Source organism: Bombina bombina, chromosome 12, assembly GCF_027579735.1.
Source record: "Bombina bombina isolate aBomBom1 chromosome 12, aBomBom1.pri, whole genome shotgun sequence".
NCBI classification, from domain to species: domain Eukaryota; kingdom Metazoa; phylum Chordata; class Amphibia; order Anura; family Bombinatoridae; genus Bombina; species Bombina bombina.
The window spans coordinates 73665319-73737407 of NC_069510.1; the positions used below are offsets into that span (position 1 = coordinate 73665319).

The following is a 72089-nucleotide window of genomic DNA, read 5'->3' on the forward strand; positions in this document are numbered from 1 at the left end:
GTCAGAAAGTCAAAACTTCTAAACGCTTGTCAAGTTCTTCATTCTATTCCTCGTCCTTCCGTAGCTCAGTGCATGGAAGTAGTAGGATTGATGGTTGCAGCAATGGACATAGTTCCTTTTGCGCGAATTCATCTAAGACCATTACAACTGTGCATGCTGAAACAGTGGAATGGGGACTATACAGACTTGTCTCCAGTGATTCAAGTAGATCAGAAGACCAGAGACTCACTCCGTTGGTGGCTAACCCTGGACCACCTGTCCCAGGGAATGAGCTTCCGCAGACAAGAGTGGGTCATCGTCACGACCGACGCCAGTCTAGTGGGCTGGGGCGCGGTCTGGAAATCCCTGAAGGCTCAGGGACTATGGTCTCGGGAAGAGTCTCTTCTCCCGATAAACATTCTGGAACTGAGAGCGATTTTCAATGCTCTCAAGGCTTGGCCTCAACTAGCAAAGGCCAGATTCATAAGATTCCAATCAGACAACATGACGACTGTTGCTTATATCAATCATCAGGGGGGAACAAGGAGTTCCCTGGCGATGAAAGAAGTGACCAAAATAATAAAATGGGCAGAGGATCACTCCTGCCACCTATCTGCGATCCACATCCCAGGTGTGGAAAACTGGGAGGCGGATTATCTGAGTCGTCAGACATTCCATCCGGGGGAGTGGGAACTCCACCCGGAGATCTTTGCCCAGTTGACTCAATTATGGGGCATTCCAGATATGGATCTGATGGCGTCTCGTCAGAACTTCAAAGTTCCTTGCTACGGGTCCAGATCCAGGGATCCCAAGGCGACTCTAGTGGATGCACTAGTAGCGCCTTGGACCTTCAACCTAGCCTATGTGTTTCCACCGTTTCCTCTCATTCCCAGGCTGGTAGCCAGGATCAAGCAGGAGAGGGCCTCGGTGATCTTGATAGCTCCTGCGTGGCCACGCAGGACTTGGTATGCAGACCTGGTGAATATGTCATCGGCTCCACCATGGAAGCTACCTTTGAGACAGGATCTTCTAGTACAAGGTCCATTCGTACATCCAAATCTAGTTTCCCTCCAGCTGACGGCTTGGAAATTGAACGCTTGATTCTATCAAAGCGTGGGTTTTCAGATTCTGTGATAGATACTCTAGTTCAAGCCAGAAAACCGGTTACTAGAAAAATTTACCATAAAATATGGAAAAGATATATCTGCTGGTGTGAATCCAAGGGATTCTTATGGAATAAGATCAAAATCCCTAAGATCCTTTCCTTTCTACAAGAGGGTTTGGATAAAGGATTATCAGCGAGTTCTCTAAAGTGACAGATTTCTGCTTTATCTGTCTTATTACACAAACGACTGGCAGCTGTGCCAGATGTTCAAGCATTTGTTCAGGCTCTGGTTAGGATCAAGCCTGTTTACAGACCTTTGACTCCTCCCTGGAGTTTAAATCTAGTTCTTTCAGTTCTTCAAGGGGTTCAGTTTGAACCTCTACATTCCATAGATATTAAGTTGTTATCTTGGAAAGTTTTGTTTTTGGTTGCTATTTCTTCTGCTAGAAGAGTTTCTGAGTTATCTGCTCTGCAGTGTTCTCCACCCTATCTGGTGTTCCATGCAGATAAGGTTGTTTTGCGTACTAAGCCTGGTTTTCTTCCAAAGGTTGTTTCTAACAAAAATATTAACCAGGAGATAGTTGTTCCTTCTTTGTGTCCGAATCCAGTTTCAAAGAAGGAACGTTTGTTACACAATTTAGACGTAGTCAGTGCTCTAAAATTCTATTTAGAAGCTACAAAAGAGTTCAGACAAACTTCTTCTCTGTTTGTCGTCTATTCTGGTAAAAGGAGAGGTCAAAAAACGACTTCTACCTCTCTTTCTTTTTGGCTTAAAAGCATCATCCGATTGGCTTACGAGACTGCCGGACGGCAACCTCCAGAAAGAATCACAGCTCACTCCACTAGGGCTGTGGCTTCCACATGGGCCTTCAAGAACGAGGCTTCTGTTGATCAGATATGTAAGGCAGCGACTTGGTCTTCACTGCACACTTTTGCCAAATTTTACAAATTTGATACTTTTGCTTCTTCAGAGGCTATTTTTGGGAGAAAGGTTTTGCAAGCCGTGGTGCCTTCTGTTTAGGTAACCTGATTTGCTCCCTCCCTTCATCCGTGTCCTAAAGCTTTGGTATTGGTTCCCACAAGTAAGGATGACGCTGTGGACCGGACACACCAATGTTGGAGAAAACAGAATTTATGCTTACCTGATAAATTACTTTCTCCAACGGTGTGTCCGGTCCACGGCCCGCCCTGGTTTTTTAATCAGGTTTGATGAATTATTTTCTCTAACTACAGTCACCACGGCACCCTATAGTTTCTCCTGTTTTTTTCCTCCTGTCCGTCGGTCGAATGACTGGGGTGGGCCGAGCCTAGGAGGGACTATATGGACAGCTTTGCTGGGACTCTTTGCCATTTCCTGTTGGGGAAGAGATATTCCCACAAGTAAGGATGACGCCGTGGACCGGACACACCGTTGGAGAAAGTAATTTATCAGGTAAGCATAAATTCTGTTTTTGTTGCTGTTGAATAACATATCAGCCGAGTCTAAACATTTTGAAAACAAATTAACATCTTGCTTGCTGCAATTACTCCACTTACTACTTGCCTTATTTAGAGGAATGAATACAGTGAGTCTGCAGAATTTAAAGGGACACTGAACCCAATTTTTTTTTCTTTTGTGATTCAGATAGAGCATGTAATTTTAAGCAACTATCTCATTTACTCCTGTTATCAAATTTTCTTCTTTCTCTTGGTATCTTTATTTAAAAAGCAAGAATGTAAGTTTAGATGCCGGCCCATTTTTGGCGAACAACCTGGGTTGTTCTTGCTGATTGGTCGATAAATTCACCCAACAATAAACAAGTGCTGTCCAGGGTCTGAACCAAAAAATTAGCTTAGATGCCTTCTTTTTCAAATAAAGATAGCAAGAGAACGAAGAAAATTTGATAATAGAAGTAAATTAGAAAGTTGCTTAAAATTGCATGCTCTTTCTGAATCATGAAAGAAAAAAATTGGGTTCAGTGTCCCTTTAAGGTTATTCATGGTCATATTGTTAGTATAAAATGCATTGTTTTGCAGTGGTGATCTGCTAGAGCCAATCAGGGAGATATATCTAGTAGGGTGCATTGCAACTTCATTTTTTTAGAGCTAAATTACACAAAAAGTAGGCAAAATTTATAATGAAAGTACACTATAAAGTTGTTTAACTACACATAACTAAACAATTTATATTAAAATCTCAAGCTGTTTACTGGCCCTTTAAAATGTCATATTAAAGGGACATGAAACCCATTTTTTTTCTTTCATAATTCAGATAGATTATACATTTTTAAACCACTTTCCAATTTGCTTCTGTTCTCAATTTTGCTTCCTTCTCTTGATTATCTTTTATAGAAGAAGCAGCAATGCACTCCCGAGAGCTTGCTGAACACATTTGTAAGCCAATGAAAATGGGCATTCAGGTTCAGCCAACAATCAGCAGCTACAGTAGCTCCAATCTTCCGAACCTATCTAGATATGCTTTTCATCTAAGGATACCAAGAGCATAAAACAAATTAGAAAATAGAAAAAAATTGGAAACTTGTTTAAAATGGTATGCTCTATCAGAATCATGAAAGAAACATTTTGGGTTCCATGTCCTTTTAACACTAACCTTTCTTATTTGTCTTATTTAAAATTACAAATATTTAACATTTTATGTTGTTTTAAAGGGACAGTCTATTCAAACTTAAACTTTCAGTATTCAGATAGGACTTGTAATTTTAATCAACGTTCCAATTTACTTTTATCATCAAATTTGCTTTTTTCTCTTGGTATTCTTAGTTGAAACTAAACCTAGGTAGGCTAATATGCTAATGTATAAGCCCTTGAGGGCTGCCTCTAATCACATGCTTTTTAAATTGCTCTTCACAACAAAGGACTTGATAGTTCACGTGGGCCATATAGATAACACTATGTTCAGGTACAGAAAGCTATTTAAGATTTAGCACAACACAGTACTAAATGCAAGACAATAGATAATAAATAGTCACAGTCATGTGATCAGGGGGCTGTCTGAAGGTTCTTAGATACAAGGTCATCACAGAGGTAAAAAGTATATTAATATAACTATGTTGGTTATGCAAAACTGGGGAATGGGTAATTAGGGGATTATCTATCTTTTTAAACAATACAAATTATATAGTAGACTGTCCCTTTAAATAATTATAACTACCAAACAAGAACTGTTAATAACTTGAGTATCAAGAACCTATATTTGTGTATCAAATGCTTAACCATAAAAAAAAAAGAGTTAACACTTTCGCGACAGGGTTAAGGTGTCTACATCGGAACAACTATTCCGATGTAGACAAATTGAAACCACGCGATCACGAGATTTCAATTATTGGATCGCGTCTGGGGGGGCATCCCTACAACCCTAGGATCGCCCTCCAGACCGCGATCAAATCCTGGAAGCACAAAAGGCTTCAGGACAACCGTTGACTATGACGTTCTATTCCGTCATGACGGCTCTAAAGCCCAGTGTAATTATGACGGAATATAACACCATTAAAAGGTTAAAGGGACAGTCAAGTCCAAAATAAACTTTCATGTTTCAAATAGGGCATGTCATTTTAAACCACTTTCCAATTTACTTTTATCACCAATTTCTCCAACATAGGTGTGTCCGGTCCACGGCGTCATCCTTACTTGTGGGATATTCTCTTCCCCAACAGGAAATGGCAAAGAGCCCAGCAAAGCTGGTCACATGATCCCTCCTAGGCTCCGCCTACCCCAGTCATTCTCTTTGCCGTTGTACAGGCAACATCTCCACGGAGATGGCTTAGAGTTTTTTAGTGTTTAACTGTAGTTTTTCATTATTCAATCAAGAGTTTGTTATTTTCAAATAGTGCTGGTACGTACTATTTACTCAGAAACAGAAAAGAGATGAAGAATTCTGTTTGTATGAGGAAAATGATTTTAGCAACCGTAACTAAAATCCATGGCTGTTCCACACAGGACTGTTGAGAGCATTAACTTCAGTTGGGGGAACAGTTTGCAGTCCTTTGCTGCTTGAGGTATGACACATTCTAACAAGACGATGTAATGCTGGAAGCTGTCATTTTCCCTATGGGATCCGGTAAGCCATGTTTATTATGATTGTAAATAAGGGCTTCACAAGGGCTTATTTAGACTGTAGACATTTTTTGGGCTAAATCGATTGATATTAACACTTATTTAGCCTTGAGGAATCATTTATTCTGGGTATTTTGATATAATAATATCGGCAGGCACTGTTTTAGACACCTTATTCTTTAGGGGCTTTCCCAAAGCATAGGCAGAGTCTCATTTTCGCGCCGGTGTTGCGCACTTGTTTTTGAGAGGCATGGCATGCAGTCGCATGTGAGAGGAGCTCTGATACTTATAAAAGACTTCTGTAGGCATCATTTGGTATCGTATTCCCCTTGGGTTTGGTTGGGTCTCAGCAAAGCAGATACCAGGGACTGTAAAGGGGTTAAAGCTTAAAACGGCTCCGGTTCCGTTATTTTAAGGGTTAAAGCTTCCAAAATTGGTGTGCAATATTTTCAAGGCTTTAAGACACTGTGGTGAAAATTTGGTGAATTTTGAACAATTCCTTCATGTTTTTTCGCAATTGCAGTAATAAAGTGTGTTCAGTTTAAAATTTAAAGTGACAGTAACGGTTTTATTTCAAAACGTTTTTTGTACTTTATTATCAAGTTTATGCCTGTTTAACATGTCTGAACTACCAGATAGACTGTGTTCTGAATGTGGGGAAGCCAGAATTCCTATTCATTTAAATAAATGTGATTTATGTGATAATGACAATGATGCCCAAGATGATTCCTCAAGTGAGGGGAGTAAGCATGGTACTGCATCATTCCCTCCTTCGTCTACACGAGTTTTGCCCACTCAGGAGGCCCCTAGTACATCTAGCGCGCCAATACTCCTTACTATGCAACAATTAACGGCTGTAATGGAGTTAGCGGCTAAGAATTCTGGGTTTGCTATTGTGGCGCGCAGAGCGCTTTGGTTGAAATCTTGGTCGGCTGATGCGTCTTCCAAGAACAAGCTACTAAACATTCCTTTCAAGGGGAAAACGCTGTTTGGCCCTGACTTGAAAGAGATTATCTCTGATATCACTGGGGGTAAGGGCCATGCCCTTCCTCAGGATCGGCCTTTCAAGGCAAAAAATAGACCTAATTTTCGTCCCTTTCGTAAAAACGGACCAGCCCAAGGTGCTACGTCCTCTAAGCAAGAGGGTAATACTTCTCAGGCCAAGCCAGCTTGGAGACCAATGCAAGGCTGGAACAAGGGGGGACTTCCCCCAAGGGGAAGGTTCCACAGGTCTCAGTTGTCTTCAGACCACATAAAAAGACAGGCGTTCTTACATTGTGTAGAAGACCTGTTAAAAATGGGAGTGATTCATCCTGTTCCATTGAGAGAACAAGGGATGGGGTTCTACTCCAATCTGTTCATAGTTCCCAAAAAAGAGGGAACATTCAGACCAATCCTAGATCTCAAGATCTTAAACAAATTTCTCAAGGTCCCATCTTTCAAGATGGAAACCATTCGAACTATCCTTCCTTCCATCCAGGAAGGTCAATTCATGACCACGGTGGATTTAAAGGATGCGTATCTACATATTCCTATCCACAAGGAACATCATCGGTTCCTAAGGTTTGCATTCCTGGACAAACATTACCAGTTCGTGGCGCTTCCTTTCGGATTAGCCACTGCTCCAAGGATTTTCACAAAGGTACTAGGGTCCCTTCTAGCTGTGCTAAGACCAAGGGGCATTGCAGTAGTACCTTACCTGGACGACATTCTGATTCAAGCGTCGTCCCTCCCTCGAGCAAAGGCTCACACGGACATCGTCCTGGCCTTTCTCAGATCGCACGGCTGGAAAGTGAACGTGGAAAAGAGTTCTCTATCCCCGTCAACAAGGGTTCCCTTCTTGGGAACAATTATAGACTCCTCAGAAATGAGGATTTTTCTAACAGAGGCCAGAAAGACAAAGCTTCTGGACTCTTGTCGAATACTTCATTCCGTTCCTCTTCCTTCCGTAGCTCAGTGCATGGAAGTGATCGGGTTGATGGTAGCGGCAATGGACATAGTTCCTTTTGCGCGCATTCATCTAAGACCATTACAACTGTGCATGCTCAGTCAGTGGAATGGGGACTATACAGACTTGTCTCCAAAGATACAAGTAAATCAGAGGACCAGAGACTCACTCCGTTGGTGGCTGTCCCTGGACAACCTGTCACGAGGGATGACATTCCACAGACCAGAGTGGGTCATTGTCACGACCGACGCCAGTCTGATGGGCTGGGGCGCGGTCTGGGGATCCCTGAAAGCTCAGGGTCTTTGGTCTCGGGAAGAATCTCTTCTACCGATAAATATTCTGGAACTGAGAGCGATATTCAATGCTCTCAAGGCTTGGCCTCAGCTAGCGAGGACCAAGTTCATACGGTTTCAATCAGACAACATGACGACTGTTGCGTACATCAACCATCAGGGGGGAACAAGGAGTTCCCTAGCGATGGAAGAAGTGACCAAGATTATTCTATGGGCGGAGTCTCACTCCTGCCACCTGTCTGCTATCCACATCCCGGGAGTGGAAAATTGGGAAGCGGATTTTCTGAGTCGTCAGACATTGCATCCGGGGGAGTGGGAACTCCATCCGGAAATCTTTGCCCAAGTCACTCAACTTTGGGGCATTCCAGACATGGATCTGATGGCCTCTCGTCAGAACTTCAAAGTTCCTTGCTACGGGTCCAGATCCAGGGATCCCAAGGCGGCTCTAGTGGATGCACTAGTAGCACCTTGGACCTTCAAACTAGCTTATGTGTTCCCGCCGTTTCCTCTCATCCCCAGGCTGGTAGCCAGGATCAATCAGGAGAGGGCGTCGGTGATCTTGATAGCTCCTGCGTGGCCACGCAGGACTTGGTATGCAGATCTGGTGAATATGTCATCGGCTCCACCTTGGAAGCTACCTTTGAGACGAGACCTTCTTGTTCAGGGTCCGTTCGAACATCCGAATCTGGTTTCACTCCAGCTGACTGCTTGGAGATTGAACGCTTGATTTTATCGAAGCGAGGTTTCTCAGATTCTGTTATCTATACTCTTGTTCAGGCCAGAAAGCCTGTAACTAGAAAGATTTACCACAAAATTTGGAAAAAATATATCTGTTGGTGTGAATCTAAAGGATTCCCTTGGGACAAGGTTAAGATTCCTAGGATTCTATCCTTCCTTCAAGAAGGATTGGAAAAAGGATTATCGGCAAGTTCCCTGAAGGGACAGATTTCTGCCTTGTCGGTGTTACTTCACAAAAAACTGGCAGCTGTGCCAGATGTTCAAGCCTTTGTGCAGGCTCTGGTTAGAATCAAGCCTGTTTACAAACCTTTGACTCCTCCTTGGAGTCTCAATTTAGTTCTTTCAGTTCTTCAGGGGGTTCCGTTTGAACCCTTACATTCCGTTGATATTAAGTTATTATCTTGGAAAGTTTTGTTTTTAGTTGCAATTTCTTCTGCTAGAAGAGTTTCAGAATTATCTGCTCTGCAGTGTTCTCCTCCTTATCTGGTGTTCCATGCAGATAAGGTGGTTTTACGTACTAAACCTGGTTTTCTTCCAAAAGTTGTTTCTAACAAAAACATTAACCAGGAGATTATCGTACCTTCTCTGTGTCCGAAACCAGTTTCAAAGAAGGAACGCTTGTTGCACAATTTGGATGTTGTTCGCGCTCTAAAATTCTATTTAGATGCTACAAAGGATTTTAGACAAACATCTTCCCTGTTTGTTGTTTATTCAGGTAAAAGGAGAGGTCAAAAAGCAACTTCTACCTCTCTCTCTTTTTGGATTAAAAGCATCATCAGATTGGCTTACGAGACTGCCGGACGGCAGCCTCCCGAAAGAATCACGGCTCATTCCACTAGGGCTGTGGCTTCCACATGGGCCTTCAAGAACGAGGCTTCTGTTGATCAGATATGTAGGGCAGCGACTTGGTCTTCACTGCACACTTTTACCAAATTTTACAAGTTTGATACTTTTGCTTCTTCTGAGGCTATTTTTGGGAGAAAGGTTTTGCAAGCCGTGGTGCCTTCCATTTAGGTGACCTGATTTGCTCCCTCCCTTCATCCGTGTCCTAAAGCTTTGGTATTGGTTCCCACAAGTAAGGATGACGCCGTGGACCGGACACACCTATGTTGGAGAAAACAGAATTTATGTTTACCTGATAAATTTCTTTCTCCAACGGTGTGTCCGGTCCACGGCCCGCCCTGGTTTTTTAATCAGGTCTGATAATTTATTTTCTTTAACTACAGTCACCACGGTACCATATGGTTTCTCCTATGCTATTATTCCTCCTTAACGTCGGTCGAATGACTGGGGTAGGCGGAGCCTAGGAGGGATCATGTGACCAGCTTTGCTGGGCTCTTTGCCATTTCCTGTTGGGGAAGAGAATATCCCACAAGTAAGGATGACGCCGTGGACCGGACACACCGTTGGAGAAAGAAATTTATCAGGTAAACATAAATTCTGTTTTTGCTTTGCTTTCTTGGTATTCTTAGTTAAAAGATAAACCTAGGTAGGCTCATATACTAATTTCTAAGCTCTTGAGGGCCACCTCTAATTTGAATGCATTTGACATTTTTTTTTCATGGCTAGAGGGCATTAGTGCATGTATTTCATATACATAACATTATGCACGTGAAGTTATTTAAGAGTCACACTAATTGCCTGAAATGCAAGGCTGTCAAAAGATCTGAGATAAGGAGGCAGTCAGCAGAATCTTAGATACAAGGTAATTACAGAGGTAACAAGTATATTTCTATAACAGTGTTGGTTGTGCAAAACTGGGGGAATGGTAAATAAAGCGATTAGCTATCTTTATAAACATTAACATTTTTGGTTTTTACTATCCCTTTAATATAACTGTGTTGGTTGTGCAAAACTGGGGAATGGGTAATAAAGGAATTATCTATCTTTTTCAACAACAACAATTCTGGTGTTGACTGTCCCTTTAATTTAAGTAGTAAATAAATTATGTTTTATCAAGATGAAACATTAAGAAAAAATAAGACAAAGTCTGTATTGTAGCATTTTATGTAGTTGATGTTGATAATTTCAGTTGATTTAGAAGCATAGCTACAATAACAATCATCTCTCGTTTGCAAAAGCTATTAAATAGCACATTGTTCTTTATTTTAGAGATTAACACATACCCTTTTATAGAAACACCTTCCACTATGATTCTCCCATCAACAATTAACCCTTTTGCTGTTTGGAATGTCATCAACGTATCTCACTCCAAGACATTGCAATCTCCATTAACAGAGAAAGGATTAACTAATTTGATGCAAGAATAGCCTGCAAAGTGGGACACTCAGTGTATGGCGCTTCTTTAAAACATATAATTTAAAATAGATACAGTTAAAATTTCAGCCAGCTGCTGAAACAAAGCTTTGGCAAAACAATTTAGACAGAAGGTGTGAAATACCCCCCCTATATGTGCAAGAAGGGGGGGAAGCGCAGATATGCTGCTCCAGTGTCCAGCTGTGTTATCTCCAGTCTTTGCCCAGTACATCTCACCTCAGCTGCATGTTGTGTTGTGCTTGGCATTAGGAGAGTTGGCAAATCAACCTCAAAAGGGCACATGGTCAACTGATATAATAAAGACATTGTTTATACCCATTCATCCATGCTCCTATACATTTCCGCTTGTACAATTTAGGAAGAAAGAGATAAAAACTAAACAAACAAAAAAAAGTAGAAGGAATGAAATTTAGAGCATAGAGGTGAGTACTCGGGTGGACAAAGTACATAGATATGCAAGTTATCATCAAGACAAATGGGAAGAGTGTAAACAATGTTATTTTTTGATATCACTGTTGATCACAAAATCTATTTCACCGATATGAGATTAAGCTTGATAAAGAAACTGGATATATATGTCCAGCTTTCCTCGTTCTTACTTCATCCATCATATATTATAATACTGCACATACATATAAACTAATAGTCCTTGAGGTCACTCTGTATCTCCAGAGCTTGTCCTAGGCTACATGATGGAACAGGAAGACAGTGGGTTTCGAATCTGGCAGGTGCACGCAGCTCCACAGTACTGGCGAAAGGTCTGATAGCAGCTTCGGTCTGTGTCAGTGCTCCATTGGACTGGATTTGTGGATAGTGACTCAGTGGGGAGCCTGTTGAGAATGCTGGTATTTACAGCAAGAGCTGCCAGGCCATAGTCCGTAAAAAGTACAGTCTCCCTCTTACAGGTGGGACATGAGATGAATTTGTATTTTGGACATGATTCATAGAGAATCTGAAGACATTCTTCACATACAGAATGGAGACATGAGAGGATACGAGGCCTCTTGTTGGTAAAATTGTACATATGCCCACAGGTTGGACACTCTAATGGTTCACAAGGGGTGGATGGATGTAGAACATATTGATTCACAATAACTTCATCAGAGGGGGTTTTACGATGAAAACAAATCTCTGTACTAGCTTTTCGCTGGCCAGGGTAGATTTTTTCCCGTCTTGGAGGAGGAGGGGTCCTAGGAAGACCCAAAGTACTTGGGGTGTTTTCAAGTGTGGGCATATCTCCACAGGCCTGGTTGACGATTATCTCGGAGTCTGAGGGCCAGGCTCTTTTGGCAACCAATGGAGGTTCCCTCCGAGATTGAGGGACGTACCTTGGCTGAGTGTTCTGGCACTCAGAGAATTTTTCAGCCTGTATGATTTTCATGGCCTCCATTTTGATGATGACCTGCTGCCCTTTCAGACACGACATAAGAATTTTTTTTACATTACTGTCCGCAACTTTGTTTTCTCCTAAAGCCCCCTGCATGTGGCTGGAGAAGTAGGAAACCACTCACAATTAAAAATGTTGTTTTGGCAGTAATTTAACGCCAGACAATGTAGCCAAAGAAGAACGTTTGTTGCAGATGTCCATTGTATTTCATTTACCAACAACGTACTTATTCTTTAGAAATGTAGAAGGTGACAAGTTACTAACCTCATCAAGGTGTTGTAGTCCTCAAAATCTCATATTTGAGATGATTGAAGCTTGTAAAATAATTTCCGAGCCAGGTTGGGATTAATTTTTAAAAATAAATCTCAGGATCTTGCAGAATTGAAAAATAATGGACTTCCTTTATCTTCAGAGAAGGATGGAGGAAGCAGAAATGCCAACATTTTAACATTCCAGACTGACTGAGATTTTCAGGAACACCAGATCAAGGGCTCTGTGTACCTTCCAAACAGGTTTTTCTCCCCTGTGTGTGTGTTTTTTTGTTTTTTTTTTATTGCTGTTTGCGCACGAGGCTCTATCAAGTTTTTCAAATGCCAAATTAAATTCCTGGTTATTTAGTTCCCCACCTGGCAGATCAGTTAAAATTGAATAACTTGGAGATTCCCATATTGGACTGTGACACCTCCATAAACAAACATGCTGTATTAACATGGAGTTAATCCAAAATGAAAGGACCCTGAACAATAGTGAAATCCTTGGTTGGATGTGTGGAATCTTCCAGGAACTAAAACACTGTGTTTACGTTCATTAATCATTACCTCCTCCGCAGCCGTTCTAATATCCCCAGGGCTTAATCCCTTGTGTTAGTTACCTGTGTGTTAAAAAGACAAAAATAATAGTTTAGTTTTTTTTATGTTCACACTTTTCAATGCAAATTAAACTAGAAAACACTTACTGAAAAAAAAGGAAGACTTTAGCACCATATTTTTGCAAAATTATGTTAGCTCACCTGCCCATGTCAAGGCAGACCTCATACCTTATTGCTTGTCTATATCTAACCCTTGCAAAGGTCTGTTTATGAACACTGCTGCAGAGTCAATCAGAGGTGGCTTACGTGCATAGCGGCCATTCACTAGCTACAGTTATGGTAGTGTATTGCCAATCAGCAACTGACTTTAAAGGGATACTAACCCCAAATTTTTTTCTTTCGTGATTCAGATAGAGCATGCAATTTTAAGCAACTTTCTAATTTACTCCTATTATCAATTTTCTTTGTTCTCTTGCTATCTTTATTTGAAAAAGGCATATAAGCGAATTTTTTGGTTCAGACCCTGGACAGCACTTGTTTATTGGTGGGTGAATTTATCGACCAATCAGCAACAACCCAGGTTGTTCACCAAAAATGGGCCGGCATCTAAACTTACATTCTTGCTTTTTAAATAAAGATACCAAGAGAATGAAGAAAATTTGATAATAGGAGTAAATTAGAAAGTTGCTTAAAATGGCATGCTCTATCTGAATCACGAAAGAAAAAATTTGGGTTCAGTGTCCCTTTAAGGGGTAGATTTATTATATGCCGGGAGGACATGATTCGCTGTAGCGAATCATGTCTGCTCGACGTCGCTAAATGCCGACTAACATTGCACAAGCATTTCTTGTGAAATGTTTGTGCAATGCCGCCCCCTGCACATTTGCGGCCAATCGGCAGCTAGCAGGGGATGTCAATTATCCTGATCGTAAAAGGTGGCAGACAATTTTACGAGCAGCGGTCTTACAACCGCTGCTTTTTAACTTAAGATTTCGGCAAGCCGGAAACTTCGGGCGGACACAGCAGCATCCGCTGCTTGTTAAATATGGCCCTAATTATGTGTTTAAATGGACACACTGCCTGTCCTGTAAAAAATAAATAGACTGCATTACATTGCATTAATTTCAGGCAAGTGAAATACATTTTGTTAATGTCATTTTTAGTAAACTTAAACCTCCTTTTACCCTCACTTATCTTACGTTTAATCCTCCTAGCTCAGCATTTTATTTCCCCTGTTCAAGAAGCCAAGCATACAGCCAATCAGAAGCTGTAATACTCGCTTCCATTGACACTGACACAGTCTCTGCCAAACTGGAGGACTATTCGCAAGGTGCGTGAGGGTATATGAGCCGTTTATTTTAGTAAGAATTGTATTTACAACAAAACATATATTTCTCAAGCAGATAATTAAAGGCGTAGTATATTTAAAGGTACATAAAAGTCAAAATGAAACGTTCGTGATTCATATAGAGCATGGGATTTTAAACAACTTTCAAATTTACTTCTTTAATCAAATTTGTTTTGTTATCTTGGAATTCTTTATTAAAAAGCATACCTAGGTATGCTTAGGAGATGCAATGCACTGCCGGGGGCTAGCTGCTGATTGGCTGATTATATGCCTCTTACCATTGGTTCACCTGATGTTTTCAGCAACTTTTCAGTAGTGCATTGCTGCTCCTTCAACAGAAGATACCAAGAGAATGAAGCAAATTTGAAAAAATAAATTGGAAATTTGTTCCAAATTGTATGTTCTGAATGAATCATGAAAGAAATATTTTGCGTTTCATGTCCCCTTTAAACTACATCATGAGGGCAAAATACAAAAGGTATAGGTAAGCAATATTGCAATAAGAAAATTATCGAACAATTTACATCATTCTACTTCTGCAGCTTTATGCCCCTTTAATTGTGTGGGCTATAAATTTGGCCACCCCTGTTCTTATTAGACCTGGTGTGCACAAGCTATATACTTAAAGGGACACTGAACCAAATTTTTTTCTTTCGTGATTCAGATAGAGCATGCAATTTTAATCAACTTTCTAATTTACTCCTAATATCAATTTTTCTTCATTTTCTTGCTACCTTTATTTGAAAAAAGGCATCTAAGCTTTTTTTGGGGGTTCAGGACAGCACATTTTTATTGGTGGATTAATTTATCCACCAATCAGGAAGGACAACCCAGGTTGTTCACCAAAAATAGGCCGGCATCTAAACTTACATTCTTGCATTTCAAATAAAGATACCAAGAGAATAAAGAAAATTTTACAATAGGAGTAAATTAGAAAGTTGCTTAAAATGGCATGCTCTATCTGAATCAGGAAAGAAAAAAAAATATGGGTTCAGTGTCCCTTTAAAGGGACATGATACCCAGATGTTGAAGCACTTGAAAGTGATGCAGCATAGCTGTAAAAATCTGACTAGAAAATATCACCTGAACATCTCTATGTAAAAAAGGAAGATATTTTACCTCAAAATTTCCTAAGTATTCACACCCCACTGTAAAGAGACTTCAGTCCCAGAACTTCCAAGGCAGTCATGTTATTTTGCTATTCAGTTGAAGGAAGTTTACTGTGAAATCTATACTGTGAAATAAGATTTCACTTAAATCTCATGAGTTCACAGCAAACAATGCATGAGCCTAGCACTACTGATTCTGATTGGCTATTGTGTTTTTGTTTTTTTAACTTGCAGTTTTACAGCAACTCTAACTGTAAGCACAGCACTTACTCTGGTGAGCTGAAGAAATTTTGAGGTAAAATATCTTCCTTTTTTACATAGAGATGCTCAGGTGATCTTTTCATATTAGCTTTTTACAATTATGCTGCATCACTTTCAAGTGATTTAGCATATGAGTATTATGTCCCTTTAACCAAGCTATTGGGACAAAATTAAAAGGGATAGAAAGGTTAAAAATAAAAAATGTGCACAGGTAGATTTCAATTTGAAATATAAACATTTTTGCAATATACTTCCATTTGCAAAAATGCTTGTAATAAGGGATTACTAGTTTTGTACTGCGTACATGCATATCCTATGAGGGCCCATGCACCAGCAGTACCTGGTATGACACAAATTACACCTTCAGAAGCAAAACACACCGCAGCCACCTCTCTGAACAAGCAGCGTGTTTGAATGTTGGTGCACAGGCCCTCACAGGATATGTGCATATGCAGCTTAAAATCAGTATTAACTTTTATTAGAAGCATTTTTGCTAATTGAAGTATATTGCAAAAATGATTATATTTCAAATTGAAATTTACCCATGCACAGTTAAAGGGGCAGTAAAGTCAAAATTAAACTTTAGTGATTGAGATATAGAATACAGTTTTAAACAACTTTCCAATTTACGTCTAGCAGCAAATTTGTTTTGTTCTCTTGATATTCTTTGTTTAGAATAAACCTAAGTAGGCTGATAGGTGTGTGCACATATAGCAGCAGTGTTTGTAAAGACTGATGCCAGGTTGCTAAAGACACGTGCGCGCTCCTGGTCTTACCTAGGATTGCTCCTTAACAAAGATACCAAGAAAACTAAACAAAACTGATCACTGAAGTAAATTGGAAAGTTGTTTAAATGTGGGTGCTTTATCTAATCTATTTAAAGGGAAACTAAACCCAAATTTTTTCTTTCAGGATTCAGATAGAGAATACAATTTTTAAAGCACATTCCAATTACTTCAATTATCTAATTTGCTTCATTGTTTAGATATCCTTTATTGAAGAAATAGCAATGCACAAAGGTGAGCCAATCACGAGGCATCTATGTGCAGCCACCAATCAGCAGCTACTGAGCCTATCTAGATATGCTTTATAGCAAAGGATATCACGTGAATGAAGTAAATTAGTAAGTTGTTTAAAATTGGGTTTTATGTCCCTTTAAGTTTAATTTTGACTTTACTGTCCCTTTAAGGGTAGCATAAGTTAGAAAAAGAATCAAGTAAATAGTTTTATTTCTTTTGCTTTAAAATTGTAAGTCATGGACGAAAACGGGAAATCATAATACTATTAACGCCGTTCTATTCCGTCATAATCACACTGGGCTTTAAAGCCGTTATGACGGAATAGAACGTCATAACAAACGCCTGTCCTGAAGCCTTCTGTGCTTCTAGGACTTGATCGCGGCCTGAAGGTCGTTCCTAGTGTTGTAGGGACGCCCCCCAGATGCGATCCAATAATTGAAATCTCGCGATCGTGCATGCAGGTGTTCCGATGTAGGCACTTTCACCCTGTCACTAAAGGGTTAATAACGGAGCTATTGTAGAAAGTAAACATTGTGCTCATGTAAATTATACAACACCCAGACATTAGATTTTTCTTTTGAAATGCCAGTACTGATCATAACATCACAATCAAAATGTCAAGAGATTCAAAATGCCAGCACAGAAATTGCTCTGATTTAAAGGGACAGTCTAGTCAAAAATAAAGTGGCATGATTCAGACAGGGCATGTCATTTTAAACAACTTTCCAATTTACTTTTATCATCAAATGTGCTTTGTTCTCTTTGTATTCTTAGTTAAAAGCGAAACCTAGGTAGGCTCATATGCTAATTTTTTTAGCCCTTGAAGGCTGCCTCTTATCTGAATGAATTTTTTTAAAAAAAAATTCACAACTAGAGGACATTAGTTCATGCATGCCATATAGATAACATTGCGCTCACACCTGAGGAGTTACCTAGGAGTCAGCACTGATTGGCTAAAATGCAAGTCTGTCTAAAGAACTGAATAATGAGGCAGTCTGCAGAGGCTTAGATACAAAATATTCACAGAGGTAAAAAGTGTATTAATATAACCGTGTTGGTTATGCAAAACTGGGGAATGGTAAATAAAGGGATTATCTATCTTTTAAAACAATAACAATTCTGGTGCTGACTGTTCCTTTAAAGTAGAGAATTAGGTTTAACCCATTGGTTAAAATACACACCCTCAATAGCACACAACAGATTCTCATGCAAAAATAAAACACACATTAGAGCTGCCACTATTTCTAACTTTATACATTACCCCAGCAAAAAGTATTATTACTCAAGAGAAGCAACACAATAAAGTATTTAAGCAGAATACCACTTATAATTAGCAATCACCTGCTTATGATTTTACTAATTAGCTACCTGCCCATAATTAAAGAGTGAAGGGTGCAGAAGAACCCTTAGTAGGAAATGCATGTGGCAGTTAGATCTAATCATGGTTGTAAAAACATTTTAAACATCAGTAATGAGTATTATTTTCCTATTAATTGTTATTAAAGTTTAACCTTTCAAAAGCTTAACCATAGTCCAATTAAAATGCTAATTTGCCTTCCCTTAATATATTCCAAACTGTTTAAAGCTATATATATCCCAAACGTATTTTTCTTGATGTTTTTTTTTTAACTTGCTGCATTGGTTTGATGTTTAAACAAATTGAACTACATATTAACCCTTTCGTGCCGGGGGTTAACGTGTCTACATCGGAACAACTGTTCTGATGTAAACAAATTGAAATCTCGCGATTGTGCACGTGATCACGAGATTTCAATGATGGGATCGCGTCAGGGGGGTGTCCCTATAATGCTAGGCACGCCCTCCAGACCGCGATCCCATCAGGGAAGCGCCAGTGGCTTCAGGAAAGCCAAGCGGTTAGGACGTTGTATTCTGTCCATCGGCGCTAAAGCCCAGCAAAATGCGGACGGAATACAACATTCTAACGGCGTTAAAGGGACCATTTGAAAATTTGAAAACAGCAAATTCAACATATTCTGCTATTTTTACTGCAAATTAAAGGAAACTTGTGTTAAAGGGACATGAAACCCCAACATTTTCTTTCATGATTTGGATAGAACATACAATTTTAAACAACTCCTGAATTTACATCTATTTTCAAATATGCTTTATTCTTTTGTTCAAGGAGCAGCAATGCACTACTGAGAGCTAGCTGAACACATCTGGTGGACCAATGACAAGGCATATATGTGCAGCCACCAATCATCAGCTAACTCCCAGTAAAGCATGGCTGCTTCTGAGCCTACCTATCTATACTCTTTAACCAAGGATACCAAGAGAATGAAGGAAAATTGTTTAAAATTGCATGCTCTTTGTGAATCATGACAGGCAAACGTTTTGTTTTAATATCTCTCTATTCCTGTATAAGCTCCAAGTTGTCTGTAGATGAGATTGTAGACGGTTCAGAGCTGATACATTGTGCAATCTTGCTTTAGAGCAGGGCTGATCCACTTTGGCACTCTAGAGGTTTTGGAACTACATTTCCCATGATGCTCTGACACTTTCATTTGGCAATGTTCCAAAAGCTCAGGTGTGCCAAATTGGATCCCCCTTGCTTTAGAGGGTTATAGAACTTCATTGACTGATGAACTTGGTGTTTCAAAACATTTTTAGAAAGGTTAGTGAACCTTTTACCCATTTATATAAAAAAAACACAACCTACTTTTTAATAATGTTATAATGTTAAAGTGAAATAAAAGTGTGTAACAAATATGCTCTGTTTTAGAGCTCTGTATTATTGCGCTGTTGTACATATCTACGTGTTTGTGACAGAGCATAAGCAAAATAGCACTTAAAGGGACATAAAAACACGATTTATTTATTTCATGATTTAGACAGAGCATACAATTTTAAACAACTTTCCAATTTACTTATTTTATTTGCTTCTTTCTTTTGTTATCCTTTGCTGAAAGGTTTAGCTAAGTAAGCTCTGGAGCAGCAAAGAACCTAGGTTCTAGCTGCTGATTGGTGGCTGCATATATATATATATATACCGATTGTCATTGGCTCACCCATGTGTTGAGTTAGGAACCAGTAGTGCTTTTCTGCTCCGTTAACAAATGATACCAAGAGAATGAAACAAATTTGCTAATAGAAGTAAACTGTTTAAAATTGTTTGTTCTACCTAAATCATGAAACGGTGCAGAACAGCAATGCACTACTGGGAGCTAGCTGATCACTTCTAGTGAGCGAATTACAAGAGGAAAATGTGGGCAGCCACCAATCATCATCTAACTCCCAGTAGTGCATTGCTGCTCCTGAGCCGGTTTACAACAAAGTAGATATGTGCAGTTGGCAGTTTTGTTAGCTGTCGAAAGCTGAAGGGGGGTGGCGGGAGGGCGCGTGTACAGGGCGGGAGCGGGCGGGAACCGCTACACTACAGAATTTTTTTTTGATAAAAGTACAAAAAAAAGTATTTATATTAGTATTTAAATAACCATCTAAGGGATCTGGAAGGGGGGGGGGGGGAAGCTACACTACAGAAAACGGCAATTTTTTTAAAAAAAGCATACGTTTTTTTTACTAAACTGGATACTGGCAGACAGCTGCCAGTACCCAAGATGGCGCCCATTAAGGGGGAGGGCTAGAGAGCTGTTTGGTGGGGGATCAGTGAGGTTGGGGGCTAAGGGGGGATCCTACACAGCAGCATATGTAAATATGCTAAAAATAAAAAAAAAGGCCAAATATACCTTTTATTTTAGTACTGGCAGAGTTTCTGCCAGTACTTAAGATGGCGGGGACAATTGTGGGGTGGGGGAGGGAAGAGAGCTGTTTGGGAGGGATCAGGGGGTCTGATGTTTCAGGTGGGAGGCTGAGCTCTACACTAAAGCTAAAATTAACCCTGCAAGCTCCCTACAAGCTACATAATTAACCCCTTCACTGCTAGCCATAATACACGTGTGATGCGCAGCGGCATTTAGCGGCCTTCTAATTACCAAAAAACAACGCCAAAGCCATATATGTCTGCTATTTCTGAACAAAGGGGATCCCAGAGAAGCATTTACAACCATTTGTGCCATAATTGCACAAGCTGTTTGTAAATAATTTCAGTGAGAAACCTAAAGTTTGTGAAAAAGGGAACGTTTTTTTTTTTTATTTGATCGCATTTGGCGGTGAAATGGTGGCATGAAATATACCAAAATGGGCCCAGATCAATACTTTGGGTTGTCTACTACGCTACACTAAAGCTAAAATTAACCCTACAAGCTCCCTAATTAACCCCTGCACTGCTGGGCAAAATACACGTGTGATGCACAGCGGCATTTAGCGGCCTTCTAATTACCAAAAAGCAATGCCAAAGCCATATATGTCTGCTATTTCTAAACAAAGGGGACCCCAGAGAAGCATTTACAACCCCATTTGTGCCATAATTGCACAAGCAGTTTGTAAATGATTTCAGTGAGAAACCTAAAATTGTGAAAAATGTAACGTTTTTTTTAATTTGATCGCATTTGGCGGTGAAATGGTGGCATGAAATATACCAAAATTGGCCTAGATCAATACTACTACACTACACTAAAGCTAAAATTACCCCAAAAAGCTCCCTACATGTTCCCTAATTAACTCCTTCACTGCTGGGCATAATACACATGTGGTGCGCAGGGGCATTTAGCAGCCTTCTAATTACCAAAAAGCAACGCCAAAGCCATATAAGTCTGCTATTTCTGAACAAAGGGGATCCCAGAGAAGAATTTACAGCAATTTAAGCCATAATTGCACAAGCTGTTTGTAAATAATTTCAGTGAGAAACCAAAAGTTTGTGAAAAAGTGAACAATTTTTTGGTATTTAATCGCATTTGGCGGTGAAATGGTGGCATGAAATATACCAAAATGGGCCTAGGTCAATACTTTGGGATGTCTACTAAAAAAAAAATATATATATATATATATACATGTCAATGGATATTCAGAGATTCCTAAAAGATATTAGTGTTCTAATGTAACTAGCGCTAATTTTGAAACAAAGAAAAAATGGTTTGGAAATAGCAAAGTGCTACTTGTATTTATGGCCCTATAACTTACAAAAAAAGCAAAGAACATGTAATCATTGGGTATTTCTAAACTCAGGACAAAATTTGGAAACTATTTAGCATGGGTGTTTATTGGTGGTTGTAGATGTGTAACAGAATTTGGGGGTCAAATTTAGAAAAAGGTTTTTTTTTTTCATTTTTCCTCATATTTTAATTTTTTTTTATAGTAAATTATAAGATGTGATGAAAATAATGGTATCTTTAGAAAGTCCATTTAATGGCGAGAAAAACGGTATATAATATGTGTGGGTACAGTGAATGAGTAAGGGGAAAATTACAGCTAAATACAAACACCGCAAAAATGTAAAAATAGCCTTGGTCCCAAACGGACAGAAAATGGAAACGTGCTGTGGTCATTAAGGGGTTAAAGCTCACTAGTAAATTTGTGCCTAAAGGGACAGTCTAGTCAAAATTCAACTTTCATGATTCAGATAGGGCATGCAATTTTAAATAACTTTCCAATTCACGTTTATCATCAAATTTGCTTGGTATTCTTAGTTGAAAGCTACACCTATGTAGGTTCAGATGCTAATGTCTAAGCCCTTGAAGGTCGCCTCTTATTTCAATGCATTTGACAGTTTTTCACAGCTATACACTGCTAGTTCATGTGTGCCATATAGATAACCTTGTGCTCGCTCTTGTGGAGTCAGCACTGATTGGCTAAAATGCAAGTCTGTCAAAAGAACTGAAATAAGGGGGCAGTCTGCAGAGGCTTAGATACAAGGTAATCACAGAGGTAAAAAAAATAATTTATAAATAGATAGAACATTTTCTTCTATGTAAAATAATAATATTATTAATTCTTATCAGGTGTAGCTAACTTGGTTAAAAGTAGTCGGATTAGCGCGCAGGCGAGAAGTTCTTTTTTCTCATTTACATGCTCCATTAAAGTCTATGTGGAGAAGAAGTTAGCGGGGTCATGATATCCGAAGTAGAACAGTTACACATTTTACTTTCAACTTGTAATATGCGCGTTAACCCTGTGTACGTTAAAGGTTTACTTCTGGCAGTGTTTGCGAAAGCGCTAAATAGCATGCGCTAAGTGTTTATCCTGTTTTCAGGGGTTAAACACACATCTATCATTCATGCAATTATAACAGCTCCAACTCTGCAACAGTCTACAAAACGATTAAAGGGACAGTAAACACCTAATTGGCTTTATCTATACTATAATTGCGTTTGTAATGTCCGTCGGCAATTGTGCACGCATCCTCAATGGAATGTTGGCAGCGCGAGGACAAAAGAATTTGCCTGGATGCAGAGAAGGCAAACGGAGCATTACAAAAGCAACACCTAATCGTCCACATTAAAGTATTTAAAAAAAAAAAAAACTAACCGCCCGCATCAAGTATTAAAAAAAAAAAACACACTGCCCGACCGAAATATAACAAAAAAAAAAATCCTACACGAAGTATTAACTCCTAAACCGCAAAATCCCTACATCGCAATAAACTTATTTTCCCTATTAACCCCTAAACTGCAAAATCCCTACATCGTAATAAACCTATTTACCCCTAAACCGCAAAACCCCTACATCGCAAGTAACCTATTTACCCTATTAACCCCTAAACCGCAAAACCCTTACATCGCAATAAACCTATTTAACTTATTAACGTAAAGTACACTAACCTAACACCCCCTAACCTAACACCCCATTAAATAAACCCAAATTACCTAAACTAATACATTTGAAAGTTACAAAAAATAAAAAAAAAACTAAGTTTACAAAAATAAAAAAGGTAACATTACAGAAAATAAAAAATCATATTTCCAAATTTAACAAAATTAAACCTAATCCCTATTAAAATAAAAAGACCCCCCAAAATAAAACCACCCCCTACTCTAATAATAAACTACCAGTAGCCCTTAAAAGGGCTTTTTGCAGGGCATTGCCCCAAGATAATCAGCTCTTTTACAAAAATATACAAAGTCCCACCTAACATTAAACCCCCACCACCCCCCAAAATAAAAGAACCTAACACTAAAAAACCTAAACTACCCATTGCCCTGAAAAGGGCATTTGTTTGGGCATTTCCCATAATAGGTCATTTAGCTCTTTTTCTGCCCATCCCTAATCTAAATAAAACAAATCCCCCCCCCCCCCCCAAAAAAAAAACCTTTAAAAATCCTAAGTCTAACCCCCAGGTTGGTACTGACGGTTCCTGAAGTCCGGCGGAGAAGGTCCTGTTCCAGGCGGTGAAGTCTTTTTCCAAGCGCAACCTCTTCTTCTTCCAGCAACATCCTGCGCGGAGCAGAGCTGAAGACTGAAGAACGCGGTGCTGAAGAACGGCAACCCTGGAACTGAAGACCGGCGACTGCGGAGCCATGGAGCGCGGTGGATCCTCTTCGTACGATCTCTTCCGTACACTGAATAGTGAATTCAAGGTACGCGATTAAAGATGGCGTCCCTTGAATTCCTATTGGCTGATTTGATTCTTCCAATTCAAATCAGCCAATAGGATGAAAGCTACTCAAATCCTATGGGCTATTTAAATTAGCCAATAGCATGAGAGCAAGTGAAATTCTATTGGCTGATTTGAGTAGCCAATAAAATTTCACTTGCTCTCATCCTAACCGTGAGTACCAACCTGGGGGTTAGACTTAGGGTTTTTTAATTTTTTGGGGGGGGATTTGTTTTAGATTTGGGATGGGCAATGCCCAAACAAATGCCCTTTTCAGGGCAATGGGTAGTTTAGCTTTTCTAGTGTTAGGTTCTTTTATTTTGGGGGGTGGGGGGTTTAATGTTAGGTGGGACTTTGTATATTTTTTGTAAAAGAGCTGATTATCTTGGGGCAATGCCCTGCAAAAAGCCCTTTTAAGGGCAACTGGTAGTTTATTATTAGAGTAGGGGGTGTTTTTATTTTGGGGGGTCTTTTTTTATTTTCATAGGGATTAGGTTTACTTTTGTTAAATTTGGTAATTTGATTTTTTTATTTTCTGTAATGTTAGTTTTTTTTGTAACTTTAGAATGTATTAGTTTAGGTAATTTGGGTTTATTTAATGGGGTGTTAGGTTAGGTGGTGTTAGGTTGGGGAAAAAATACTTAAACTAATCCTAATTTAAAGAGAAGAACTTTTGTATTTATTTAGGACAGTAGTTTGTCTAATTAGAGTGTGGCTATATCTGTAGTTTATTATATAGAAAATATTTTTGATATATTTAAGATAGTAGTCGATTAAAATTATAGTATTGCTACACCTGTAGCTTAAATTTTATATAAAAGAAGAGTTACAAAATACGTTGTTTCTACATCTGTAGTTTAAAAAATAATTAGACTTCCCTCTGGGCAGGCTTATCGACTAGTTAGATAATAAGTACAAAGTAATGCTTTTTATACTAACTTTATGATAGTAGTTAGCCTTGTTGTCTGCAGATTAAAGCCCAGATTGGTTCCTAACAATAAGGCAAATGGGTGGACTTTAGCTATTTAAAACTAATAAAAAAGAATGTTAAAGGGATAGAAAGGTCAGAATTAAAATCTGCGTGGATGTATTTCAATTTGAAATCTAATCATTTTTGCAACATACTTCCATTAGCAAAAATGCTTCTAGTAAAAGCAATTACTGTTTTTCTGTGGCATATGTACATATGCTGTGAGGGCCTGTGCACCAGTATTCAGACACTATAACTTCTGGCAGTGGTGTTAAAGGGACATTATACACTCATTTTTTCTTTGCATAAATGTTTTGTAGACAATCTATTTATATAGCCCATAAAGTTTTTATTTTAAAAAATGTATAGTTTTGCTTATTTTTAAATAACATTGCTCTGATTTTCAGACTCCTAACCAAGCCCCAATGTTGTATGTGAATACCGTCAGCTACCTTGTCCAGCTTGCTCCTGTTTGTGTAAAGGGTTTTTTCATATGCAAAAGAAGGGTGAGGGGGGAGTGTCTTATTTCCCACTTGCAGTGGGCTTTCCAGTTACCTTTTCAACAGAGCTAAACTGAGAGCTTCTAAGTAAGTTTTTAAACAGTTTTATACTGGATTTTTATATCAGTATCTGTGCATCTTATACTTTATATCAGTGTCTATTGCATGCAGTTATATAAAAATGAGTGTATACTGACTATTTAATTGCTTCTGAAGATGTAATTTGTATGATGCAATCCACTGCTGACTCTCTGAGAAGGTGTGGTGTTTGAATACTGGTGCACAGGCCTTCACAGGATATCTGCAGGGCCGGCTCAACCATAGGACCAAGTGGGTCCAAGGGACCCAGGCAGCACTTCACAAGGGGCAGCACTTCAGTGACTGAGTCAGTCACTGTCTTATCCATACAACTCGTTTCCTGTCTCCGTGGGGGAAGTAGCAGGCTCCCAGCAGCATAACCTCATCATGCACAATGACACAGAACTGGTCAGGGGCGACATTCAAGGTGCGACAAGTGTATCACTTCCCTAAATTCCTTTCCATTTATTGAGCAATTGTGCATAAGCATTGGTTGCATGCAGGTAGGCAGGCTTAGTAAGTTCAGCGGCCAGGCTACTAGGTTGATATGCTAATCAGTAATTTTGCAACTGGGGGGCGTCGTATTCTCGGAACCAGGCAGCACAATATCTTGAGCCAGCCCTGGATATCTGCATATGCTGCAGATATTTGGAAGCATTTTTGCTACTGGAAGTGAATTGCAAAAAAAATATATATTTCAAATTGAACTATGCACATTTTATTTTTGACCTTTCTATTCCTTTAATTTGTTTGATAAATATGTAAGACTTGGCTGATGTTTTTTTTTATAGCAACACAACAGAAATGTCTTGTAATTACAAGGTGTTTACTGTCCCTTTAATTAGTGCAAAAATTAATTTATATCTGTCCTTTACTTGCCACAGAAGAAAAGATAAGATACATATACTCCAGTCTTTTATGTCCCTTGACTGAAAAACATTGTAAAAAAATGACACTTTAAATGATGTAAACAAACAATTGCGTCCCTTTGGCTATTTGGGAGTAAGACCCATATATACATATAATTGTCATCTTGTGGGGTTAACAACAGGTAACCAAATGATTGAATTTACTGGAAACAAACTAGTTAATTTCCATTAGCCATATAAGGTATCTGTCACATGATCAGCTAAGTGTCTTTAGCTGGTAAATCTACTTCTAGGCAAACTAACTGGGGCAACTCAAGGTCACACGACTATATAATATAAAGTACTATATTTATTAACAGTGACATTTGGGTCGTGTTTATATCTGTGTAGTATATATAATTAAAGGGACACTGAACCCATATATTTTATTTTGTGATTCAGATACAGCATGACATTTTTAGCAACTTTCTAATTTACTCCTATTAGCTATTTTTCTTCATTCTCTTGGTATCTTTATTTGAAATGCAAGAATGTAAGTTTAGATGCCGGCCCATTTTTGTTGAACAACCTGGGTTGTTCTTGCTGATTGGCGGATACATTTATCCACCAATAAAAAAGTGCTGTCCAGAGTTCTGAACCCCAAAAAAAAGCTTAGATGACTTCTTTTTCAAATAAAGATAGCAAGAGAACAAAGAAAAAGTGAGTGATAATAGGAGTAAATTAGAAAGTTGCTTAAAATTGCATGCGCTATCTGAATCATGAAAGAAACAATTTGGGTTCAGTGTCCCTTTAAATAAGCATTGCATTACAAAATACATGTTTTAGAAGCATTTAAAAGACCATTGCATACAGTATATTTGCATAATCAACAAATACACTGCAATAGCACTTAGTCTGAATTTACAATGAGTAGTTTATTTTTCTGAAAAATGTCAGTTATTTCACTTTTCCTTCTTTTCCGTGTGATAGTCATCAGCCAATCACAAAATGCATAATACACTGTGAATTCTTGCACATGCTCAGTAGGAGTTTGTGCCTCGGAAAGTGTGCATATCAAAAATATTGTGTTTATTTTGATAATAGAAGTGAATTGGATTTATTTTTTTTAATTGCACACTTTATCTAAATAATGAAAGTTTAATTTGGGCTTTTCTGTTATTGTATTGTTCCCCAGCCCAGGGACACACCCTTTTAAAATTAAAGGGATATGAAATGCTACATTTTTCTTTCATCTTTCAGATAAAGCATTCAATTTTAAACAACTTTCTAATTTACTTCTATTATTCATTTTTCTTTGTTGTCTTGGTATCTTTGGTTGAAAAGTCAGGAACGTAAGCCTATGAGCCTGCCCATTTCTCGAGCACTATATGGCAGGTTTCAAAGAATGTTATACAATTGCAAGAGCACTAGAGGGCAGCACAATTTCCTGTCATGTAGTGCTCCAGATGCCTACTTAGGTATCTCTTCAACACAGAATATCACGGGCACTAAGCAAATTTGATCAAACAAATTGTATGCTCTGTTTGGATCACAAAAGCAAATTTTTGGATTTCATATCCAAAGCAAAACACAATTTTCAGAGGTAAATTACAGGAAATGTAAGCACAATTAAAAAAATAAAATTTGTAACATTTTTCTTCACTATGTTTACTTAAAGGGACAGTCTATTCAAAATTAAACTGTCATGATTCAGATAGGACATGCAATTTTAAACAACTTTCCAATTTACTTGTATCATCAATTTTGCTTTGTAGTCTTGGTATTGTTAGTTGAAAGCTAAACCTAAAATTTCTTAGCCTTTGAAGGCCACCTCTTATCTGAATTCATGTTGACAATTGTTCACATCTAGAGGGCGTTAGTTCACGTGTGCCATATAGATAACATTGTGCTCACGCACGTGAAGTTACCTAGGATTCAGCACTGATTGGCTAAAATGCAAGTCTGTCAAAAGAACTGAAATAAGGGGGCAGTCTGCAGAGGCTTAGATACAAGGTAATTACAGAGGTAAAAAGTATATTAATATAACTGTGTTGGTTATGCAAAACTGGGGAATGGGTAATAATTTAATAAAGGGATTATCTATCTTTTTAAACAATAATAATTCTGGTGTAGACTATCCCTTTAAACATTATAATGAGAATTATATATTGAATGTTCCTATCACACAGATTCCTGCAATTAAACACAATTTAGACTGTGTTCTGCATACGTGTGAAAACCACATCCTTATTGTTCAACATTTTAACTCTATTGTTGCCACAGGAACTTGGAGCATAATATATAGCTGTATATAACAGGCAACATTGGAATCCAAGGGGTTAAAGGGATAGGAACGTTAAAGGTAAACTTGCATGATTCAGACAGAGCAGGTCATTTTAATACACTTTTATATTCACTTCTATTTTCAAATGTACTTTGTTCTCTTGGTAACCCTTGTTGAAAAAGAATATTTACATGTTTTACACTAGTGATAGCAATTTGGTGATCGGCACCTGCACACAATTGTCTCTTGTGATTGGCTGACTAGATGTGTTCAGCTAGCTCTCAGTAGTGCTGATAATAGTTGTTTAAAAGTTGGAACGTTGTTTAAAATTTAAAATATATTCTATCTGAATCCCAAAAGAAAAATGGGTTTGATGTCCCTTTAAATGTGAAACAATAAAGTGCAGTTCCATATATATTATTTACCAGAATCCATTGTTGATAGTTTTTTTTACTGCAGGCTTCTAAATACAATCCCAGGAAAAAGCACACAAGTGCAATTTCTAGGAAGTGTAGGTCAGTGTTCTTGAGTCATAATTTCGGAAATGTTTTAGCCCTTTGCCATCTATAGTTTAATAACCGACAATTTATATCGGTATTGCACATAAAAAAAAAGAATTGTCTAAGAATAGATTGGATTTGTAATTCTTATGTTAATAAGTTAAAGGGACAGTCAACACCAGAATTTTTGTTGCTTTAAAAGATAGATAATCCCCTAATTACCCATTCCCCAGTTTTGCATATCCAACACAGTTATAATAATACACTTTTTACCTCTGTAATTACCTTGTATCTAAGCCTCTCCAGACTGCCCCCTTATTACAGTTCTTTTGACAGACTTGCATTGTAGCCAATCAGGGCTCACTCCTAGGTAAATTCAGGTGCATGAGCTCAATGTTATCTATATGACACACATGAACTAATGCCTTGTAGTGGAGAAAAAAATTCAAACTGCATTTAGATTAGAGGCAGCCTTCAAGGTATAAGAAATTAGCACATGAACAATGAAGCTTTCAACTAAGAATACCAAGAGAACAAAGCAAAATTGGTGATAAAAGTAAATTGGAAAGTTATTTGAAATTGCATGCCCTATTTGAAATATGAAAGGTTTTTTTTTGGACTTGACTGTCCCTTTAAGAAGCAGCGATCATAAGACCGCTGCTTCTTAACTCGTCTGCCACCTCTCGGGGGCGACATTGCACAAGCATTTCACTAGAAATGCTTGTGCAATGATAAATGCCGTCAGCGTATGTCAGCATTTATCGATGTCCGCTCGCACAATGCTAAATAAACAACTTTGCAATTTACTTCATATTCCTTTAAAACAAGTAATAAAAAGCACTTTTACACTAATAAAAAATGAGTCGACAAACAAAAAATCACACATGCTGAATTATAATCACTGATAATGTCCCTGTATCTCTATGGGTTTGGGTCACAACAGATTAATTGCATGTTACCTCATCACTACACACTATAAAATAGGCCTTCAATTGGTGATATCATCGCTAATCCACACAAATCATCATTTTGTTTGTCAGTAAACGTTTTTGGAGCCAGATTTCTACTTGTGAAAGAACAACGCACTAAGGGGTTGATTTATCAAATGCTTCGCCTGCCTACGACTGCAGGTTCTCACAAGAGAACCTGCAGTCCGTATTTAACAAGCAGTGGTCATCAGACCGCTGCTTCCCTTAGCTTTCGCATCTCTTATGTGGCAAATTTTAATCTCCCTGGTCTTGTCCAAACGGGGAGATGGACAGCTCCTGCCCACACGTGATTGGCTGTGCCCGGGCAGGGGGCGGGTTTGCACGCGAGTGCAAAATAGCGCTTGTGTGCAATGCTGAATTTCAGCAGCGGAATTCAGCGCCCCTGTCCGCCACATTATGATAAATCGACCCCCTAAGATCTAGATTTGCATAGATCTTAGTGTTTTGGACATTAACAAAAAGAAATCAGGCTCTGAAAAGAGCCAAATTCAGCAAATACACATCCCTAATAAACATTAAAGGGACAGTCTAGACCCAATACTTATTTCTTACTTATTGTTACATACCATACTAACATCTTGCAACGGGTTCCACATCTATAAGCTTGTAAGAAGTACAGGAAACTTTTAAATAATCATAATTTGTTTGCAGCCGAAAATGGCCGCCAAAGTAAATTAAAAAGTTGTTTAAAAATTGTGTGCTCTATCTGAATCATGAAAGTGTAAGTTTGACTTTAGTGCTCCTTTAATGTAAAATTTGTTTTCACCCAAAATCATTAAATGTGTGGTCTCTTAAAACGTTTAATTAGGTATAGTAAAGTCATGATGTAATTTGTCTGTTTTATCTGTAATTTACTTACTTGTGCTTCTTTTACCTCTCAAAGGAGAGTGAAGGTAATATTGCATACACAAGTATGCTGCACTTTGCCAGACACATCTACATGCACAGCAGTAGCAAAATTACTGAGGGTGTCTCTCAACATCTCCAGCTTCACTGACTTCATCAGTGTCTTCACTTACTAAGATATTCTATACCAGGGCTCGACAAAACTGGGAGCCACTGGCTCCTAGAATGGTACCCCTGGCTCCTAATTTTGTAGCCATTTCTCTGTTCTTCAGTGAATCAGCTGCATATAAGAACATTTTAGCTGGTGAAATTATACAGGTTGAATAGCTCTCTTTATCCAGTGATTGGTTTGAGCAGTGCACAAGCTCCTTTACGTCTAGCCTCTGATTGGTCACAGTAAAGGAGACCAAGGAAACATTCTAAAAAGGGTTTTTGAGAGGTGTTTTCCTGTACTGTCCTTGATTGGCAAAATCATGGCAATTGTGTCAGCACCATGATGCTTTTATTTCATATGCATTTCAACTTTAAAGGAATATGAAACCCGTAAAGTTTATTTTGTGAATCAGACAGAGCATACAATTTAAAAAAAAAGTTTCCAATTTACTTCTATTATCAGATGTTCTTGGTTCCCATGATATTCTTTGTTGAAGAGATACCTAGGTAGCTGCCTGGAGCATAGTTTGTCAACCGCAGTTCTCAAGTACCCCCAACAGGCCAGGTTTTCATTATAGCTGAACCAGCACAAGTGAAACAATCAGCTTATGGGTGAGAGCAGGTTAGTAACCATGGTTACTGATCAGCTGATTATTTCACCTGTGCACTGGTTCAGCTATAATGAAAACCTGGTTTGTTGGGGGTACTTGAGGACCGCGGTTGCGAAACACTGGTCTGGAGCACTATTTTGCAGGAAATAGTGTTACCATGTAGTGCTCTTGCAAAACTGCTGCCATATAGTGCACCAGACACGTGCATGCTCCTGAGCTTACATCCCTGTTTTTTCCCAACAAAAGATAACAAGAGAACAAAGACAATTTGATACTAGATTATCACTGGTGCACTGAACGCTTCCTACTATCTAGTACTATTGGCCTCCACTCTCCCAGAGACTTGATTCTGTATAAAATGCATTTTACTTAGTTTGCTGATTCATCTGATTGGTCATTTTAACATTTCAAATGCTTTTCCGGCATTCATCCTCATTCCTGACAGCAGTCTCAGTACTCACTGAGCTGTCTGAGACTGTTCTATTAATAGGGAACAATAAACGATTCCAGATGTTTACTTAAAGGGATATGAAACCCAAAAAAATGATTTTCAGACACAGCATACAGTTTAAAAAAACATTCCAACTTAATTCTAGTATCAAATTTGCTTTATTCCCATGATATTCTGTGTTGAAGAGATACCCAGGTAGGCATCTGGAGCACTGCATGGTAGGAAATAGTGCTGCTATCTAGTGCTCTTGCTAATGGATATTGTTCTTGCAAAACTGTTGCCATATAATGATCCAGAGCTTACATCGCTGCTTTCAACAAAAGATACCAAGAGAACAAAGACAAACTGATAATAGAAGTAAATTAGAAAGTCGTTTAAAACGGAATGCTGTATCAGAATCACAAAAGAAACATTTTGGGTTTCATGTCCCTTTAAAGGGGCATTTAACTGAACTTTTCATTCCCCCGGAACATTTTTTATTATGAATAGTTAAAAAACAATATAATGCATTTTTTATTAATTATCTTGCATGCTTTTCCTGTAATTGAGCTCTAAACTACACCCAGAGAGGATGCAGTGCACAGACCCAGCTCCAAGCTACACAGTGATTGCTTGATCAAGTGCAGGAGCTCGTTTCTATCTGTCTCTAATGGGTCACAGCTTAGCAGATAAGAGAAATATACTCAACGCTTTTCAGGTGATTTGTTTCTGGTCTGCAAAACAATGTGACAGTTATAAAAATACTTTTAAAACAATCATTTTGTACGTAGATCTTGGCAATGCTGCACTTCTTTATTAATATATACTAGGGGGTCGATCCGATAAAAATCGTCGCCCGCAAAAGCCGGCGACGCCAATAATTGCGCGGATTTGGTATCCTATATACGGCGTAAGCTAGAAGTTACGCGCGTATATTTCTGCCGTCGCCCGCAGTTTTTTGGGCCATAGGCAGGTATACCAAACCCGCGCAGTTTGGTATCCAATATGCAGCGTAAGGACTTACGTGGCGAAAATGGAGAAAACTTACTCCATTTTCACCTCGCCACAAAAAGCAGCTGTAAGAAGCCTTACGCTGACTATTGGAGCCCCGTAACTTCCTAAACTGGCTGCTAAAATAAACCTAACACCTAACGCATGCGCAATGTCTATCTCCCTGTCAACCGCGATCCCCCCCCCGAAATCCCTAATAAAGTTATTACCCCCTAAAACGCCGCTCCCGGACCCCGCCGCCATCTACATAAACTAACCCCCTACTGTGAGCCTCTAAAACCGCCGCCATCTACCTTATCTATCCCCTAATCTGACCCCTTACACCGCCGCCACCTATATAAAAATTATTAACCCCTAATGTAAGCCCCTTACACCGCCGCCATCTCTATTAAAATGATTAACCCCTAATTTAATCTACCTACCCCGCCGCCAGCTATATTATCTATATTAACCCTAAGTATATTATAGTTAATATAGGTATTACATTATATATATTAACTATATTAACCCTAATTATATTAGGGTTAATATAGTTAATATAGTTACTATAGTATTTATATTAACTATATTAACTCTATCTAACCCTAACTAAATTTATATTAAATTAATCTAATTCATTTATAAACTAAAATGTTCCTATTTAAATCTAAATACTTACCTATAAAATAAACCCTAAGATAGCTACAATATAATTAATAATTACATTGTAGCTATGTTAGGGTTAATATTTATTTTACAGGTAAATTGTTAATTATTTTAACTAGTTATAATAGATATTAAATAGTTATTAACTATTTAATATCTACCTAGTTAAAATAATTACCCAATTACCTGTAAAATAAATCCTAACCTAAGTTACAAATACACCTACACTATCAATAAATTTAATAAACTACTAACATCTATCTAAAAATACAATTAAATTAACTAAACTAAATTACAAAAAAAAACAAACACTAAATTACAAAAAATAAAAAAAAGATTACAAGATATTTAAGCTAATTACACCTATTCTAAGCCCCCTAATAAAATAATAAACCCCCAAAATAAAAAAAATTCCCTGCCCTATTCTAAATTCAACAAATTTCAAAGCTCTTTACCTTACCAGCCCTTAAAAGGGCCTTTTGTGGGGCATGCCCCAAAGAATTCAGCTCTTTTGCATACAAGAAATACAATACCCCCCCCCCCATTACAACCCACCACCCACATACCCCTATTCTAAACCCACCCAAACCCCCCTTAAAAAAGCCTAACACTACCCCCCTGAAGATCTCCCTACCTTGTCTTCACCACACCGGGCCGAACTCCTGATCCGATCCGGGCGATGTCTTCCTCCAAGCGGCAAAGAAGAATTCTTCCTCCGGCGACGTCTTCCTCCAAGCGGCAGCAAAGTCTTCATTCTTCCGGCGGCATCTTCAATCTTCTTTCTTCGCTCCGCCGCCGCGGAGCATCCATCCCGGCCGACTGCTGAACTTGGAATGATGTACCTTTAAATGACGTCATCCAAGATGGCGTCCGCCGAATTCCGATTGGCTGATAGGATTCTATCAGCCAATCGGAATTAAGTTAAAAAAATCTGATTGGCTGATTGAATCAGCCAATCAGATTCAAGTTCAATCCGATTGGCTGATCCAATCAGCCAATCAGATTGAGCTCGCATTCTATTGGCTGATCGGAACAGCCAATAGAATGCGAGCTCAATCTGATTGGCTGATTGGATCAGCCAATCGGATTGAACTTGAATCTGATTGGCTGATTCAATCAGCCAATCAGATTTTTTTAACTTAATTCCGATTGGCTGATAGAATCCTATCAGCCAATCGGAATTCGGCTGACGCCATCTTGGATGACGTCATTTAAAGGTACATCATTCCAAGTTCAGCAGTCGGCCGGGATGGATGCTCCGCGGCGGCGGAGCGAAGAAAGAAGATTGAAGATGCCGCCGGAAGAATGAAGACTTTGCTGCCGCTTGGAGGAAGACGTCGCCGGAGGAAGAATTCTTCTTTGCCGCTTGGAGGAAGACATCGCCCGGATCGGATCAGGAGTTCGGCCCGGTGTGGTGAAGACAAGGTAGGGAGATCTTCAGGGGGGTAGTGTTAGGCTTTTTTAAGGGGGGTTTGGGTGGGTTTAGAATAGGGGTATGTGGGTGGTGGGTTGTAATGGGGGGGGGGTATTGTATTTCTTGTATGCAAAAGAGCTGAATTCTTTGGGGCATGCCCCACAAAAGGCCCTTTTAAGGGCTGGTAAGGTAAAGAGCTTTGAAATTTGTTGAATTTAGAATAGGGCAGGGAATTTTTTTTATTTTGGGGGTTTATTATTTTATTAGGGGGCTTAGAATAGGTGTAATTAGCTTAAATATCTTGTAATCTTTTTTTTATTTTTTGTAATTTAGTGTTTGTTTTTTTTTGTAATTTAGTTTAGTTAATTTAATTGTATTTTTAGATAGATGTTAGTAGTTTATTAAATTTATTGATAGTGTAGGTGTATTTGTAACTTAGGTTAGGATTTATTTTACAGGTAATTGGGTAATTATTTTAACTAGGTAGATATTAAATAGTTAATAACTATTTAATATCTATTATACCTAGTTAAAATAATTAACAATTTACCTGTAAAATAAATATTAACCCTAACATAGCTACAATGTAATTATTAATTATATTGTAGCTATCTTAGGGTTTATTTTATAGGTAAGTATTTAGATTTAAATAGGAACATTTTAGTTTATAAATGAATTAGATTAATTTAATATAAATTTAGTTAGGGTTAGATAGAGTTAATATAGTTAATATAAATACTATAGTAACTATATTAACTATATTAACCCTAATATAATTAGGGTTAATATAGTTAATATATATAATGTAATACCTATATTAACTATAATATACTTAGGGTTAATATAGATAATATAGCTGGCGGCGGGGTAGGTAGATTAAATTAGGGGTTAATCATTTTAATAGAGATGGCGGCGGTGTAAGGGGCTTACATTAGGGGTTAATCATTTTAATATAGATGGCGGCGGTGTTAGGGGCTCACTTTAGGGGGTTATAGATATAATATAGCTGGCGGCGGGGTACGGGAGCGGCGGTTTAGGGGTTAATAATTTTATTAGGTTGCGGCGGGGTAAAGGAGCGGCGGTTTAGGGGTTAATAGCTTTTTTATTGTTAGGCTAGTGAGGGGGGATAGCGGATAGAGGGTTAGACAGTGCGGGCTATGTTAGGGAGGCGTGTTAGACAGTGCGGGCTATGTTAGGGAGGCGTGTTAGACAGTGCGGGCTATGTTAGGGAGGCGTGTTAGACAGTGCGGGTGTTTTAAACTTTAGTCAGGTTTTATAGGCGCCGGCAGATTCTAACGTGAAATTTGTACTTACGCAGATTTCTGGACATCGCTGGTTTGTCAGACTTACGGCACGTTAGCATCTGACGGCGACCTATATGGGATAGCTCGAGTTGCGAGCTGAAACTGTGGGCGACGCCGGTTCCCTCGCTTGCGCCGCAAACTGCGATCGATATCGGATCGCGCCCTAGAAGTGCATTGTTTCCAATCTCGTTAGTAGCTAAAACAAGTTATAAATTTACCCCCTCCATTTCTGGCATTTATTTAGTCCTTACACCATAAAAAGTGCAACAATTCAAATTATCTGTGAAAATAAAGATATTTTGAGTTGCACTTTTGTTCTAATATATCTGGTGTTGGGGAAAAAAAGAGGGCATTTTTTTATTTGTATGTGCAACATATAACAAAACCTAAAATAATGTACATGTCTAATATATACTATGTATCTATAAAAAAGTAAGTTTAAAGCGGGAGTTGACAAATTTAGGAGCCAATAACAATATTTAGGAGCCATTCATACTTTTAGGAGCCAGACAGGGGTATTTGTATATAGAAAAATGTAGAATAACCCAAAAAGTTAGGAGCCAAAGGTAAAATTCTAAGAGCCAGTGGCTACCTGGTTCCTGGGTTTGTCGAGCCCTGATTTAAAGCAACATTATTATTTTTTTCTTTTCTTTCATGATTTAGATAGAGCATACAATTTAAAAAAACAAAAGTTTCCTCTTTATCTCACTATTAAATGTACTTTGTTCTCTTTGCTAAAAAGCAGGTAGGTAGGCTCAAGAGCGTGCACTTGTTTGGAGCACTATATAGCAACTGTTTTGTAACCATATTATACAGTTGCTAGAGCAGTAGTAGGAAGCAGTGTTTGCTGCCATGTATTGCTACAGATACATGCACACTATCTACCTAGGTATCTCTTCAACAAAGGATACCTTGAGAACAAAACAAATTTGATAATAGAAATAAATTAGAATGTATGCTCAGTCTGAATCATGAAAGAAAAATGTTGTGTTCCAAGTCCCTTTTTAATGTCATTGCAAAACTGGATTCACTGTGGTTTTAAGTTGTAACAGTATCTCAATATCTTACTTTACGAAATTTGTTTTAGAAATACAGAATGAAAACCACAGTTTTTGTTATTGTCCTGTTAGATTAGATTATTTTATTTACTCCACTGCCAGCCTATTCCCTGGATCTACTACCTTTTCTGTATAGCAGAACTGCCTCTCACTACCTCCTAAGTCTGCAGCCCAAACCAGTTCTAGCTTTGTTCTGTGATCGTATTCTCCTGCACATGGCTGAATCCATTATGCTTTCTCTCCTCCAATACAGATACATTAAAGGGCCACTAAATACAGTAAAATTGCATAATTAACAAGTAAATAATAAAAAGACAATGTAATAACACTCAAATAAGCAAAACAATGTATTTTTTCCCTATTTTATACCCCCTGTATCATGTGACAGCCGTCAGCCAATCACAGACTAGCATATGTATACCCTGTGAACTTGTGCACATGCTCAGTAGGTGCTTGTGCCTCAGAAAGTGTGCATATAAAAACAATGTGCAAAATTTGATAATAGAAGTAAATTTGAATGTCTCTTAAAACTGTATGCTCTAAATATATGATAGTTTAATTTTGATTTTATTGTCCCTTTTAAAGAGTCAAATTGAGAGAGAAAATTTAAGAATTTGAAAATACAACAAGTTATAAATGTCTGTTCCTTCACTGAATGTCAGTATTTATAATCAATTCCAAGTTTCTGTGTATATATAGAATTCCCCTACACCCACTAATAATGTCCAAGAATATTGATCAGCTGTAATACACATGTGCATTGCTCAAATACAGTGCCTGAGTGCACCAAGTACAATATACAGAAAGATGATAGGGTTTTTACTATTGAAAGACACACTGGGGAGGAACACTGATACAATGTTACCAAATAGTTCTTCTACATTGCTGTGCTCCCTGCTTCACTGTATTGCTCTGTACAGTGGCCTCTAGTGCATAAATGCATCCTAGTGATATCTCTGGGTAAGAACAATTAGTCAATCACTGATTTTTTTTTTTTCTTGATTGCAAGGTGTTGACAAGTTTAAGAGATTATTTGATCTCACTTTGTTGTGTCAACCTCTTGTTGATAACATTTTATTGGGAAGCCTATAGATATATTGTAGATGCCTAGGTGCAGTGTTCTGGTACATTGTGCAGATGTAAATACCCAGGCACCTTGTTCAGATACAGTACCCAGGTATAGTTCTACAATACCCATGTACAATGTATAGATACAAATACCCAGGCACCTTGTTCAGATACAGTAACCAGGTATAGTTCTACAATACTCATGTACAATGTGTAGATGCAAATACCCAGGCACCTTGTTCAGATACAGTACCAAGGTATAGTTCTACAATACCCATGTACAATGTGCAGATACAAATACCCAGGCACTTGTTCAGATACAGTACCCAGGTATAGTTCTACAATACCCATGTACAATATGTAGATGCAAATACCCAGGCACCTTGTTCAGATACAGTACACAGGTATAGTTCTACAATACCCATGTACAATATGTAGATGCAAATACCCAGGCACCATGTTCAGATACAGTACCCAGGTATAGTTCTGCAATACCCTTGTACAATATGTAGATGCAAATACCCAGACACTTGTTCAGATACAGTACCCAGGTATAGTTCTACAATACCCATGTACAATATGTAGATGCAAATACCCAGGCACCTTGTTCAGATACAGTACCCAGGTATAGTTCTACAATACCCATGTACAATATGTAGATGCAAATACCCAGGCACCTTGTTCAGATACCGTACACAGGTATAGTTCTACAATACCCATGTACAATATGTAGATGCAAATACCAAGGCACCTTGTTCAGATACCGTACACAGGTATAGTTCTACAATACCCATGTACAATATGTAGATGCAAATACCCAGGCACCATGTTCAGATACAGTACCCAGGTATAGTTCTGCAATACCCTTGTACAGTGTGCAGATACAAATACCCAGGCACCTTGTTCAGATACAGTACCCAGGTATAGTTCTACAATACCTATGTACAATATGTAGATGCAAATACCAAGGCACCTTGTTCAGATACCGTACACAGGTATAGTTCTACAATACCCATGTACAATATGTAGATGCAAATACCCAGGCACCATGTTCAGATACAGTACCCAGGTATAGTTCTGCAATACCCTTGTACAATGTGCAGATACAAATACCCAGGCACCTTGTTCAGATACAGTACCCAGGTATAGTTCTACAATACCCATGTACAATGTGTAGATGCAAATACCCAGGCACCTTGTTCAGATACAGTACCCAGGTATAGTTCTACAATACCCATGTACAATGTGTAGATACAAATACCCAGGCACCTTCTTCAGATACAGTACCCAGGTATAGTTTTACAATACCCATGTACAATGTGTAGATACAAATACCCAGGCACCTTCTTCAGATACAGTACCCAGGTATAGTTCTACAATACCCATGTACAATGTATAGATACAAATACCCAGGCACCATGTTCAGATACAGTACCCAGACACCTTGATCAGATACTCTACACTGGTATTGTGTTTAGATATAATGCCATATACAGATTTCACGCACAGTGTGCAGGTTCAGTGCCCAGGTACAATGAGCAGATGCAGTGCACAGTTACAGTGTGCGCATGCAGTGCTCAGGTACAGTGTGCGCATGCAGTGCTCAGGTACAGTGTGCGCATGCAGGGCTCAGGTACAGTGTGCGCATGCAGGGCTCAGGTACAGTGTGCGCATGCAGGGCTCAGGTACAGTGTGCGCATGCAGGGCTCAGGTACAGTGTGCGCATGCAGGGCTCAGGTACAGTGTGCGCATGCAGGGCTCAGGTACAGTGTGCGCATGCAGGGCTCAGGTACAGTGTGCGCTTGTAGGGCTCAGGTACAGTGTGCGCATGCAGGGCTCAGGTACAGTGTGCGCATGCAGGGCGCAGGTACAGTGTGCGCATGCAGGGCTCAGGTATAGTTCTTAGATACAATACGCAGGTACAGTGCTCAGTTACAACAATCAAGTACAGTGCTAGTGTGTAGATAGTATTCCCCTGGCATCATGATCATAAACAATAGCCATGTATTGTTCTTCAATAAAATACTCAGTGCTCAGATACAATGATTATGCTCACTTTATATTACAAAGCCTAGGTACAAGTGCTAGTGTGCAGATGCAATACCCAGGCACCTTGATCATATACAATGTCCAGCTATAGTTCTTAAATAAAACACACAGGTACAGTGCTCAGATACAATGATTATGCTCAATTTATATTAAAAAGCCTAGCTGCTTTGATCAAATATAACGGGCATACAATACACAGGTATTTTGCTCATATATAATGTCCAGGTACAGAGATCAGATACAATACCAAGGTACAGTACCCAGGTACACTACTTAGGTACAATGTCTAGGTTCTTTGCTCAAATACAATTTGATTGTGTAATGATTAGATAAAATATGCAGGTTCATTGTGCTGATACAATGCCCTGGCGCCTTGTTTGAATACAATACTAAGGCAAATTCCCTATATACAATATCAAACTACAATGTATAGCAAAAATGGCAGGGTATATTATCTCTCTCTCTCCTCTCTGTGTGTGTGTGTATGTGTAAAATCTGTCAAGGCATCTTGCTTGTGCACAACCAAATACATAGCTCAGAAAACTACCACGGTATGCCTCAATGCATTAATCAGCCTGCTCCACAGCCCAGCATCACTAAATTAACAGATTGTTACTCCCTGTCAATTTTGTGCACCAGACCACAGAGTTTACCCTGAGTGTCAAGCAGAGCAGCATTATTTGTGGGACCCCTATTTCCAGTAAATTACACAGGATCACAATTTATTTTGTTCCAGCAAACTGGTTAACCATTATCATTTATTCAAGCCATGCAATAACCAACATGAATTAAGAATTAATAATGGAAATCTATAAAATATAGGTCTAGGAATATGTAAGCTTTCCTGTATAATTTATTTTTATACTCTAATAAAAAACCCACTAATCAGAGCTAGTGTTGTATTATTACATTCAATCAATTTGTAACAAATCATTATATTAAACTTTTTTTATGTGGCACAGTAAACATCAATAAAACCAATTGAATTTCACCTACATTTAAAACCAACAGAGATAATATACCCCTACTCAATACTCAACCCTATTGATTTCTGGAGCCATGATGGGACATAAGATCTGCAATATACTGTGCAGAATCCCCAGATCCTATAGAGGTACATTAAGACCTTGTTATCCTCTAGGCTAATTATTCTCGCTCTCTTTCTCTCTGTTTTCTGATAGGTAAGATGCCAGGGAATTTTTCAGAGGCCAGTATTTCTAGAGGTTATCTGAAAGGCAGATTAGATGCAGCCTCCTCAGTGATCTGTGCCTGTATTTTTCCCTCCCCTGGGCTGTGTTTTCTAGAACTGCAGGCTCACCCCTCTGGGGTCCCCAATATTTACATTCAAATCACATCTTTAAGATCCTGGCCATTAGCCTCAGCCTGGCAAACTCCAGGCTCCGGGAGTTTTTAATAGGATGGCAATGACAAAGCAGAAACCTCTCCAGTGTATAAGGGATTTGTAGCACAAGCCCATGTTATTCCTTAATAATCCAATGGAAGCGGTGCCTCTTTGCTTGCCATGAATTAATCGATGCCCATGCACACTGACCAGGAATGGGTGGTCATCCGCTGTTCCTGTGACCAGCAATGGGTGGTCATCTGCTCTTCCAATGTCTTCTATGCAGGCAGTTGGCTTGGGGACAAGATTGATGGATAGGCAGATCCTGTTCCTAGCTTGCTTCGTTCAGTATCGCATACAACAGCAAAATAAGGATCTTCTCCCTGATGCAACCCATTTGCAATAAAGAGAAGCACTGCCAGCCCCCCTCCTACCCCCCCCCCCCCACACACACACACACCTCCCAGAGCATAACTCCTAGCAATCCCTGACACATGCATGACTGCAGAGCCCCCACCCCCATATACAAACATTAAAAGCATAGCAATTGCAGTACATTCTCCCTAGTGATATGTGGATGTCACAAGCACACTGGATGTCTCAGCTGTAGCATCCCTTGCTTGTGCACTGATATAGATGCTGAATTCCTACCTGGACCTTTATATAGGTGCTCTGCATTTGACAGTGATGGGGATTCTGTGCTGGGGTTGCTATCTGTGCTGCTGCAGGTGTCTCTGTGCTGTAGAAGAAGCTGTAATGTCCGTCTGTCCTGGTCTGTGGGTCTTGCAGTACCTCTGTGCAGTGTTCTCCTTTTTTCAGTGTCCTTTATTCAGCTCCTCACCCCCTCTGCTAAGGAACTGTACAGTACAAGCTTGCCTGTGTGTTTATGGCTTGCTGAAATGACTCTTTCTTTAACAGGCAGTGCTTTTTGTGACCCTCCCTCTGCCTGTCTGTCTGCAGTGAGTGCTATTTGCTGCAGTGTTGCAGAGCTGCTCGTATTCCTCTCGCTTAGTAGCACCCAGCCCCATTGGGCTGCAGATGCACCGGGCTACAGACTGTGAAAGCTAAACTGTCATCAGCTCTCTCCTCCCCATATTCATTCATACATTTGATTCCTTGCCAGCATTCAACATCCAGCTTCTGTGATTATTTAACCCCACCTAGGCTAATTCTGCATTTGTACAAGTACCTCCCCTATATTAGCATGAGAGGATGTTGCAGTGGAAAAATGTTTTGAAATAGCAACACATATATCTTATATTATTGTTTATGATTATGTATATAGTTGTGCTATTACTACCTTTGGACTCTGATATGGTGCTTGTGGGTGAGAATAGTATATGAATATGAAAGAATAAGAACATACATTGGTCACATGTTGCCCTAGGACGGGGGAGGGGGAGGTATAGTTGCACCCCAGAGGTTTATTCTGTGATGTATTATTAAAGCTTCAGCTATTCTTGCTTATAAATCTTTTCTACTTACTTTAATAAAAAAAAAAGATTTATGGACCTGTGTTCATTTCCCTTATATATTTTTAGACAGACAGAATCCCTCAAAGAAATGGCAGCAGTGTGCATTTAACCCTTAAAGGGAGAGAAAAGTAAACAAGTAGATCCACTATAAAAATTTTGAGATGTGTATGCTGCAAGGGACTGTCATTTTTATTTTACCTGCTGAATATGTGTCCTTTACTTGCCACAGCAGAAGGGCTAAGTAAACAAAGAGTCCTTTCAATGGTTATGTCCCTGGAATGCAAAACTATGCCACATTTTGCTAACTAAATGACAGTTTTAAAACCTTAAAAAAAATACAGATTTGTTTTTGGCAGTGCAGTCACTAATGGTTCATTTATACTATGAATACATATTAAAAATAGCTTTTTATTTTGTAGGCAGATTTTTTTGCAATGAAGTTCTTAAAGGAATATGTACCCAAATGTTGAAGCACTTGAAAGTGATGCAGCAAAGCTGTAAGAAGCTGACTAAAAATATCACCTGAAAATCTCTATGTAAAAAAGAAATATATTTTTCCTCAAAATGTACTCAGTAGCCACGTCCCATTGTAATGGGACTTTAAGCAGCCAATAAGGATACTAGTCCGGGGACTTGCAAGGGGGCGTGCATCTGGCATCTGCAGGCACAGTAATGTTATTTGCTTTCTCAGTTAAAAGAAGTTTACTATGAAATCCTGTGAGATTTCAGAAAATCTCGTGAGGTCACAGTAATGCAACACTTCTGAACCTGATTGGCTCTTTTTTTTTTTTCTTTTCAACATGCAGCTGATAGTAGCAGAAGGATGACTGTTCACAGAGCACTTACTATTGTGAACAGAAGACATGTTGAGGTAAAATATCTTCCTTTTTTACATAGAGGTGCTCAGGTGATATTTTCTTGTCAGCTTTTTACAGTTATACTACATTACTCTCAAGTAATTTAGCATTTTGGAATAAAGTCCCTTTAAAGGGCATAAAAGTGTAAAAAGTGCTCTAATATGTGAGCATTTTATTATGGCACTGTTGCTTGTGCCTTTTTCAAAAGTGATTCTATGTACTAAGTGAGTCAATTACAGGGTAAAATATACATGTGTTATGTGGGCTACAACTCATCATATGTGCTTTCTGAGGGTAAAAAACTGTTGTGAAAAAGCCTGCAAGCTATTGAATACATCATGTGGCCCCTGGGGTAACAGATGCTAAACAAAGGCTTACAGTTGGGAAGAGGGAGGGCTGTACTCATATATACATAGTTGAAAAATTCTGTGACTAGTTTAAAAAAAAAAAAGAAAGGAAAGTATGTAATAGTGCTATATGTAAGAATATTTTATTATTGCACCAATTGCTTGAGTATATCTGCAAGGAGATTATGCACATCAGCTCTGGTGAGCCAATGACAACTCTGTATATGGATCACAATCAGGCTATGACCTCACTAATTGGTTAGTTAATAGAAAGTACAATAGGAGAATATTGAGAAATCTGTAACTGGAAATAGCAAAAAAATGTCACCGTCACAGATATAGAATTCTTTACTACAAGACCTAGTAGACAATACTATAAGATTTGCAATATAGTTAAGGGATATAAAACCATTTCATTTTTGTAATTAAAAAAACAGTAGGCAGTGGGTTATAGTTAATAGACATCATTGCAATATGTATTATTCATCATTTTGAAAGTATTTGTCCTTTTATTTATTTTTTAACTTCATTTTTTCGGGGTCCATTTCCGTCACAGTCCACAAGGGGTCTGGGGTCTCTACTGGAAGACAAAAGAAGGATATTTCCCTTTTGAAGTGGTTGCTTATGACAAAAGCACTAGCTTTAGTCAGTTTCTTGCCTATGCTCAGTAGAGGACGTTTGCTGCAAAAATCACGTGACAGTTGAACTTCGGCCCTGTAGCTCCCATATCTAGCTGCAGGCAGTGCCTACACAGAGGATTTCTAAGTTCTCATTTTGCAAGAAAACAAGTAAGTTGACTGCTATTTTTAGCACAGTCTGTTTCTTTGTTTACGAGAGAGAGAGTAGAGAGAGAGTAGAGAGAGAGAGAGTAGAAAGAGAGTAGAAGAGAGAGAGGGGGGAGAGAGAGAGAGAAAAAGAGAGATCCTTTGTTGAAGGAGGAGCAGTGTCACTACTGGGAGTTAGACAAATACAATGACAAGAGGCATATATGTACAGCCACCAATCAGCAACTAGCTCCAAGTAGTGCATGGCTGCTCCTGAGCATACCTAGATATGCTTTTAAATAAAAGATACCAAAAAAGAACAAATTAAATTAGATAATTGAAGTAAATTGGAGAATTGTTTAAAATTGCATCCCGCCCTTTTAAACGTTTCCAGTTTGCAAATAAGACCAATCGATTTATCTCACCCCAACAGAAAAGGTTTACATCATAGACAGCAGAATTTATTGCATATCAGAATGTTGTATATTTGATAAATTGTCACTTCTGTTATGAGCAATATGTGGGGATTACAACTCGTTCACTGAAAAAAAGAATTAGGGAACACTTGTTATTTATAGGAAGAACTATTTAAAAAACTCTGGTTGCAAAACATTTCCATAAACACGGAGAAGGAAAATTGAATTTCTCCTTCTCAGGTATTAAAATCATAAAAGAAGATGTATGAGGAAATAGAAGGGCTAAATGACTTAAAGGGACATGAAACCCCAATTGTTTCTATCATGATTCAGATAAAGCATGTAAACAGCTTTGTAATTTTACTTCTATTATCACATTTCCTTTGTTCCTTTTGTTAAAAAGCAGGGATGTAAGCTAGGGAGCGTGCACATGTCTGGAGCACTATTTGGCAGCAGTTTTGCAAGAATGTTATCCATTTGCTGGAGCCACTAGATGGCTGAACTATTTCCTGCCATGTAAGTTCTCCAAACATTTACCTAGGTATCTCTTCAACAAAGAATAATTATGGGAACAAAGCAAATATGATACTATAAGTCCATTTTTTTTAAATTGTATGCTCTGTCTGAATTACAATAGAACATTTTGGGGTTTGTATTCCTTTAAGAGGGAGGTATTTTGGATATTTACCCTAGATACTAGATTCCCTAGGTATAAATTCAAGGTACGATGTAGACCTATTTGTGGATTTGTTATTTCATATACCTTTGTTCTAATGTTTAAATATTTCATAAACAAAATTATTTTTTTAACAATTTTTTTTTTCAAAATCCTTAAAAGCATAATGTCTGTTAATATTTCCTCTCTTATAGTAGCTATATTCCTCCCTAATAATTTAAAGAAAATGATTATTTTCTGAATGTTCATTTAAGTCTCTTTTTTTTCTTTATTGCATATTTTTCTTTATTTTAAGTTTCTTTATATAAATAATTAACAGCATCAACGTAATACGTACAGGGATATTAGCATAAACGTTCTTAGAATTTACAAGCATATGACACAATGTTATGTCTGAGAGAACATATATATCTTTCCCAGCCTGTTACTATATATAAATAATTTTTTTCTTTAATTATTCATTTATTTTTCTTGGCAGCTATGAAATGTTAGTTAATGAAAATATTGTACTGACCTATTACATCGTTTGTAATATATGAGAGACATCTGTAAGTTGTAAAACATTTTTCAATTGGTCCGGTGTGTCTATTAAAATAAATTTGAACAGGTGCACCATTGATATCTGAAAAAGCACATGTGTGAAACGCGTTAGTCAATAAAAAGTTACCAAGATTGATTCCCATCCTAAATATGCTATATTGTAGTGAATAAGTTACTATTATTATTATTTTCAACTTTATCTGAGCAGAAGCTTGTTTATTGCCGTTTTTTATGTATATTATAAAATTTAATTTATTCTCTTTGTACCCTCTGCAGCAGCAGTGTTAGATGGTGATTGGTGGCTCTAAGCATTTGTCTCTTGTCATTGCTTCAATATATGTGTTCAGCTAGCTCTCAGTTGTGCATTGCTGCTCTGGAGCAGACTTTAACTATGTGTTTAACTGTGTTCAACACCCTTTTTGTTTGTTATTGGCTAGATGAAAAACAAAAGGGGACATTGAACACAAACTGTAAGCTGCATGATAATGCACCTTTATATCTGAGAAGGATTTTTCAATGAATAATGCAGGTTCATTTTGTCAAATGAGCATATTTTTTATGTTTTTTTCTTTTCCCTGATTTCCCTGTCTCCCAGAACAAAAGACATCCTTGCTAACCAATCAGAAACTAATACACAGATATAGCTTGAACTCTGTTCGCACATGTGCAGTTTAGAAAAAAAGATTGGGGTAGCATTCCAGTCCAAATAGAAATGCAAATAGATTAATTACATTGTGTTGTCAAAAATGATTCTAGTAAAAGCTATCAATGTTTTAGTCTTACCATTTTTGTGTGCATGTGAAGCATAGCTAGATACTCTCAGTGCACCAGCATTTTAAATACTGCAGCTGCTCATTATTATATTATCATGCTTATATCATATCAGCAATCACTACATTAAGTCATTGCCAGGTAATGTAAGCACCTTAGGCTCTCTGAACAAGTGCTGTGTTTAAAATGCTGGTGCACGGAGCATAATTAAAGGGCAAGTCAACCCAAAAATGATTTCAACGTATTTAAATTAAGTAATTAACAATGTTTAAAGCAAACCCAATTTCGATCTAAAAATACATTGCCTGAATAGAAGGCATACAGGTTCGCTGCAAATAACAACCGCTATGCTACTGAGCGGTATTTTTTGGTCCCTTACTTAAAATGCCCACCCCCCCTTGACAAAAACGGTGCATTGCGCATGCACGACACGTGGATGCACAGGATCTACACTTATCCCTTAGTTAAAGCTGGAAATGATGTTTGGGTGACATTAGGGAAAGGAGGGGTCAGGCGTCCATTTCAAAACGGCCGGAGGAGAAAAAGTAAGTCTTTTTATATTTAGATTGAAATTGGGCTACGGTTTGCTTTAAACATCGTTAATTACGTAATTTAAATAAGTTCAAATAATTTTTGTGTTGACTTGCCCTTTAAATACACACTTGAAACATCTATAGATTTTATTAGAAGCATTTTTGCTAATACATGCTTCTATTCAAAAGTGAAATGTGACCATGTCCATTCCAATTTTGCTCGGAATGATCCTTTAAAGGGACATTAAACACTAAATAAATGTTAGATAGGATTATACATTCACAGAAAAGATTAGTCTGAGAATAACATGTAGATGTATTATTTTGACTTTTATTAGCTGTTTAATTATAGAAAAAATAAGTGTAAAGTTGTAATGTCTATAAAACAATGGGAGCTGCCATGTTGTAATTTAGGTTTCTTTCTCTGCTGTGGCCAATTAGGGGCAGTTATAAATAGGCCACTAGAGTGTGCAGCCAATGGCTGTGGGGAATAGAACAGTGTTCTGCACTTCCATTTTTAACAGGAACTGAAAAGCTAAAATTTCAGAATGGAATTACATGAAAAAGGGACAAAATAATTAATGAACGTATATTGCAGAGGTTTTTTATATATACAGTCCAAGAGTTTTTTTATATATACAGTCCAAGGCCGAACTACTTCTAATTCCCCCCTCTAGCTCCACTCCAGTCTCTAATTTTTCTATCACTGTTGGCGGCACCACTATCTCCCCATCACCCCAAGTCCGCTGCCTCGGAGTCACACTTGACTCAAATCTGTCCTTCATTCCCCACATCCAACTGCTCTCTTCATCCTGCCACAACCACCTACGCAATATCTCCAAAATTCGTTTGTTTCTGAGTGCTGAAACTACCAAACAGCTCATCCACTCCCTGGTAATTTCCCGACTTGACTACTGTAACAACTTACTAACTGGCCTCCCTCTCTCCCGCCTCTCTCCCCTCCAATCCATCCTAAATGCATCTGCCAGGCTAATCCACCTCTCTCGACGCTCTGTTTCTGCTGCGCCTCTCTGTGAGTCCCTTCACTGGCTCCCCATTCACAACAGAGTTAAATTCAAAATTCTCACCCTGACCTACAAAGCCCTCACCAATTCTGCCCCACCCTACCTGTCCTCACTCATCAACAAATATACTCCTGCCCATCCCCTAAGATCCAACAACGATCTGCTTATTGCATCCTCTACCATCACCTCCTCTCATGCTAGACTACAGGACTTCTCTTGTGCGGCACCAACCCTCTGGAACGCACTTCCTCGAGATGTCAGACTTGCCCCTAACCTCTCCTCCTTTAAACGTTCCCTAAAGACCTTTCTGTTCAGGGAAGCTTATCACCCGACTTATTAACAAACTAACTTCACTTAACTAACAGTTGCGCTCTATCTCCTCACTAATATCATTCTCACCTCTGCAGTCCCCACCTCCTGTTTCCCATCCTCCTACCCATCTAGATTGTAAGTTCCCACGGGAATAGGGCCCTCAATTCCCCCTGTATTTGTCTGTAAAATTTTGTGTCTTATCGTATTGTTTCTCCACTGTACTGTTATCCTTGTACCCATGGGCAGCGCTGCGGAATCTGTCGGCGCTTATAAATAAAGAATAATAATAATAATACAGTTTATCATTTTATATAACCATCTCAAAGTGTTTAATGTCCCTTTAAGGTGGGTTAACACTGATTAAGCTTAGTTACTAAGTATTCATTTTTTATCAGGTACTTAAATAAACAGACATATATTCCTTTCTAATCTCTAATAGCTAAATATATATTTATATATACACACATGAATATTCACATCTAAGCTCACTGTTTTTCCTATCATGACTGTTGGTGCATACAGATAATGTGAGGGAGGAGGTGGGAAAACAACACATCACAGATAAATTAGCTAAAAGTATTAACCCAAACCTCTCTGGGATAAAGTGGAATAACTACAATTTACAGATTTATGTTACAGCAGAAGGAAGCAAAATAAATAGTTTTACTTTCAATAATGATATATTGTATACGTTGTTGAATTGCTGAATTTGATGATCACAATGTAAGCTCGGCTCATATATTTATATCTAGGTGGGCTTAAAGGGACAGTCTACTCCAAAATTGTTATTGTTTAAAAAGATAGATAATCCCTTTATTACCCATTCCCCAGTTTTGTACAGTGAACACAGTTACATTAATACACTTTTTACCTCTGTGATTACCTTGTATCTAAGCTTCTTCTGACAGCCCCCTGATCACATGACTTTTTTTTATATCTATTGACTTGCATTTTAGCCAATTACTCATAAATAACTCTAAGGTAGAGAGCACAATGTTATCTATATGGCTCACATGAATTGGCTATCTCCTGTTGTGAAAAGCTAATAATAAAGCATGTGATAAGAGGTTGTCTTTAGTGGCTTAGAAACAGGCAGAAATTTAGAGATTTAAATGTTATAAAGTACATTTATATATCAATGTTGGGGAATGGGTAGTAAAGGAATTATCTATCTTTTAAATAATAACAATTTTGGTGTTGACTGTCCCTTTAAGAGCAGCAATACTCTACTGGGAGCTAAATTCCTCTTGCCATTGGCTCGCTATATATGTGCTGGTAACTCCCTATACTGAATCTGACTTTAACTATGTGTTTATTCATTTTGCTGTTATATACAAGCAATAGTGCAATAATAAAATGCTCTAACATATTAGAGCATTTTCTTTTTGCTCTTTTATATCCCTTTAACTTTGCCTTTTATTAAAGGGACCGTGCTGCTGGTGACTGGTAGATATATGCAACTGATTGGCTGACGGTCTTTCTCCCGCTTACAGCTTCAATGCTTTCGGATGGGACTTCACCTATTTGTGTAACCCCTTTGCGGGTTAAACAAATGAGAGCATATCATGTTTTGCATCTTAATGTCCCTTTAAGTAAAGCAGTTTTACTTGTGTCTGTGGGAGGATGCTCTGCAGTTCTGCATATTACTGATCTAGCAATCTGGCTGCAAAGGTGTATACAGGAATGGACTGTGAAAGGGTTAACATCTAATAATATAGCAAATCCCACAATGGGGAGCAGTGAATGAGAAAGGGACATTAAATTACTTTTTTTTTGTTGGTTTCTGTATTAAGGAAATAATAATAAAGGGCAATGACTTTGAAAGAGTCTAGTGCCTGGGAAAATACAGCAGCAACACCACCATATGACAGTAGAGCGCCGTACCGCCCTGCATAATACAGGATTATCATGGGTTGGGGCTATAACCTGCTGCTCCCTCTACTGGGCAAATATTCCAGCTTCCCGAGAGAAACTGAGGACTGGTGTGGCTCCGCCCATTTTTTTTTTAAATTTTTTTTTTAATTCTATTGGGTCCATACTCAGAAGCAGCTGGCTTTGCTCTGACAGGGTTAGATACCTGTTATATTCCCTGTGGAAAAGGAATGGTGTGTGGGTTAAGCAGGAGTAAGAAGGCTGTATACACTCTGACCACGAGTAATGGTGACCTCTCTAACCTACCTCTGGTAGTGATTATGTCTAACCCCTGGTGATAATACTAGCATGCCTTCAGTTTTATACAATGAGCAGTGCTAATACCAGGGTAATGAACAGTGGCAGCCGCAGACTGCCAGCTAATGTGCTTGCCAACCCCAGGACCCCATACAATGATTGTAGTGCGTGTGTCTATCTGTATCCATAACTGTGTGTGTGTGTGTGTGTGTATCTGTATGTAAAAGTTTATGCTATGTAGTGTGTGTGTGTCTGCATGTATAAGTGTATGCTGCATGTATAAGTGTATGCTGCATGTATACGTGTATGCTATGTAATGTGTGTGTGTAATTGCATGTATAAGTGTATGCTGCATGTATAAGTGTATGCTATGTAATGTGTGTGTGTATCTGCATGTGTAAGTGTATGCTATGTAATCTGTGTGTGTATCTGCATGTATAAGTGTATACAATGTAGTGTGTGTGTACCTGCCTGTATAAGTGTATGCTATGTAGTGTGTGTGTATCTGCATGTATATGTGTATTCTATGTAGTGTGTGTGTATCTGCATGTGTAAGTGTATGCTATGTAGTGTGTGTATCTGCATGTATAAGTGTATGCTATGTAGTGTGTGTATCTGCATGTGTAAGTGTATGCTATGCAGTGTGTGTGTATCTGCATGTATATGTGTATTCTATGTAGTGTGTGTGTGTATCTGCATGTATAAGTGTATGCTATGTAGTGTGTGTGTGTGTGTCTGCATGTGTAAGTGTATGCTATGTAGTGTGTGTGTATCTGCATGTATAAGTGTATTCTATGTAGTGTGTGTGTATCTGCATGTGTAAGTGTATGCTATGTAGTGTGTGTATCTGCATGTATAAGTGTATGCTATGTAGTGTGTGTATCTGCATGTGTAAGTGTATGCTATGCAGTGTGTGTGTATCTGCATGTATATGTGTATTCTATGTAGTGTGTGTGTGTATCTGCATGTATAAGTGTATGCTATGTAGTGTGTGTGTGTGTGTCTGCATGTGTAAGTGTATGCTATGTAGTGTGTGTGTATCTGCATGTATAAGTGTATGCTATGTAGTGTGTGTGTGTGTGTGTATCTGCATGTATAGTTGTATGCTGTGTAGTGTGTATCTGTATGTATAAGTGTAAGCTATGTAGTGTGTGTGTATCTGCATGTGTAAGTGTATGCTATGTAGTGTGTGTGTATCTGCATGTGTAAGTGTATGCTATGTAGTGTGTGTGTATCTGCATGTATAAGTGTATGCTATGTAGTGTGTGTGTGTATCTGCATGTATATGTGTATTCTATGTAGTGTGTGTGTATCTGCATGTATAAGTGTATGCTATGTAGTGTGTGTGTATCTGTATGTGTAAGTGTATGCTATGTAGTGTGTGTGTATCTGCATGTATAAGTGTATGCTATGTAGTGTGTGTGTGTCTGCATGTGTAAGTGTATGCAATGTAGTGTGTGTGTGTCTGCATGTGTAAGTGTATGCTATGTAGTGTGTGTGTGTCTGCATGTGTAAGTGTATGCTATGTAGTGTGTGTGTATCTGTATGTAAAAGTTTATGCTATGTAGTGTGTGTGTGTCTGCATGTATAAGTGTATGCTGCATGTATAAGTGTATGCTGCATGTATACGTGTATGCTATGTAATGTGTGTGTGTAATTGCATGTATAAGTGTATGCTGCATGTATAAGTGTATGCTATGTAATGTGTGTGTGTATCTGCATGTGTAAGTGTATGCTATGTAATGTGTGTGTGTATCTGCATGTATAAGTGTATACAATGTAGTGTGTGTGTACCTGCCTGTATAAGTGTATGCTATGTAGTGTGTGTGTATCTGCATGTATATGTGTATTCTATGTAGTGTGTGTGTATCTGCATGTGTAAGTGTATGCTATGTAGTGTGTGTATCTGCATGTATAAGTGTATGCTATGTAGTGTGTGTATCTGCATGTGTAAGTGTATGCTATGCAGTGTGTGTGTATCTGCATGTATATGTGTATTCTATGTAGTGTGTGTGTGTATCTGCATGTATAAGTGTATGCTATGTAGTGTGTGTGTGTGTGTCTGCATGTGTAAGTGTATGCTATGTAGTGTGTGTGTATCTGCATGTATAAGTGTATGCTATGTAGTGTGTGTGTGTGTGTGTATCTGCATGTATAGTTGTATGCTGTGTAGTGTGTATCTGTATGTATAAGTGTAAGCTATGTAGTGTGTGTGTATCTGCATGTGTAAGTGTATGCTATGTAGTGTGTGTGTATCTGCATGTGTAAGTGTATGCTATGTAGTGTGTGTGTATCTGCATGTATAAGTGTATGCTATGTAGTGTGTGTGTGTATCTGCATGTATATGTGTATTCTATGTAGTGTGTGTGTATCTGCATGTATAAGTGTATGCTATGTAGTGTGTGTGTATCTGTATGTGTAAGTGTATGCTATGTAGTGTGTGTGTATCTGCATGTATAAGTGTATGCTATGTAGTGTGTGTGTGTCTGCATGTGTAAGTGTATGCAATGTAGTGTGTGTGTGTCTGCATGTGTAAGTGTATGCTATGTAGTGTGTGTGTGTCTGCATGTGTAAGTGTATGCTATGTAGTGTGTGTGTATCTGCATGTATAAGTGTATGCTATGTAGTGTGTGTGTATCTGCATGTGTAAGTGTAAGTGTATGCTATGTGGTGTGGTACTGTGCATTTTTGCTGACTTTAAAGGCCAGAATCTAGAATATTAATGGGGAATGCAGAGAGCAGTTTTAAAGAATTTATTATTAAATGTCCAATTAAGATAAAAATATTTAGCAATGTCTTTGCAAAGGCTAATTAAATACAGCACTCACATAGCCATACCAGTGGTTTGAGCTTGTGTTTGATTTGCTGCCTAAGTGTATTAAAATATATGACTTTATTAAGAATTGTATTTATATTACTTTGGTCTTACGATTTTTTTAAGCCCCGCCCACCACATTTCAATTTTTTTAGCAGTATTTCTACTGTGTGTTAAAAACACAGTACTGCAGGGATGATAGTCTTAAAATGACATGCGCTAACAAATTAGAGCATGTCATTTTTCAATTATAATGGCCCTTTAATTAAGAAGTAACCTGTAAATTCCAGTGGCAGGTGGTCTTAGCAGGATTACAAACCAATCCCACCCCTCTACTTACTACAGAAACACAATTTATATTAGTTGCTTTATAAAAAAAAGTGTATTAACCCCTTAACGACCAACGACGTATGGGGTACGTCCTGCAAAAAAATGCTGTTAATGACCAAGGACGTACCCCATACGTCGTTGGTCTTTGAAAGCAGTGGAAGCGATCCTGATAGCTTCCAGCTGCTTTCATGTTATTGCAGTGATGCCTCAATATTGAGGCATCCTGCAATAACTGTTTTTAGCCATCCGATGCAGAGAGAGCCACTCTGTGGCCCTCTCTGCATCGGCTACCGATGGCCGTTATGGTTGGTGGGTGGGAGCTCATCCAGGGAGGCGGGTGGGCAGTTATTGGTGGAGGAGGGGGGAGGGATCTAGTGCGGGTGCGTGCGCGTGCACGTGATGTCTATCAAAACAGCATCAATATGCTGTAGATCTGGAGGGTGGGAGAGAGGACTGGGGAGGGTGGGATTTTGAAATCAAGGCATCAGGGAGAGGGTGGGGGGTTGGATGTTGAGGTGGGGGGGGCAGCTACACTACAGAAATAAATAAAATATTTAAAAAAAAAAAATAAATACATTATTATTTTTCAAACTGGGTACTGGCAGACAGCTGCCAGTACCCAATATGGTGCCCAATAAAGGCAGAGGGGGGGGGGGGTTAAAGAGCTGTTTGAGGGGGGATGAGGGAGGTTGGGGGCTAAGGGGGGTCCTACACAGCAGAAGAATTTTTATTTTTTTATTTTTTTTAAACCTAAAACTTTTATTTTAGTACTGGCAGATTTTCTGCCAGTACTTAAAATGGCGGGGACAATTGTGGGGTGGGGGAGGGAAGTGAGTTGTTTGGGAGGGATCAGGGGGTGGGATGTGTCAGGTGGGAGGATGATCTCTACACTAAAGCTAAAATTAACCCTGCAAGCTCCCTACAAGCTACCTAATTAACTCCTTCACTGCTAGACATAATATACGTGTGATGCGCAGCGGCATTTAGCGACCTTCTAACTACCAAAAAGCAACGCCAAAGCCATATATGTCTGCTATTTCTGAACAAAGGGGATCCCAGAGAAGCATTTACAACAATTTCTGCCATAATTGCACAAGCTGTTTGTAAGTAATTTCAGTGAGAAACCTAAAATTGTGAAATATTTAAAGTTTTTTTTAATTTGATCGCATTTGGCGGTGAAATGGTGGCATGAAATATACCAAAATGGGCCTAGATCAATACTTGGGGTTGTTTACTACACTACACTAAAGCTAAAATTAACCCTACAAGCTCCCTACATGCTCCCTAATTAACCCCTTCACTGCTGCGCATAATACACGTGTGGTGCGCAGTGGCATTTAGCGGCCTTCTAATTACCAAAAAGCAACGTAAAAGCCATATAAGTCTGCTATTTCTGAACAAAGGGGATCCCAGAGAAGAATTTACAACCATTTGTGCCATAATTGCAGAAGCTGTTTGTAAATAATTTCAGTGAGAAACCTAAAATTGTGAAAAAATTTGTGAAAAAGTGAACATTTTTTTTTATTTGATCGCATTTGGCGGTGAAATGGTGGCATGAAATATACCAAAATGGGCCTAGATCAATACTTTGGGATGTCTTCTAAAAATAAATATATACATGTTATAGTATAGTCAGGGATTCCTGAAAGATATCAGTGTCCCAATGTAACTAGCGCTAATTTTGAAAAAAAGTGGTTTGGAAATAGCAAAGTGCTACTTGTACTTATTGCCCTATAAGTTGCAAAAAAAGCAAAGAACATGTAAACATTGGGTATTTCTAAACTCAGGACAAAATTTAGAAACTATTTAGCATGAGTGTTTTTTGGTGATTGTAGATGTGTAACAGATTTTGGGGGTCAAAGTTTGAAAAAATTGTTTTTTTTCCTCATATTTTATAATTTTTTTATAGTAAAGTATAAGATATGATGAAAATAATGGTATCTTTAGAAAGTCCATTTAGTGGCGAGAAAAACGGTATATAATATGTGTGGGTACAGTAAATGAGTAAGAGGAAAATTACAGCTAAACACAAACACCGCAGAAATGTAAAAATAGCCTTGGTCCCAAACGGACAGAAAATGGAAAAGTGCTGTGGTCATTAAGGGGTTAAATAAGATTGTGCACATAGTTAAATTATCAGATATTAAAATTGATTGGTTGTTGAGGGGATGATGTTTGGTAACTGGATGTTGACATCTCAATGCATTTGTGATCCTCTTCTTGGGGGTATGAGAATAGGTGTTAGTGAAAATGTTTTTTAGTGTGTGGGGGAATTTAAAATGCCTTGAATATTATTATATGAGCGGCAATATATGCATCAAAAGATAATTGATGGTTCTACATATGTGTTGCACATCATTTTAAAGATTATGGGCCCTATTTAACAAGTTCTGTCGGACCTGATCCGACAGTGCGGATCAGGTCCGCCACACCTCGCTGAATACGGAGAGCAATACGCTCTCCGTATTCAGCATTGCACATAGCATAGCATTGTCTTTAGACCACTCGCCAGAAACACGGGGCATCAAGCTCCATTCGGAGATTGATAGATAGGCCCCATTGCCTCATTGGTTACAAAAGGATTACTCAGGTGGGTGCTTATACTTAAATATATGGAGTAAAATTCCAGGGGGGGCATTGCCCACTCTTGCCCACACACCCTCCAGAAACCTATGAGCAGTGTTCTCTCTAAGATCACATTTTGTGAGCGGCCCAGCAGTGAAACAGTTAATAAGGAAACTATACCTTGTGGTCTGAATTGTGTAGTGTTTGCTAACTGCAGGGTGTGGTTATCTAATTAACTGTTTCACTGCTGGGCCGCTCACAAAATGTGGTCTTAGAGGTAACACTACCCATGAGTATCTGTATTTTTATCCATCTCACTAGTGTTCTGCAGAAGAAGGATTCAGACGTGAGCACAAGAAGACAGGTCATGGGGCCAAATCTGGTGAAGAGAGACTCTGACATTTATGAATGGAGGCTCCTGAGTCTGGGAGTGATTATTGCTATAGGTTGTCATGTGTCTGTGAAGAGGTAGATAAGGGGTGAAACTCTCAGTACTCAAGACATCACCATAAGATGCTGCTGTGTGATTGATCACAGTTCAGTATTGAGGCAATTGGTGTGCCAGCTTATTAAGAATTTATGAAGATTTTTGGCAAGTTAGGACATTCTTGAATCCTGCTTGACAAGATATTTCAGGAATCTATAGTCAGGTGTTTGGACTCTACTCTCAAATATTAGAGCTGACCAGTCAACACAGTAGATTTGCATAATCAACAAATGCAAGATAACAAGACAATACAATAGCATTTACTCTGAATTTCAAATAAGTAGTAGATTTTTTTTCTAACAAATTTCAAAGTTATGTACATTTCCACTCCCCCTGTACCATGTGATAGCAATCAGCCAATCACAAATGCATATACGTATAGTCAGTGAATTCTTGCACATGCTCAGTAGAAGCTGGTGATTCAAAAAGTGTATATATAAAAAAATGTACACATTTTTTTAATGGAAGTAAATTGAGAAGTTGTTTAAAATTACATGCTGTATCTGAATCATGAAAAATTAATTTGACCTGAGTGTCCTTTTAAGCCAACTCCTTGTGTTTCTAACAGGAGGCAAACTGACATTCTTCTATGTAAACTGAAGGTAGGTATGAAGGGCTGTAAGAAGCCATAGTAGATCTCCTATTAAGGAAATGTCTAAGTTCACAATTTGCATAAAACAACCCCCCCCCCCGCAAATGTCAAAACAAAACACCTCTTAATGTTAAGAAACAAACATGGACTTTGCCAGTTTGCAGATCTTTTAGGACACAATTCTGAGACGAATGAAATGATTTGAACTTTTTCTTGATGGGTAATATCTCTGTATAAATTGTCAGAATAATTAAGGCTTGGCCTAAACATTATTATTATTATTATTTTTATTATTATTATTAGGATTATGATATATTACTGGTATCTTTTAATTTCTAAAGCACATAGGTGTAGATAAGTTAGTTAAATTAGATATACAGAAATAAAATATAAGGATGATAAGGGCCCTGCTCAAAGGACGTCTACAAATCTGAATAACATATTTAAATATACAATAAGTGGAAGTAGAACAAACTGGCAGTTCAAGAAACAACATTTTGTGCTCAAACACTTTTCTTGCAAATCTCCATGCAAGGGCCAGAAAACAGGCAAGGATTGTGTCAAAGGGGCAGGTGTTCCATGTACGAAGTCAAGGTCAGTGGAGTCTTAGTCACAGGCATTCCATGGGGGCAGCTGGGTGGTTTAGGGTGTGGTCAGGCTGTTCTTGTGGATAACTGCCCCCCAGGACAGTAGCAACCCTGCAACTAGGTTAAACCCATAGTTAAAGGGACAGTTTACTAAAAAATGTTCTGATCTTTTATTTGTTCCCAATGATCCACTTTACCTGCTGGGGTGTATTGCATTGTTTTCAAGTATTTCCATTGCCCTTATATTGGCATTTGAAATAGTTAATTTAGCCTGTGTTATCCCCACCTATCCGGAAAGTTTTTGGCCTTAAGGCCAAGCTGTGTAAACACAGCCAGTAGAAGAAATTACACTCCCAGTGGGGTATAGAAGAGATAAGGTAATCAAATGTTAATTTTCCAGTGTTCTCTCCAAGTATTGGTGATTGGTTTGTGGACAGATATAAGATAAAGAAGCAGGTCTATGTACACAATGTGATAAAGAAATGAGATCTGATTACAGATATAAGATAAAGAAGCAGGTATATTTACACAATGTAATAAAGTAATGAGATCAGATTATATCTACAAGCTTAACCCATTTTATTAGGTTGTAGTTTCAAAACACAAAATCAGCTAATTCATGTACACAAATAAGCCTTAAAAAGCAAATCTCATACATTTTATACTCTGCAGTTGGTAAAAAAAAGTAATTGGAAACACATTAAGGGAAAAACTATTTTATAGTATACTGCCCCTTTAAAGTACCACAAAGCCACAAAGAATTGCTTGTTCCAAGCAGACATGGTAGCAGACATGGTCTCTGACCCTATTAGCAGTGGTAGTCACATGACTCATCTGATTGGATCAGCAGCAGTTTGTTTACCCTGCAAAGGAGTTAAACACATAACATTCCAGGGTCGCTAGTGTTAAAATGTCAAACTCTGAATAGCTAGCAAATTTTTGCAATATAATGGCCCATTAAGCAGACATACAGTTTTAAAGTCACATTAATGAGACATAAAAGAGAGGTCATAAAATGCTCTAATTCATTTTAGCATTTTATTAATGTGATGGTAAATCATAACATTTTTGAAACTCTAAAATTTACCAGTGCAAAAAATAAAGGGGACTTTCAGTCATGAAGTATAAAATACTTCATGCTGCTAACCACATCGTTAGAGGATGTCAGCTACTTTGGAATAAACTGCGACATAGTACCCAGTTCGCCCCCCACCCTTCTCCCATCCAACCCATAATCCACCTACTTCAGACCCCCCCTAATTTTAGACTGAATTTATGGAAACAGATAGAAATAAAGACAGTTGGAGACTTCTATGCCGGTGATCGCCTCCTCACACAGGGCGAGATGATAGCCAGATATGAGATTCCACAACACCTAGAATTTGAATTCATGATACTACGATCCTTACTGAAGGCATGGGGGTTTCTGGGAGACTCACCTCGAGCCCCTACGGCCTGGGAGTTGAGATGGAAAATGGGCCTCCAAATTTATAAACCTCTTACAGCGCATTATAGATGCCTAATAGTACCTACTGCGCTAGTGAAGATGAGACACATGCTCTCCTGGGAGACAGACTATACTACTCAGAAATGGACAGTAGCTATCACTAGGACCAAAGCGGCTTTGCACTGCACTACGATGTATGAACTTTACTTTAAAATGATTACTAGGTGGCATCTGGTCCCGACCAAGCTTCAAACTCTCTACCCTACTCACTCTCCCTCCTGTTGGAGAGACTGTGGAGGTCTGGGCACCCCATTACACACATGGTGGTCCTGCCCTAGACTTAAGCCACTCTGGAGCAAGCTCCGTGCGGTATGTAAAGCAATGGATCTCCCAGAGATCTTTGACCCTGCACTGGCTCTCCTACACCTAAATTGAGAGAAAATACCCCCACATAAGAGACCTCTCTTAATATATATGCTCACCTCAGTTAAAATGACAATTGCTAGGAATTGGAAAAAGGTACACCCCCCCGAGATGGCAAAGTGTTGTTGAATATCTAAACTATGTGAAGTCCATGGAAGATTTTGTGTATAGAGTTAGACGCCAATCAGACACCTTTAGCCTCATTTGGGAACCCTGGGAGACCTACCTACATTTAAATAACTCCCAATCTGTGAGACCCCCGAGATGAATATTAAAGAGAAGGTACTAGACGCCCAGGGCATCAGACACTGTATTCCCCCCCCCCCCCGACCACTGATGAACCCCCCCCTCTCCCCCTCTGACCATTCTGATTACCTTAATACAAGAACCCCCTTTCTTCCCTAATAGGAGTACTTCAGTTCAGTAGGGAAAAATGATGATTAAAACGTGCAGTGGGACTGACCGCGTACCTGTGGTGAGCCCTGCCAGTTTACTCATAGATTATTTCCTATTTCAACATGTAGTATCCTGACCATCAAGGAACTACTAGCATTACTATTGCACACTAGGTTAGGCGGACTACGCCATACCTACCAAACTTTCTACAGATTACGACTCTAACTAACCGTAGACACAACCATATACCCTGCAGGTTGATGATAAGACAAAGTTATTTAATATCACTGTTTCTCTACACCAATGTGGTGTGTGGTCTCTGTGTTTATTCAACTTTTGCAATGTTTGAAATAATAGTTGTAATGTCTTACGATTTAAATAAAAATAAAAATTATATTTAAAAAAAAAAAATACTTCATGCTGAAAGTTCCTCAGGCAGTACACGACAGAACGCTATTTTTCAATGAGGTGATCTTAGCTAATAGCGTGCTAGCTATCCAGCATAATGCCAAACGGGCCGCACGGCTATTGGCTAAGATGTGGAAACGTCACCTCATTAAAAAAATAACATTCTGCTGCGGGCGGCCTGAGGCACTGAGCGCGCTGAACGCTACAGGCAAATAAAGGAACTTTCAGCATGAAGTATTATATACTTCATGACTTAAAGTCCCCTTTATTTTTTGCACTGGTAAATCCTTAGCATTTCACAAACTCTAGAATTTACCATCACTTAAATGCACTTTTGCTTATAAATAACTGTGTGTTAACCTATGCAAAGGGGTTAAACACATAGTTGCCCCTACAACTGTGAGCACCCCTGATTTTACCACCAGCACTCTGCTCAGACCCCCCTACTCCAACCAGCCACTGTACACCCTAACCCCGCTACTGACACACTTGGCCCACACCTCCCTTTGAGGACCAACCCATAAAACGGGTGGACGCCGAAGAAAGTCCCCCTTTGTATGTCATTTCTGGAGACACCACTGCTCCAGAGCTACCACTGCTCCAGAGCTGAACATAGCTGGTGATCCCCTTTATGCGGGATAACACATCATTTGCAAGGAACATTAAAGGAATAGTCTGGTCAAAATTAAACTTTCATAATTGAGATAGAGCAGGCAATTTTAAGCAACTTCCTAATTTACTCCTATTATCAAATTTTCTTCGTTCTCTTGCTATCTTTATTTGAAAAAACAGGAATGTAAGCATAGGAGCCGGTCCATTTTTGGTTCATCACCTGGGTAGCACTTTCTGATTGGTGTCTAAATGTAGCCACCAATCCAGCAAGCGCTACCCAGATGTTGAACCAAAAATGGGCCGGCTCCTAAGCTTACATTCAAATAAAAATACCAAGAGAACAAAGAAAAATTGATAATAGGAGTAAATTAGAAAGTTGCTTAAAATTGCCTGCTCTATCTGAATCATGAAAGTTTAATTTTGACCAGACTCTTCTTTTAATGCAAAAATAACTTTTTCTAACAAATGAGTGCATATTATTTTTTTCACTTGCCCTTTTATAGTGTTATCTTCTCTTGCGCTAAGCCTAAATACAGTGGGCTTGATTTGTAAATGCTCATTAGGCTGCAGAGGATCAAAATCATGTTTGAAACCCATTTAGCATCACTTCACCTATATTTTCCAACGTTTCCTTAGAGGGGGCATCCCTGCTATTAACATCAATAACTGTGTTAAATGTTCCAATACATGATATCTCGCACATCAAATGTAAACTGCTATCAACCTGGAAAAGCAATAATTACACCTGCAACACTTAGAAAAATGATTTTTAAACTGGTTATGTAAATTAGTGTGGCCAGATCTGAGAAAAAAAGACACTTCATTCACAACACACTCAAAGGCAAAGGATGCATGATTAGATGTCTAGATAGCTCAGATTTGTCTCTCCACTTATTGTTACTCAGCCATTCTCTCTACCCACTTCTTCTGTTGCTCAGCTCTGTCTCTCCACTTCTACTGCTCAGCTCTGTCTCTCCACTTCTTCTGTTGCTCAGCTCTGTCTCTCCACTTCTTCTTTCTGCTACTCAGCTCTGTCTCTCCACTTCTTCTACTGCTCAGCTCTGTCTCTCCACTTCTTCTTCTGCTACTCAGCTCTGTCTCTTCCCTTCTTCTGCTACTCAGCTCTGTCTCTCCGCTTCTTCTACTGCTCAGCTCTGTCTCTCCACTTCTTCTGCTACTCAGCTCTGTCTCTCCACTTCTTCTGCTGCACAGCTCTGTCTCTCCACTTCTTCTTCTGCTACTCAGCTCTGTCTCTTCCCTTCTTCTGCTACTCAGCTCCGTCTCTCCACTTCTTCTACTGCTCAGCTCTGTCTCTCCACTTCTTCTTCTGCTACTCAGCTCTGTCTCTTCCCTTCTTCTGCTACTCAGCTCCGTCTCTCCACTTCTTCTACTGCTCAGCTCTGTCTCTCCACTTCTTCTTCTGCTACTCAGCTCTGTCTCTTCCCTTCTTCTGCTACTCAGCTCCGTCTCTTCACTTCTTCTACTACTCAGCTCCGTCTCTTCACTTCTTCTACTGCTCAGCTCTGTCTCTCCACTTCTTCTGCTACTCAGCTCTGTCTCTTCCCTTCTTCTGCTACTCAGCTCTGTCTCTTCCCTTCTTCTGCTACTCAGCTCTGTCTCTCCACATCTTCTGCTACTCAGCTCTGTCTCTCCACTTCTTCTGCTGCTCAGCTCTGGCTCTCCACTTCTTCTACTGCTGCTCAGCTCTGTCTCTCCACTTCTTCTGCTACTCAGCTCTATCTCTCCACTTCTTCTACTGCTGCTCAGCTCTGTCTCTCCACTTCTTCTGCTACTCAGCTCTGTCTCTCCACTTCTTCTGCTACTCAGCTCTATCTCTCCACTTCTTCTACTGCTGCTCAGCTCTGTCTCTCCACTTCTTCTACTGCTGCTCAGCTCTGTCTCTCCACTGCTTCTGCTACTCAGCTCTGATTCTCCACTTCTTCTGCTACTCAGCTCTGTCTCTCCACTGCTTCTGCTACTCAGCTCTGTCTCTCCACTTCTTCTGCTACTCAGCTCTGTCTCTCCACTTCTACTGCTGCTCAGCTCTGTCTCTCCACTGCTTCTGCTACTCAGCTCTGTCTCTCCACTTCTACTCAGCTCTGTCTCTCCACTTCTTCTACTGCTGCTCAGCTCTGTCTCTCCACTTCTTCTGCTACTCAGCTCTGTCTCTCCACTTCTTCTACTGCTGCTCAGCTCTGTCTCTCCACTGCTTCTGCTACTCAGCTCTGTCTCTTCCCTTCTTCTGCTACTCAGCTCTGTCTCTCCGCTTCTTCTACTGCTCAGCTCTGTCTCTCCACTTCTTCTGCTACTCAGCTCTGTCTCTTCACTTCTTCTACTGCTCAGCTCTGTCTCTCCACTTCTTCTGCTACTCAGCTCTGTCTCTTCCCTTCTTCTGCTACTCAGCTCTGTCTCTTCCCTTCTTCTGCTACTCAGCTCTGTCTCTCCACTTCTTCTGCTACTCAGCTTTCTCTCTCCACTTCTTCTACTGCTGCTCAGCTCTGTCTCTCCACATCTTCTGCTACTCAGCTCTGTCTCTCCACTTCTTCTGCTGCTCAGCTCTGTCTCTCCACTTCTTCTACTGCTGCTCAGCTCTGTCTCTCCACTTCTTCTACTGCTTCTCAACTCTGTATCTTCACTTCTTCTGCTACTCAGCTCTGTCTCTCCACTTCTTCTACTGCTGCTCAGCTCTATCTCTCCACTTTTTCTACTGCTGCTCAGCTCTGTCTCTCCACTTCTTCTGCTGCTGCTCAGCTCTGACTCTCCACTTTTTCTGCTACTCAGCTCTATCTCTCAACTTCTTCTACTACTACTCAGCTCTGTCTCTCCACTTCTTCTACTGCTGCTCAGCTCTGTCTCTCCACTTCTTCTGCTACTCAGCTCTGTCTCTCCACTTCTATTGCTACTCAGCTCTGTCTCTCCTCTTCTTCTACTGCTCAGCTCTGTCTCTCCACTTCTTCTGCTACTCAGCTCTGTCTCTCCACTTCTTCTGCTACTCAGCTCTATCTCTCCAATTCTGCTGCTCAGCTCTGTCTCTCCACTGCTTCTGCTACTCAGTTCTGTCTCTCCACTTCTTCTACTGCTGCTCAACTCTGTCTCTTCACTTTTTCTTCTGCTACTCAGCTTTGTATCTCCACTTCTTCTACTGCTGCTCAGCTTAGTCTCTCCACTGCTTCTGCTACTCAGCTCTGTCTCTCCACTTCTACTGCTGCTGCTCAGCTCTGTCTCTCCACTTCTTCTGCTACTCAGCTCTATCTCTCCACTTCTTCTACTGCTGCTCAGCTCTGTCTCTCCACTTCTTCTGCTGCTGCTCAGCTCTGACTCTCCACTTTTTCTGCTACTCAGCTCTATCTCTCAACTTCTTCTACTACTACTCAGCTCTGTCTCTCCACTTCTTCTACTGCTGCTCAGCTCTGTCTCTCCACTTCTTCTGCTACTCAGCTCTATCTCTCCACTTCTTCTACTGCTGCTCAGCTCTGTCTCTCCACTTCTTCTGCTGCTGCTGCTCAGCTCTGACTCTCCACTTTTTCTGCTACTCAGCTCTATCTCTCAACTTCTTCTACTACTACTCAGCTCTGTCTCTCCACTTCTTCTACTGCTGCTCAGCTCTGTCTCTCCACTTCTTCTGCTACTCAGCTCTGTCTCTCCACTTCTATTGCTGCTCAGCTCTGTCTCTCCACTGCTTCTGCTACTCAGCTCTGTCTCTCCTCTTCTTCTACTGCTCAGCTCTGTCTCTCCTCTTCTTCTACTGCTCAGCTCTGTCTCTCCACTTCTTCTGCTACTCAGCTCTGTCTCTCCACTTCTTCTGCTACTCAGCTCTATCTCTCCAATTCTGCTGCTCAGCTCTGTCTCTCCACTGCTTCTGCTACTCAGTTCTGTCTCTCCACTTCTTCTACTGCTGCTCAACTCTGTCTCTTCACTTTTTCTTCTGCTACTCAGCTTTGTATCTCCACTTCTTCTACTGCTGCTCAGCTTAGTCTCTCCACTGCTTCTGCTACTCAGCTCTGTCTCTCCACTGCTTCTGCTACTCAGCTCTGTCTCTCCACTTCTACTGCTGCTGCTCAGCTCTGTCTCTCCACTTCTTCTGCTACTCAGCTCTATCTCTCCACTTCTTCTACTGCTACTCAGCTCTGTCTCTCCACTTCTTCTACTGCTGCTCAGCTCTGTCTCTCCACTTCTTCTACTGCTGTTCAGCTCTGTCTCTCCACTGCTTCTGCTTCTCAGCTCTGTCTCTCCACTGCTTCCACTGCTGCTCAGCTCTGTCTCTCCACTTCTACTGCTCAGCTCTGTCTCTCCACTTCTTCTGCTACTCAGCTCTGTCTCTCCACTTGTTCTGCTACTCAGCTCTATCTCTCCAATTCTGCTGCTCAGCTCTGTCTCTCCACTTGTTCTGCTACTCAGCTCTATCTCTCCACTTCTTCTACTGCTGCTCAGCTCTGTCTCTCCACTTCTTCTGCTGCTCAGCTCTGTCTCTCCACTTCTTCTACTGCTCAGCTCTGTCTCTCCACTTCTTCTGCTACTCAGCTCTGTCTCTCCACTTCTTCTGCTACTCAGCTCTATCTCTCCAATTCTGCTTCTCAGCTCTGTCTCTCCACTGCTTCTGCTACTCAGCTCTTTCTCTCCACTTCTTCTACTGCTGCTCAACTCTGTCTCTTCACTTCTTCTTCTGCTACTCAGCTCTGTATCTCCACTTCTTCTACTGCTGCTCAGCTTAGTCTCTCCACTGCTACTGCTGCTCAGCTTAGTCTCTCCACTGCTTCTGCTACTCAGCTCTGTCTCTCCACTGCTTCTGCTACTCAGCTCTGTCTCTCCACTTCTACTGCTGCTGCTCAGCTCTGTCTCTCCACTTCTTCTGCTACTCAGCCCTGTCTCTCCACTTCTACTGCTGCTGCTCAGCTCTGTCTCTCCACTTCTTCTGCTACTCAGCTCTATCTCTCCACTTCTTCTACTGCTACTCAGCTCTGTCTCTCCACTTCTTCTACTGCTGCTCAGCTCTGTCTCTCCACTTCTTCTACTGCTGTTCAGCTCTGTCTCTCCACTGCTTCTGCTTCTCAGCTCTGTCTCTCCACTGCTTCCACTGCTGCTCAGCTCTGTCTCTCCACTTCTACTGCTCAGCTCTGTCTCTCCACTTCTTCTGCTACTCAGCTCTGTCTCTCCACTTGTTCTGCTACTCAGCTCTATCTCTCCAATTCTGCTGCTCAGCTCTGTCTCTCCACTGCTTCTGCTACTCAGCTCTATCTCTCCACTTCTTCTTCTACTGCTGCTCAGCTCTGTCTCTCCACTTCTTCTGCTACTCAGCTCTGTCTCTCCACTTCTTCTACTGCTCAGCTCTGTCTCTCCACTTCTGCTACTGCTGTTCAGCTCTGTCTCTCCACTGCTTCTGCTTCTCAGCTCTGTCTCTCCACTGCTTCCACTGCTGCTCAGCTCTGTCTCTCCACTTCTACTGCTCAGCTCTGTCTCTCCACTTCTTCTGCTACTCAGCTCTGTCTCTCCACTTGTTCTGCTACTCAGCTCTATCTCTCCAATTCTGCTGCTCAGCTCTGTCTCTCCACTGCTTCTGCTACTCAGCTCTATCTCTCCACTTCTTCTACTGCTGCTCAGCTCTGTCTCTCCACTTCTTCTGCTACTCAGCTCTGTCTCTCCACTTCTTCTACTGCTGCTCAGCTCTGTCTCTCCACTTTTTCCGCTGCTCAGCTCTGTCTCTCCACTTCTTCTGCTGCTCAGATCTGTCTCTTCACTTTTTCTGATCTCAGCTCTGCATCTCCACTTCTTCTGCTACTCAGCTCTGCCTCTCCACTTCTTCTGCTACTCAGCTCTGCCTCTCCACTTCTTCTGCTACTCAGCTCTGTCTCTCCATTTCTTCTGAGCTCAGCTCTGTCTCTCCACTTCTTCTGCAGCTCAGCTCTGTCTCTCTACTTCTTCTGCTGCTCAGCTCTGTGTCTCCACTTCTTCTGAGCTCAGCTCTGTCTCTTCCCTTCTTCTGCTACTCAGCTTTGTCTCTTCCCTTCTTCTGCTACTCAGCTCTGTCTCTTCCCTTCTTCTGCTACTCAGCTCTGTCTCTCCACTTCTTCTGAGCTCATCTCTGTCTCTCCACTTCTTCTGCTGCTCAGCTCTGTCTCTCTACTTCTGCTGCTCAGCTCTGTCTCTCCACTTCTTCTTCTGCTCAGCTCTGTCTCTCCACTTCTTCTGCTGCTCAGCTCTGTCTCTCTACTTCTGCTTCTCAGCTCTGTCTCTCCACTTCTACTGCTGCTCAGCTCTGTCTCTCAACTTCTGCTGCTGCTCAGCTCTGTCTCTCTAATTATTTTGTTGCTCAGCTCTGTGTCTCTTATTCTTCTGCTGCTCAGCTCTGTCTCTCTAATTCTTCTACTACTCAGCTCTATCTCTGCACTTCTGCTACTCAGCTCTGTCTCTCCACTTCTTCTACTGCTCAGCTCTGTCTCTGCACTTCTGCTACTCAGCTCTGTCTCTCCACTTCTTCTACTGCTGCTCAGCTCTGTCTCAACACTTCTTCTGCAGCTCAGTCTCTCTACTTCTGCTGCTCAGGTCCGTCTCTCCACTTCTTTTGCTGCTCAGCTCTGTCCCTCCGCTTTTCCTGCTGCTCAGCTCTGTCCCTCCGCTTTTCCTGCTGCTCAGCTCTGTCCCTCCGCTTTTCCTGCTGCTCAGCTCTGTCCCTCCGCTTTTCCTGCTGCTCAGCTCTGTCCCTCCGCTTTTCCTGCTTCTCAGCTCTGTCCCTCCACTTCTTTTGCTGCTCAGCTCTGTCCCTCCGCTTTTCCTGCTGCTGAGCTCTGTCCCTCCGCTTTTCCTGCTGCTCAGCTCTGTCCCTCCGCTTTTCCTGCTGCTCAGCTCTGTCCCTCCGCTTTTCCTGCTGCTCAGCTCTGTCCCTCCGCTTTTCCTGCTGCTCAGCTCTGTCCCTCCACTTCTTTTGCTGCTCAGCTCTGTCCCTCCGCTTTTCCTGCTGCTCAGCTCTGTCCCTCCGCTTTTCCTGCTGCTCAGCTCTGTCCCTCCGCTTTTCCTGCTGCTCAGCTCAAGTCAAGTCAAGAATACTTTATTAGCATGACATTATTACATGTGTTGCCAAAGTAATATGTTACAATAAAACAAATTAATAACAATTTATAAAGTAGGAGTATAGTGGGTAAATATGATAGTTCATTTACTCTGATTGGGGGTTCTGGTCATGTGACAGTCTGCTACATATTTTGCTGTCCCTCCACTTTTCCTGCTGCTCAACTCTGTCTCTCTACTCACTGCTTAAATCTTAAAGTGATGGTAAATTCACACCAACTGCTCAACATATTTTAAAAGCTCTTATCCTAACTAGCATATCGATATGCTTTTTCTTTCATGTAATTAACAAGAGTCCATGAGCTAGTGACGTATGGGATATACATTCCTACCAGGAGGGGCAAAGTTTCCCAAACCTTAAAATGCCTATAAATACACCCCTCACCACACCCACAAATCAGTTTTACAAACTTTGCCTCCAAGGGAGGTGGTGAAGTAAGTTTGTGCTAGATTCTACGTTGATATGCGCTCCGCAGCAAGTTGGAGCCCGGTTTTCCTCTCAGCGTGCAGTGAATGTCAGAGGGATGTGAGGAGAGTATTGCCTATTGAATGCAGTGATCTCCTTCTACGGGGTCTATTTCATAAGGTTCTCTGTTATCGGTCGTAGAGATTCATCTCTTACCTCCCTTTTCAGATCGACGATATACTCTTATATTTACCATTTCCTCTACTGATTCTCGTTTCAGTACTGGTTTGGCTTTCTACAAACATGTAGATGAGTGTCCTGGGGTAAGTAAGTCTTATTTTCTGTGACACTCTAAGCTATGGTTGGGCACTTTATTTATAAAGTTCTAAATATATGTATTCAAACATTTATTTGCCTTGACTCAGAATGTTCAACTTTCCTTATTTCCAGACAGTCAGTTTCATATTTGGGATTATGCTTTAAATTATCATATTTTGTCTTACCTCAAAAATTTGACTTTTTTCCCTGTGGGCTGTTAGGCTCGCGGGGGCTGAAAATGCTTCATTTTATTGCGTCATTTTTGGCGCGGATTTTTTTGGCGCAAAAATTCATTTCCGTTTCCGGCGTCATACGTGTCGCCGGAAGTTGCGTCATTTTTTGACGTTATTTTGCGCCAAAAATGTCGGCGTTCCGGATGTGGCGTCATTTTTGGCGCCAAAAGCATTTAGGCGCCAAATAATGTGGGCGTCTTATTTGGCGCCAAAAAATATGGGCGTCGCTTTTGTCTCCACATTATTTCAGTCTCATTTTCATTTGCTTCTGGTTGCTAGAAGCTTGATGTTTGGCATTTTTTTTTTTCCCATTCCTGAAACTGTCTTATAAGGAATTTGATTTATTTTGCTTTATATGTTGTTTTTTCTCTTACATATTGCAAGATGTCTCACGTTGCATCTGAGCCAGAAGATACTACAGGAAAACCACTGCCTGCTGGATCTACCAAAGCTAAGTGTATCTGCTGTAAACTTTTGGTAGCTATTTCTCCAGCTGTTGTTTGTATTAATTGTCATGACAAACTTGTTAAAGCAGATAATATTTCCTTTAGTGATGTACCATTGCCTGTTGCAGTTCCCTCAACATCTAAGGTGCAGAATGTTCCTGATAACATAAGAGATTTTGTTTCTGAATCCATAAAGAAGGCTTTGTCTGTTATTTCTCCTTCTAGTAAACGTAAAAAGTCTTTTAAATCTTCTCTCTCTACAGATGAATTTTTAAATGAACACCATCATTCTGATTCTTTGGACTCTTCTAGTTCAGAGGATTCTGTCTCAGAGATTGATGCTGATAAATCTTCATATTTATTTAAGATGGAATTTATTCGCTCTTTACTTAAAGAAGTACTAATTGCTTTAGAAATAGAGGATTCTAGTCCTCTTGATACTAATTCTATACGTTTGGATAAGGTTTTTAAAGCTCCTGCGGTTATTCCAGAAGTCTTTCCTGTTCCTAATGCTATTTCTGCAGTAATTGCTAAGGAATGGGATAAATTGGGTAATTCATTTACTCCTTCTAAACGTTTTAAGCAATTATATCCTGTTCCGCCTGACAGGTTAGAATTTTGGGACAAAATCCCTAAAGTTGATGGGGCTATTTCTACCCTTGCTAAACGTACTACCATTCCTACGTCAGATGGTACCTCGTTTAAGGATCCTTTAGATAGAAAAATTGAATCTTTTCTAAGAAAAGCTTATCTATGTTCAGGTAATCTTCTTAGACCTGCTATATCATTGGCTGATGTTGCTGCAGCTTCAACTTTTTGGTTGGAAACTCTAGCGCAACAAGTAACAAATCGTGATTCTCATGATATTATTATTCTTCTCCAGCATGCTAATAATTTCATCTGTGATGCCATTTTTGATATTATTAGAGTTGATGTTAGATTTATGTCTCTGGCTATCTTAGCCAGAAGAGCTTTATGGCTTAAGACTTGGAATGCTGATATGGCTTCTAAATCAACTCTACTTTCCATTTCTTTCCAGGGAAACAAATTATTTGGTTCTCAGTTGGATTCTATTATTTCAACTGTTACTGGTGGGAAAGGAACTTTTTTACCACAGGATAAAAAATCTAAAGGTAAAAACAGGGCTAACAATCGTTTTCGTTCCTTTCGTTTCAACAAAGAACAAAAGCCTGATCCTTCGT

The 72089-nt window shown here is 39.6% G+C and overlaps 1 protein-coding gene across 2 annotated transcripts; it reads right to left on the bottom strand.

Annotated features, from left to right (window-relative positions):
- Positions 1–10105: 10105 nt before the first annotated feature.
- RNF208 (ring finger protein 208) lies at positions 10106–42957 on the bottom strand. Of its 2 annotated transcripts, none has more exons than XM_053695536.1 (2): positions 42527–42957; positions 10106–12651 (listed from the first exon to the last, which is right to left on the bottom strand). In XM_053695536.1, exon 2 carries the CDS (start codon positions 11874–11876, stop codon positions 11079–11081), a length of 798 nt encoding a protein of 265 aa, XP_053551511.1. In that variant the 5' UTR covers positions 11877–12651; positions 42527–42957; the 3' UTR covers positions 10106–11078. The 2 variants fall into 2 exon arrangements, with proteins under 2 accessions (XP_053551511.1, XP_053551510.1); XM_053695535.1 differs by lacking the exon at positions 42527–42957 and adding an exon at positions 42086–42250.
- Positions 42958–72089: the final 29132 nt, after the last annotated feature.

Excerpts from the sequence above, each read along its gene's own strand:
- RNF208 (XM_053695536.1), bottom strand. The coding sequence starts at position 11,876 with ATGCAGGGGGCTTTAGGAGAAAACAAAGTTGCGGACAGTAATGTAAAA.